The sequence below is a fragment of the Neltuma alba genome, unplaced genomic scaffold (genome assembly GCF_004799145.2).
Source record: "Neltuma alba isolate B1F8T4 unplaced genomic scaffold, ASM479914v2 tig00013355_pilon, whole genome shotgun sequence".
Classification (NCBI taxonomy): domain Eukaryota; kingdom Viridiplantae; phylum Streptophyta; class Magnoliopsida; order Fabales; family Fabaceae; genus Neltuma; species Neltuma alba.
The window spans coordinates 48-72,136 of NW_021637621.1; the positions used below are offsets into that span (position 1 = coordinate 48).

Sequence of the window (72,089 nt, forward strand, 5' to 3'; positions counted from 1 at the left end):
GTGTGATAATGTGTGAGTAGATGACAAAGTGAGTAGTGAGAAAGAAACACGTGTATGCTTAGTGGGATTCACAAAAAAAAAGTGATGGATGTTAAGGGTAGTCAACAAAAATAGCATTTTTGCCCCGTTTTGAAAAATTAATGAGTATTTTTCCCTGACATTTTATTACGGGCCTGCCTGGTTTCTGTTTTTTTTTGATAGTATAATAGGTAAATTTTTTCATTCATCTATCTCTTAAAACAATACACATTATTGAATTCATTCAAAACTAGATATTAGATATTTTTTAAAGTTAGTTCTTTTTAATCATCAGGTATTTTTTTCCTTCTCTGGCATCAGTATTCTCCTATTAAAAATAATCATATTCAAAGCACTGTCTTCTAACGTTTAGTGTCTGCCAATACCTCAAATAGATTGTTCCAATAAGAAAATATCTGTACATCAACACATAAAAATTTAATATATTCAGTCATCAACATTGGACAAAAATATATGAATTGTCAAAGGGATTTTTAGAAAATAATATTTCGATATCTTATCTAAAATTGTTAATAACTTTAATAGTTTTATACATACTTTAATACTCACTTTATTTAATATTAATTGTTAATATGATCTGACATAATTATCAATTAGAAAGAATTATAATTAGTTTTTCCCCTCAAATGAAGAATTGTTCCGTCTCGTCGTATCCACTTTCTTATCCAAAATAAAAAAGTTGTTAATTTTTAATTGATTTGAAAATATTGTAACATTTCAATTAAATTAAAGAGAAATGAAGTCGCTATTAAAATTATAAAAATAAAATAAAAAATCATCTAATATTATTACTGCTGGTAGGGATGGTTTTGTGAAGAGTACAAGAAGAAGAGAGGAAAAAGAAAGTGGTGTACGATGTTTTCAAGGTATGGGCAGGACTTTTCTTTAGGCTTAATTCGTCTCTACCTATTCTTATCTTATAGGATGCAAGTGGGGTTGATTGGCAAATTTCTTTCAGGATACAATGAAGACTCTTGAATATAGATTGCACTTCAAGATTCAAGCGAATAAAACAATGGCCTTTACAAGGTGATAATTTGACTCTATCTCTACGTTCACTCAAAGACAAAGGCAGTGAGTTTGATCTTTGTGTTTGAATTGTGTTGTATCCAAATGAAGTGATGGTGATGGGTTTATAGAGACCATGGAATGATGTCTTGAAGAGATGCCTTTTGAAATAATACTTTATTAAATACAAGTCCCATATGTTGGTTCATGAACTAACATAATTTAAATAAATAAAATGTATTTAATATGTAGGGTCTTTTAGTATTGTAACTACCTACATAGCCTTTCATATAAATATATAATTTATATGAAGACACAATTTTTCATATAAATATATTAATTTATGTGAGAATACAACTCTTCAAATAAATTTATTAATTTATATGAAGACATAACCCCTCATATAAATTATTAATTTAATAAATTTACATAAGAACATGACTTTTCAAAAACACATCTTTCATTTTAAAAATATTCCAACAATTACCAGGCAGCTTTTAATTAATAGACAGAAAGAAAAGGGGAAGAGACCCCTCAATAAATGAAATAAAATGCCTAATAAAGGTTTTGTTTTCCTTTGAGTTATTTGAGAGTTATCCAGCTTGAGTCGTGAGTTGCGAATACGAGTGATTTTCTTTTTTCGGAAAGAATAAGAAAAAAGTATTTAATTTAAATCATAGTCTAATGGATTTGATGATTTTATGAATCTATTTGACATCATAATTCTATACATAGACAGAATTTTGAATTTTTCTTGCTGTACAAGGAGAAAACTTCTTATATGTTTCTAAGGGGTGTATTGTTTATCTGTCCCAATGAGCCGTTAACTTACTAGGCAGCTTATAATTTAAACTTTTATTTTCAAATGCATCTATAGCACAGGAGGGATGAACAATGTGCTCAAAAAATAACCAAATACCTCCTCCCTCACCCCCTCCTCCAACACTCTAAAACAATTTTTCAATAACATATAGTATCTTAAAATAATTTTTGGTGTATCTATCACCATAATTAATATATATTTTTAGTAATATTCAGTATCATAAGTGTAGAGAGTACTACTTGCTATTAGAAAAATGCTTTAGGGACAAAATTGTACTAAAATTTATTTTAGAACATTAGGAGCTGTAAAAAAATACTTTAAAATGCTAAATGAATATAAAAAAAATTAGTTTTTGATACTAAATACCATAAAAATACTTTAGAATACTAAATATAATTTAACACAATTTATTTTAGTAATTTTATATTATATAAAATAAATATGTAAAGAGAATTTTGTCTCAAAATATAATACTACTCGAGTTTTTATTATAAGTTACTTATAACTTATTCTCACGTACCAAAAACTGTATTTATGGATAAAATTTTTAAACACACCCTCATTAAAATTTTCTATTTCTCTTTATCTACAAATCATTCTTACCTGTTATTCTTTTTCTCTTTTTTCAATAAAAATTAAATAAGAGCTCACAAAATTAGAAAATAATCGTTAAATACCCACAAATTACCGATGTTTTGACAAAAAAATTTCTCATGAGGAGTAGAGTGGTAGCTTTTTTTTTTTTTTTTTAGTGAATTAGTGATCCCAAACTCGTAAACTAAATAGCGAATGCGTGTGCCCATGTATAAAGCTGCAATAATGCAACCAATTACCCACCGCAAGAGTTTCTTCTTTTTTCCTTTTTTTTTTTTTTAATTTAGGGAAGCCTGTCTCCTCCTTAATAATTTCCTGCTCACCAAGACTCTATCTTTCATCCTTTCTTCAGTCATCACATTTCAGAATATTCTTGCAGGTAACAACACTTCGCTCTCCTTCTCAAGAAGAAACCTCCCCTTCTCTCTGTATTTCTTACTTAGATCTGCACTTATCCTTCCTAATCTATCCTATCCAAGCCTCAAACTCTTTTTATCTTGTTGTTCCACCTACGCCCAATCCAAGTTCTCTTCATTTTATGCTTGTCTTTTTCGTTTAACACGCAGATAATATTCTTCTGCGTAATTAATTTTTGTCTGAGACTGGATTAAATCTTTAGATTTCCCTAATTCTTTCTCTTTGATTTAACTTGGTTTTAGTTTGAAGGAGAGATTGGTTGAAATGACGAGAAGGAAGATAGCAATAAAGAAGATCGAGAACGTAGCTGCGAGGCAGGTGGCTTTCTCAAAGAGAAGGAAAGGTCTATTCAAGAAGGCTATGGAGCTGTCAACTCTCTGTGATGCTGAGATTGCTCTCGTAGTATTTTCAGCTTCGGGCAAACTCTTTGATTATGCTAGTACAAGGTATCTTTTCTCTCTGTATATAATGTATATGTGTGTTCTATCACTAGGAATCAGAATAATCTGAATTTTAATCACGTCTGGGATTTTCGTTTTTGTTTAGAGGAAAATAAATCCTGATCTTTATTTGCTGATAAAGAAGCTGTGATAGCCTATGCTTTTATTCGTCTCATTTGTGCTCTCTTCTAAATTTGTCTATATAATCTCCTTCAGTTTTGATAGAGTGAGATTTCACATGAAATGGCTCTAAAAAGCACAATCACTCAACCTAGAATCCAGATTATTAGCATACCAAGTTTGACCCATGATTCATTTGTCTATTCTTTTTTAAGTGTCAGCATTTATGTATCTCATCTGTTTGATCATCAATTACCATGTTCATGTTTCGGCGAAAATTACCTTCTGTTGTGCCAGTACAAGGTATCTTCTCTCTCTCTCTCTCTCTCTCTAATTGAAATGATTTAGGTTCAAGTTGCTTCCACACAGTACTTCTCTTGCTGTAAGAAGAAAACTTGAACTAGACGTGCTGACCAAAAAGTTGTGATATAGTCCTTTTGTGTGCTTTTATATATGTGTGTGTATCTGAGAATTAATCATGTGGGTATAATTGAAAATAATGAGTAATCTCATCATAACTGTGTTTTGCTTATACCTTTAACTTTTTACACAATGTCTTGAGGTTGCTGCTAAAATAGTTTGAACACTGAAATCTTGATAGTCTTGGAAGAGACTATGGAATTTGTTCAACGTTGATGTGAATAATATGTACAATAATCAACGTTTAAAACTTAAAACAGTACAAAATAGTGGTTTGAAAATAACGAAAACGACACATATATGGAGGAATATTAGATTTCATGAAGCTGCTTCAGTTCCAGAGGCTTTTGTTAATGTCAAGATGCTATTTTTCTTCTGTAAAAAAAAATGATTCTTTCCATAACGATCAATATAGTTATATCAATTATTTAAAATCTACAAGAAACTACGCTATTCACAAGTCAAGAATAATGTATTCGTCTTTGATTTCTTTTGGAAACAGGGGGGAAAAAAAAAAGGCCCACAATACGCTGTTCAAGCGGTACTGCATGTCCTCTCTCATCTCTAGGGAGATAGGCTGTATATGAGATGGTTTTTATCTTATATTTTAATTCTATTTTTATTCAAAATCACTTTCAATGGTGTTGGAAAATTGTATATATTTTTTTTACTATGTTGCTTTGAAAATAAAAATATCAAAAGAAGATTTAAATCTTCTAGTTTAATTTAAATGGTCTAGAGAAGTACAAATACGGCATACTTTTAAGAGGCAGGGATGTTTTCTTTTTTGGGCAATAGAGAACATCCCAAATTAACTTTTAGTTCATAATTTTTTTTCTTTGTATTTTTTATTGATTAATTAGGTGGATTAAAACAGTTTAAAGAGGATTATGAGAACATGCTACTAGAACAGTCGGGTCACTTTTGCTTTGAAGATACTAAAAGTTTTGTAAGGCTATCAGCTTATCACAGATTGCTCTTGACGTTTTCCTTGTTGTCTTCATATTTTGATATCCATTAATGGCAATATTTAAATGTTATAATTTTGAATGAGTCTATCTAGAGTTAAGATTCGGTTAATTAAACAAATGCTATTATATTACACATTATTGTCACATATATATCTCTAAATAAAACACCCATCTGTAATGTTTGGCCATGGAAGCCACTAAGAATAAATTCATTGGTATATATATACATGACTGATTGGATACATAAGCAAATTTAATGCTGTATTTAAATTCACTTATTTTAACTATGACTTCCATTGTGCCCCTCCCCACAGCAAAAGTATGACTTCCATTAAAATTTAAATTCCATAAATAATTTTAATTCATCAAATGATAATTTATGCTATATAATTCGGTTAGAAATAGTTTTAAAGTACGACTTCCATTTTAATTTTCAATATTTTTGTTGTTTTAAGCACGAGGCAAGTAATTGAAAGGAGAAACCTATACTCAGATGTGAACCTTGTGAAGTCATACCAGCCATCTCAAGAGCTACAGGTATAATTTTTCTTCTGCTCTCTACCCCTTCATCTGTTGCTGTTTTGATTCATCTTTCTTTTTCCCATCTCTGTCTGTGTGTCTGTATATAAAAAAATCTTACAAAAATATTTTTGGTTATAAGACATTTTGATAGTTTCAATGAGCATTAAATATTTCTTCCCATATATGCCCATATTTAATAAGGATAGTGAGAGAGAATAAAAATTAGTATGATATTGGAATTTAGTGTGATTAATAAGGATAATATTAGAAATCTCTTAAATTTTATGACAAATTTAATGCTTTTAACTATTTTTTTTAGGACTTGGAAATTAGTTAGAAACGTCTTATAATATGGATCAGGGAGTACAATATACTTCCCTCACCCTAAATATTCGAGTTAGATAAGTAATTTACATATATTAAGAAAATTAAATTAGTTATTTGTTAAAAAATGTGTGTTGGTTATCCTGAAATATCCCCTCTAGTCACTGGCATTGGAAACTACACTCATTGATGAAAACTCCTTTTATTTGTGTAATTAGGATTGCCTCTACTAGAAGGATATTAATGCCTATAAAAATAGAGATAATTTCACAAAAAATTATAAATTTGGAATAAAAAGTGAGAGGTCTACTTCAATTAGAACCAAAAGAAACCTCTTAACTAATATTTAGGAAGTATATTATATTACTGCAATAATTATTCAACAGTTACTTCTTTTTTTATTCAAGGGTATGATGGACCATATACATACCTAATATGAAAATGCTTGGAGTATACCAAAACTTTTGTCATTGAATGTGGAAAGCATATGGTAATTGGACAGGTTGAAGGTGAATATTTTAAGCTAAACAAGGAAATAGAAGAGAAGACTCTTGAAATAAGGTATTACTATTACCATTATTAAATGGTGTTAAAGATTTTATTATGGGGGATGTACAATGTGTTTATTATAGATTCAAATATGTTGCTCCACATCTAATAATAGACAGCTCAATGGGAAGATCTACAAGGGCTGTCTGTAAAAGATCTGAGGAAGCTAGAAGATTTACTTAGCACAAGCTTGCATCGTTCAAAAGCAAAGGTTTGTCTTTTCCTTTTATGACAGTAATACAAAAATTGAAATATTTTATGATTTTTTTATCCCTAAATTACAGTTATCAACTGTCAATTAAACAATGGCTTATTTGAGAAAGAGGAAAAATAACAAAAAAAATACCTGTTGAATTTCAAAATGACAGCTAAGTGATTTTGATTGATTTTGACTTGCTAAAGTCATTACAAGAGTAGTCCAAACCATTACAAGAATAGTAACCATGGCCTATTTGTCTTTTTGAAATTCAACATGTTTTTTTTCTGGTCGTTTTCCCAACTGTCTCATATGCAGAGGCTTATTTGACAGTTATTCATCTTGTTTAGCTCATAATATTCGATTTGTCCCTTTTATAATGACAAAACTATATATTATATTTCAAATATTCATTGCGGCATAAAAAATAGGAAGTGAATGAAATAAAAATTAGATAAGGTCAAGATCTCCCTATTCTTTTATCATTAGAAAGGTCAATTAAAGTCTCTTTATACTGCCACCTTTTTGTTCTTTGTTTTTTGGCTACCATGAGGCTACTTTTTTTTTTTTTTTTGGGGGCTACCATAAGGCTACCTTAATCCATGGTTCCAGCAAAGAATGTTAGTAATGATCTATAATTCTTTCCCCTTTTGTGAACATAATTTTAAATCGCGGATCAAAAAGCAACTATATCCTCATAATAAAATGCATAATTTAAACATTTTCTCTTGTATTGTGTTTCAACTTTGCCTCTTGCTACAGGGATCGACGTAACCTAAATAAATTCTAGTTTTAATGCTCTACATGTCCTTTAGTTATAGGAAATGATTTTTCCTGTTTGATGCTCATTTGACCCTTCAACTGTGTAAGATACAAATTAAAGAATGCTCACAATGACCGATTTAGGACACTAACTAACCTTATCCGCATTCCTTTTATAATTGATAATGAGCAGTCTCATAATCCTCATATCCTATGTATCCAAATGGTACAGATATAGGAAAATCATTCATAGTCCTCTCAAATCTCTGTTCATAAATCATTTTATATATTTATAACTATAATTTACCGAATATGCCAAATATGACTTAGGTTGACCATTATAACTCCAATATGAGAAACCTGATAAATCTAACCCAATTACGGGATGCTTTTCATCCCTTAATTATTCCAAACGTAACTGAATCATAATTGAATTAGATCCTCTTTATTCTTCTCAAAACTCATTGACAACTTGCCTGTCATTGTATGTTCCACTAACTTCGCCAAGTATGGGTTGACAAGATGGGATGATATTTTGGGGAAAATCCCAATAGGAAGGGAATAACATATATATAATAACATAAAATGAATCACTATATAAAAGATGACATACATATTAATTAGATGATATCACAAACACCTAGAATTCATTATTAGAGAACCACTGCACTCTCCCCTTTACCTATCCTGCTTTTTATGCCATAAAGACATCTCTTAGCCACAAGGCTTTCTTACTATACAGGCTCTGCCTTCAAGTTTCTTTACCGCAAGGGTATAATTCTTTGCCAAAGAGGCAATATTTAACTATTCAAGGCTCTAACTTTGAGTAAAATAAACTAGGCACGCAAACAAGACAGACATATAAGAAGAGTAGGATTGCTATCTTGTGCAGAATTGACAATATCAAGGATTTTGTTGTGATTCCCATATTGGGGAGTCTTGCAAGTGTAGTGTGGTTTATGAGTTTAATGAGCTCTTTCTTCTAATATACTAGTCTTTTGGGATTGAGCTCTCCTTTGGCTTGTACTCATAAGAGATTTCCTTACTATGTGTTTTACAACAACAAGTGTGTAGAATTAGAGGAGAAAGTTTAGGTTAGTGATGTAGATAACTTTCTCAATTTTCATTTGCTTTCTCCTTCCTTGCATCTTAGTAAAGCTATCATTGCCTTGTTTTTTTTTTTTGGCCTAGCGGCAAAAGAAAATTAGGGTTTATAATGTGTAGGAGTTGCTCCATAAAAGGATTAATATTTTAAAATATTTTTTTTAATGAAGGGGTAAATATATCAAAATACATCTTTTGTAGAAAGATATGGTTTAATCTCTTGTAAATCTCTTACTTTCCCTTATTATACATTCTAATGTTGAGGGGACTGTTTTGTACCATAGTTTTGAAGTTATATATTTCTGCCACAACTTCTCCTTCACTATACATAATTAGGATAAAACCTCAAAACTATATATTTCTTTACAAGTTGGTCCCTACAAAATTTTCATGTGAGTTCCTTCTAAATTATAGGATGTCACATTAACCTCGTCTTCTAACTCATCATTTAAAAAGCAGAATTTGAATCAAATTAATAACAGGTAACTGCAACTAAGAAAGCAAAAATGAAACAACCCTCACAATTTCAAATTGAGCAGTTGGAGAAGTCTCCTCAAAATTCATACCTTGTTGTTAGTATCCCTTGAAAACAAATCGAGCTTTATACTCTTAAATGCTTCCATTAGTAAGGGCCGGGCCAAAAAAGCTATTTTTTTAACATTTTCAAATTAAAAATGTATAAGCCATAATGGTAATGTTCTTGTTCCAAAACCACATACCCTATAATGGTAACCCCTTTTAGTTAATATGAAGTTTTAGTGGCTATTAATGTCTCTTGATTCACATATACTCCTCTCTTAATGTTTTAAACATGCCATTCCCAGCATAATTACTCCAGAGGCAATAAAATCCAAAGTTACTCTTTAATGATTTTATGGGGTCCATTAGGTATATGTTTATCCTAATGGCAAATTAGAACACATCTAGTCCCACTTTCCCAATCTATATTCATAATCAAGATTCCCTTTGTCAAGGAAAAACCTAATCCTCCTAATTCATAATTAATATTGGCCAAGCAGCAACTAAACAAATACATGCGTGTTTGAACAAACAAAATTAACATTAAGCACAAATAATTGATTCAAACATGCTCTGATCAAGTTCATAAGAACTTCTCTATGTTAACAGAACATTAATCATGTTAAATGAAAGAACAAGAGGAGTAGGATAGAGTAGAGTACAAGAGGAAGGAAGGAGTACCTAGGAGAAAGAAGTCAAGGACGCTGCATTGTCAGCAGAGGAATGGGGAAGGATAAAACCACAAACAATTTACCCCGCATAGAACAACCAAGCTAAGTGAGACTTTGAGAGTTGAAGGAAGATTGAAGAGTTGAAGCTTGACAATGAGATCAGAAGGCAGTTGGTGTGAGGATGGAAGGACTGAAGCTCTCTTGGTCTCTAGTAGTTAAATAATTTAAAAACATATTTAAGGGATGGCCTTTTAATTATTTGACCGAAATGGGCCCAACGTTTAGCCCATTTACTCATTTTGGGACCTAATTGTTAAGCCTGCTGGTTTAAATGTGTTGGGCTCTAACAGCTCTACCCCTCGGGACCTTATAACATTTTGGCCTTCATGAACATCTAACTCCCACCCATGTTGAGTTTTATGGATGGCTTTAATCTCCTCCGTCGTCGCACTTTGCCCCTCAAATTTTTCTATTGCTTCTAAAGAAGTTGGGTGATGGCGTTTGAAACATACACAGAAAAACTACAAAATGCATAAATTTGCTTTTAGTAGACATTGGAATTTTTTGGCGGTATTTCACTAGAGGATCTTCATGCTGAAGAACTGTTAATCTTGTGGTACTTCTTTCACTAGGTGAGGAAAATGAGAAAGAATATGGACTTGACAATGGAGGTTGGCGTTGCTTGCCCATTGTCAAACTCAGTCTATAGGGATTCAAATAAGAATGGCTCCCTTGTTCATATTCCATTCCCAACTAGCCTCTTCATTGGATACAATATTCCTGCTAACTATTACTTTAACACTTGTAAGATTATACAGATGACACGCTTTGGTTTGACTACTCTAGCCAATTTAAAATTTAGTTTTTTTCCCCCTATTTTTCGTCAATTCAAGAATGAAATTTAACCTAAACATAGCTAGACAACTAGGAATTGTAAGTGGCTTGCCTGAGGCTTCTTGCTTTTCCGAGCTTCATATGGGTTTGATTCAAAAAAGCATTTTTTGGAGAGATGATATGCAATGTTATTCACTATGTTATAAAGATTAGAGTTTATTGATACTGTTTTCTGTTCACTATAACGTTGCCTCTTCTTTTTTTTCATTTGTTTCTGTACTATTTAGCGATAGTAAACAGTTGTGATGCGTTTGTTCTTTCTATCTGTTCTTCGATTCCATGGTATGGGTAAAACGCAGCTTGCAATATTTAGAACAGATAGAAACTAATTCTATATGTTTCAGGTCGAAGTATTTGAGCAGGAGATCAATGTTCTAAAGAAAAAGGTTAGCGTTATGTTTGTTTATCAAAAGAATCCTATGCATTATATTCAGCCTTTTCCTCAGTGTTATAATGAGAAAGTATTGATCAGAATTAATTCCTTCTAACTTAACCTTTTATTTTAGTAATTAATGCTGCCTTTGGAATTCTGAAGTTAGTAAAGACAAGGGTAGAATGAAGAAAATAGTAATTATTTTTATCTTCAAATTTTATAATGACAGATAAATATAAACAAGAATTTTCTTAAAAAGTGACCATCAAAAAGGAATGGAGCGAGTAATTTCCGTGAGCCTTCAAATAAGCCCATAGTTAATAGAGATTACAAAAAACCACAAACGACATGCCTCAAATTAAAGACACGTAAATTCAACATACATAAACTCGTACAGAACTAAAGCAGATTTTTTAAAAAAAATTTTAAACACATAACTTTATCAAAAAGTCTATACTTACCAATGTCAACAACTTAAACACACACAAAAAATGAACTTAGCACATCTGATTAAGTTTAACCATAACTTTGAGTTTATATTTACAGCATTTAATGTCTTGTGGTAATATAATATGCAATGTAGTAATGTCTAAGGCACTTCCTCCATCCCATATTTTAGTTATAGTAACATCTTACATTAATAAAATATTTGCTAATCTTTGTAGCACGTTGTGAGTCTTCATTCATGTCTCATATTTGTTTTAATAATGCGTTTTAATTTTGATGTCAATAAAGGAAGACGGACTCAAGGAAGAAAACGAGAGGCTAAAGAAGGTTGTCAGATTCTTGTCACTAATTCTCTTGTCAATTAATTTCTCATTAATGTGTCTTCATAGTGATAATATAATGTCTCACTTTCCATGTTTTTAAACTTAATGCCAACCCAGTTCACCAAATCCATGGAAGAAAACCAGAGATTAGATCAGGTAATGAACAGGTTTCAGATTCTTATGGTCTTTGTTTTTGTCAGTACTGATCTGGGAATTGTATCGAACTGGGAAATGAAATTATGTGTTGATAGGCCCGATGGCTTGTGGATGAACAAGATCAACCATCAGACGCGCCTCCCACAACAAGGTAAGTTGCTATAAACGCCACTGATGAGAGAGCGGTGTTTGATCTCCGGTTACTGTAGATTAGTTATTTTGCTCCCTCAAAAGTATTTTGTCCTAAATATAGAAGTTAGTTAAGAGCATGGTTTAGGTTTTAACTGTAAGTCCTAAATCCATTTTATTTTACAAATTTATAATTCTTTTTTAAACAATCATATTGGTTGCAATACTAAGGGGCTTTTTATTTTTATTTGTTTATTGATGAAGGTAATTTTCAATGCAAATGAATGAATCTGGTGTTTTAGGTAAACTAACACATTTATTATAGAAAACAAACCTCGTTAATCATTCTCAATAACTGTAAATTAATTATCTAGTACTTATATATATTTAAGATCATTTTATTAGATTATGCTTTGAATGGGCCAAGTGCTCTAGATAAGCTTCACTTTCTACAACTTGTTAGTACTCAACAACCTACATTTGCGTGTCTCTGTACATTTGAGATGATATTGTTAACCTCATTAATGTAGTAGTTGTCCATGACGATGAAGTTTTTAGTGTTAAGTCCTGTGGCTTACATGAATGATTTGCAATCCATGTGGGTGAGTTTGATCAGTTTAAAACTCTAAACAATTAAGATTATCAAGTTTCATTAATCGTTATTTTATTTACTGAATCGCAGGTTACTGTTTCCCTGAATGAAATTAAAGCTTCTGAAGGAAGAAGTGCAGTAGATTTTTTTTTTGTTGAAGTTTTGTGAAAAAATTATGAATAGTGGTTGTACAATAATGGAAGTGTATAGCTGTGTGTAGTTGTTTCAACTTAGCTGTTCCTGGGCTGCAGTGAAGTGGTGGAACTGTGCTGTTTTTTATTATTATTCATGAAGAAAATAAAAATAGTAGTAACCCATCCGATCAACCAATGTTCATTATTTACTGTATAATTTAACTGCTCTTGACAATATATAATAGGGATAATTATTATGAAGTTCCAAATAAGAAGTATAATTACTAAAAAGTTCTATTAATAGCAAAACAGGCTACAAAGATAAGTTTCAAAGACTTACTAGTAATTTATTTTAAGACTTTATTATAATTGTCTCTATATGATATAGAGAAGTGTTCAATCCCACTTGAAAAGTAAAAATATAAATACTAGTCAACTAGATAGCGTTGATTAACTCTTGGGCAGGTCATTTGCCTTGATCAGTGTTTCACATAAGAAAAACTTTCAAATAAAGTAACTATGTTTGACAGTTTTTTTTGGTAAAATATATCATCGTCATGTAAAATAATTTTATTTTAGTATTTTTAACTGTCAAATAAAAAGACAAACTTTAAATTAGATTTAAATATTTGACGGTTTCTAAGTGTTAAATATACAACTTTTTTGACAACATACTTGAATTATCAGTTATATGTGAAGCCACACATATATTAGCTTTATATACTATAATTTTTATAAATAGCATGCGTATGATATTACTAAAATTTAGCACTAGTTTTATATATAATAATTAATTAAAAATCATATATTATAATTCACTTTTTTGGCAAAAATATGTATATTATAATTCCTTTTTAGGTTCTCTTATTTTAGTGCCTTCCCTTTTTTGTTTGGTTTATACAATTCAAATACCACGCACACAAAAAAAAACCACAATATCAACACTCAACTCAAACTCAAAACTTTATCTAAAGTGACATTATTACCATTAAGGCAGTTTGCCATTGTTTTGAGTCATTCCTTAAAGCCGCTAATTGTTACATATTCGGATGCATATCTAGCCCGTATTCTTTATTTTAAAAAAATAAATTAATTATACAACAATTGTTTTTACATTTTTGCTAGATTACTTTTTCTGATTACTAAGTAATAGGTTACATAGGGTATAATTTATAAATAGTAAAATTGGCCAAAATATTTAATCAAGCGATTGTGAGTTTAGATGTCAACCCTGTACATGTAGTAACATAATTGGGAACGGTCTATTGTTTGCCTTTTGTACTCAGAGTAAATTAAAAGAACACTCCAATGAAGCATCAATACTTCAAATTGTTTGATGTATTGGTATTGTATTATACTAGATAATCATACACCACAATACTTTAATCTTAAATATAAGACATAAATCCACCTCATTTCACATATTTGTCCTTTTTTTCTTCAAAGTAATCCTTATATTGATTGCATGTGTTAAAGAATTTATATTAAATGATACTACCTCCGGTCCTAATTATAAGAGCTAGTTGACTAATTTGAAGAGATTAAGAAAATAAGTTAAGTTAGTTATTTGTAGTAAATAGATGTTGTCTTTCCTAAAATATCATTGCCAATCAAGTGTATTGGCTAGAACTACTATTATTAGAAGGACTATCTTGGAAAAAATGCATAAATATGAGAGACAAAGTGGATTAGAGTCTCATAATTAAGATCAAAATAAAAATCAAATGAGATCTTATATTAAGGACCAGAGGTAGTAGTTTCAATACACATGATTAATAATGATATTGTAGGAAAGACAACACCTATTTATTATAAATAATTAATTTACTTAATATTCATATAGTTATAAGATCAAGGGAGCAGATACATACTATCGAAATTGAAATACTTTTTTAAGAAAAAATTTAAAATTTTTTATACATGTGGATACTCCTAGAATCTTAGTGGATACTTCAAGAAATTTTTATATAGAAATTAAATTCTGCTAAAGATTATGATGTTTTTTTTTTTTTGCCTGAGCTAAAGATTATGATGTTAAAGCTTTTCATTTTATATAGGAGGGAAAAGAATAAGCGGAAATTCATGGAATTACCTGGCAAAAAGGGGGGATGCACGGAATTACTTTGATGGCGCTAGAAAATTTTAGAATACTATTATGTTTGCTTGCGTATGACGTCAAGCAAGGGAAGATGGTTTTAAAATAACTTATAAGCACAATTCATATAACAAAACTTCTCTCGTATATTTATCTTGTATTTCATAAATTACGATTAAAAAGTTATTTATAAACTATTTCAAAAGGCTCCAAAAAAATATTGATATTACCTCCATTTTTTTAATGGAAGAACTAGATAACTAATAGATATTAAGAAAATTAGTCAGGTTTATTATTTATAATAAATGCGCCTTGATTTTTTAAACTATCATTTTTAATTATATACTCCTCCTCTTCTAAATATAAGATCTATTTTGTAGTGAAAATTATACTACGAAATAGGTTACCTTAAGAAATAGATCTTATATTTACGACTAAAGGAATATATTTGAATTGATTTTTGATAGGAACTCCTTAAGAATATTTTGGGGGGGAAAATTATAAATTTAAGAAACAAAATAAATTAAGATTTTATATTTAGGATCAAATTTAAACTCCCAACTTGTTCTTATATTAAATTATGTATTTTTTGGTATTCAGTAGTAACAAAGGACTATATTCTAGTCTACATTTGTTTGAATTCCAACTATATTTTTTTTTCTTTATAAATTTTTTCATGAATATATAAACGCATCCTAGAAGTATCGTATCTTATACTCTTTAAGAAATGAAAATGTCGACCTGTTGAATATACATACATCCATACATATGTTTATATGTACATCATTGTATATGCATCTGATTCATATATGGCATTTGGGTATCAGAAGTAAATATGCACCTTGATTGTGTCTCCCCAAAATAGGAAGAAAAATTAGTTTAATGTTACTCATATGGATTTTGATGATAATATAAGAGGAATTCTTGGGTACACCACCTCATCTATGCTCTAGCCAATTAGAATAAAACAAGTAACCACATTTTAATTTATTAGGTGGCTGCTAGGTCATCTCTAATTGTTAAGATTTTAATTAAAATATAATTATAAGTTAAACTCAGGGCTTCCAACTTGCATCAGAAAATTCCCATAGAAGAACCCTAATCTCTACATTCAATGATGATTGCCCTCTTCCTGGTGACTTGAGACGAAGCTTGAGCTCTTCCTGGTGGGTAAGTTAATATGTGCCTTCCTTTTTCTCTTATTTTTGATTGAACAAGAGGCTATTTATCCTTATCTTCCTCTTCCTGGTGGCTGTCTTATAAATTAGAGACGAAGTTTGAGCTCTGAAAGCTGAAGGTCTCTTGACAATCCTCTTCTGATCATGTTTTGCTTCGATTTGTTGCTGGTAAGCTATTATTTATTGTTACAAATAAGTAATGAAATCATTTTTGAAGCCCAGAACCCTAACTTAAAATCAATTTTCGGAGCTCTTAAGAACACTTTTACGGTCCCTGTGTCTTTAATTCAAAAGTCTAAACCTTGCAATCACCAGAGCCTCTGTCAATAAAAATAATTTCACTGCGATTCTTGAGGCTTCACTGAGATGAGATGTTTGTTATTTGACTTAATTGATAGTGAATTGAGGTACAATAAGACAAATCCTACCTATCATCAACGCATTTGATTCAGTTTATTTATTATTTTTCCAAGTATTTGTATTTTGCCGGTCCAAAATGTTGTTGAATATTTTTAGATTATTAGGGCCTTGAACCAATATCATTGTTTATATCTTCTACAAGGCATCTTCATGGATGGTGAGTTTAACTATATTTGTAATTTCAGCGCCTTGTTTTGTTTATGTTAAATCATTTTACTTATGTTTGTAATAATTTCTATCCAACCTGCACGCATAGATTGTTTTTGATTTCGTACTTCAAGCACATAAATTCCTCTTGCTTTTGAAAATACGAGGTGGGTTGTTCCAAAATATTATATGATGTGGTTGTCATGGTTGTCAAGACTGGTGATAATTTTTTTTGGAAATTTTGTGATGTTTATTTTGTTTCTGACTCTTTGCAGAATTTGTAGGCCTAAATTCCATTTGAGTGAGTTGTCTATGAAGATCATAAAGAAACTTACCTAGTTAGTGTCTGTATGGCTTTATGGCTTGACAGCCTTTGCTTTTTCATTGTAATTAACAATCAGTGTTAAACCTTCTTTTGGTCACCTCATCAAAATGTGGCATTGGCATTATGGTTTCGTGTAGGTATGAAACTTCAAGGGAGGAGATTTATATGCATCATGGCAAGCTGGGTAGGTGAGAGGAGGACGTGGCCTTGCTGAAATCTTTCATTACAGGAGGCATAATGGCTAACAATGTGATTTTGACGTGGAAAGCTTTTGAGAATTGAAGGGGATAATGACTTCAGTTTGACTTCGATGAGCTTGGTGCTGACTAGTTAGTTTGTTGGTATAGGTTGCCGCTATTTAGTACATGTAACTTGCTGTCCAAAAATGTTTCATGCATGTATGTCATGTTTCAATTAAATTGGTGCAGTAACATGACAGTTGATTGTTTCAATGGAATGCCTTTGTTTTGGTGTTCAGATAGTTGATTCTTCTTCCAAATAGTTATGCCAAAATGCATAACAAAGAGTTCCAAAAGTGAAGGGAATAACTGCGCAGAAATTCATCTCGTGTCAAATTGGGAGAGCAAAGCAACATTTCAATTAATTGAATTAACTTTGTCATGTTACAAAATACATATGATCAACCATACAATGATCTTGAAGGACTAGAACCGTGCAATACAGCATTTGCAAAGCAAACCAACCAAATGTGCAGAATCACGTTCATCCCTACTAAAACAGTGAAAACACTAAAATCAATCCTTCACTCCTACAGCAGCTGAGGAGAAGCCTTGAACCATTTCGGTCATTTTTCTCTGTCCATCTCGTCCCATAATCTTGGCCCCAAAGTTTCAATCTAATCAAAACAATTGCTGCATCATACCTCCTGCATTTAAAGCAACAATATCATTTGCAGTGCACAAACAATTAAAAAAACAAATGATCAGCAGCATTGACAGAACATGATGAGGCCTTTTCCAAATCATTTTTATAAAGCTTTTTTCCCTTATGCCATTAGCTGAATTTCACCGAAAGGTCGTAAATTGGGGAATGACCAAATTGAATATCAAAGACTAGAGGTTGGTTATCCATCATCAACATTTGATTGAATACTAGATCTGTAAAATTATAATAATCAAGAAGTTTTAGGTAGAAACAACATAACTTAATAAACTAGTAAATTAAAACAAATATAAACAAATTGAAATCGAAGAAAATAATGGAAGAGAATACTGTGGCCTTCTATTGCTAATAAGTTAGAAAGCACCATCACCTTTGGTCCCAAAAAAAAAAAAAGCACCATCATCGATTCCTCATTCAACGTCACCACAGACACTAATGGTCCTAATCTTGTGGCCTTCAATCCTTCAACGATAATATCCTGCGGAAAATTTAGGAAGGGATTGGCATGAGGTTGGGTTGGAAAAAGAATAGAGGAGAGGAAGAGAAGGGAACCTTTGGGCTGAGGTAGTTACCGGCAAAGGTGACCGACGGCCAATTCCCTAAGTAATCGACGGCGAGTGCGTTGAGCAGCAGAGCTCCATGGACGAAGAAGTGTTGGCTGCAGCGGCGGAGCTTCACGGACGAAGAAAAGCGTTGGCTGCAGTGTAGAGGTTAGGGTTCTTCGATGGAAATTTTGAAATTTCTTGATGGAAGTTGAAATCGCTGAGTGTTTCCCTGTAATTGTTACTATGTCCAGGTTATAATTTAAGATCTGGTTTAATTTTTATTTTGATTTTAATTATAAAATCTTAATCTATTTTATTTATCATATTTATATATTTTTTTAAGATAGTCTTTCTACTAACAATAGTTTCAAGCAATACACTTAATTAATAAGGATATTTTAAGAAAAACGGTACCTCGTTATTACAAATAACTAACTCAACTTATTTATTTAATCTTCTCAAATTAGTCAACTAATTTTTATAAGTAGGACTATTTTAATTAAAACCTAATTGCTTAATAATTGGAGATGATCTGGCAGCCAGCTAAGATTAAAATGTTGTGACCTGATATAATTTGATTGGTTAGATCACAAATGAGGTGGTGATTTAAGTGTATGTAAGAATTTCTTGATAATATAATATTGTAAATATTTATTTCCCTATGGTGTTGAATTATTATTTGGAAGAGCGTAGATGTACTCGTCATTGACATTGATGAACTCTCGTACAGGTAGCTTTGCTGCTTGTAATGGAGATGATCTACACACACACACATTTTTCATAATCAACATAACAATGTCATGTTATTATATTTTTTACTTCAGTTTGCTTAAATAGATGATACTACTAAAATAAGATTTACCAAAAAGTAAGTAACTAGTACTACTTCGATCCTAAATATAAAACTCATTTTATATTATAAATTACACTATAAAATGATTCTTATATTTTGAACTAAAGAAAATAATAAATTACAATTTATTTTGACATAAAATTTATTTAATAAATACTATTTCTGATTTTTTTTGAAAATATTTCTGACTATTTTTAATGAATTAGATTAAGGGGAATTTTTTTTCTCAGTGGAAGAAAATTCAAGACATTAACTATTAACTAGTAACTATAAATATGAATTTGATGAGGAAAGGACTCTCTCTCTCACCCTAAAAAGACCTGACATGGGGACCAGACATAGTTATTTCGACTTATGAACGTTTTTTTTTTTTGACCAGCGACTTATGAATGTTCGATCACATAAGGCTTATAGATTGAGCCATACGTTACAAAAAAAATTAAAAGGAAAAGGAAAGAAAAAGGTCAAAATATTATACTGTGAAAAAATTTCAAATAAATGTATCACAATACGAGGATTCTATACAGGTGCTGAAAATGACATTAACAGGTCCATTTTTATTCTTTTACCCTGGAAAAGACTACAATAGTGGGGTGACAACTAACATCTATCACCTAATTAATTATAATAAATATGACTTGATTTTTCTTAAAATACCCATATATAATATTAAATTATATGTTAATGTATAAGTTAAATAAATTGATTTAAAAAATTGATAAATATTAAAAGTAAAACGGAGTATGGAATATGAGAAGGACCACCTTATATTGGAGTGAGAATCCAGGCCACCTCTGAAATGAATTATTTTCTTTTTTTTGTGGTGGCTGATTTTTCTTCCATTTGCGGGCCATTTAAAAGGCGACGTGGACGTAAAGCTGCAAATAATTAATCTTACCAAGTTTAGCTTTTCTTCTCTTTAAGAACTTTCCTCAGCCCTTGTTTTCTTCTTTCAGTGATAACTCTTTCAGATTCCTACTTCTTCTTCTCAACACAAACCCCATCTCTTCTCTCGCTATCTTTCATACTGTTCCAATCCTTAATATAAAACCTATTTAACTAATTTAATTAGATTAAGAAAATTATGTAAGTTAGTTAATTATAAGAAATGTGACACGTTTTTCTTAAAATACCATAATCATCTTTCTTAATACCCTCTCTTTCTATTCTACTTGATTATGGTTAAGAGAGTATCCATAAGGATAATTTAGAAAAAATTAATAAATATGAGAAATTGGTCTTATATTTAGGACTAAAACCAACTCAATAATTAGATCCTATATTAAGGACAGTAAGAGTATTTATTTTCTGTTTCCTTTCATCTGCACTGCTTATTCTTCCTAATCTTTAATACAAATGGCTCAGTGCTATTTCAACCCAACGCAGAAAATGTAGAAACCCTTTTTGCCTGTGGATTTCTCTAATTATTTTTCTTTTTTGAACCACCCACCCACCCCGCTAATGTCAATGTTTAAGTACATACTCGTCCGCTCTCTCAAGTAATAACCTTGTACTACTTAAGTATTTTCTTTATTAAAATATACTTTTTCAATTATTAAAAATATTTTATATACATATATGTAAGTGTAATTCGCGCATATAAGGTGTTCAGGGAGGAATGGAAGATTATCATTAAAATTATTTCTTGGGAAGGTTAATGTAAACTAAAAATATTTACATTGTAAATTTGAACATTTGAAAATTTGAATAGTCAATATAGGTGTCAATTGAGAGTTGAATTTAGGGAGAATTTTACTTAAGGGCAAATTTGCCTATATACTGCAAACAATAAAAAAAGAAAATACCTAAATCCTATAAAATGAAAAGTATTTACTAAAATACTACACTGGTTTTTGTCCCTCAAATTTCTTTTCATTTAAAACATTAGTGTTTATAATCCAATAAAAACCTGAACCATTTTGCCCCTAGAAGATGCCAGATTGATTTTTCTGATTTTTACATTTTTATCCTTTATCTTATGAATCTTCATATTTTATTATTTTCATACCTCATTTATTCATTTTATCTAAATGTGGAAGAGTGGGATGGGAGAGAGAAAGGGAAAAAAATAAAAAGTAAGAGACAAGAGAGAAAAAAAAAGACGTAGGAATGGGAAAGTTGTTCACCAAATAAACGATTTTAGCTTTTCAACTTAACAAAAAAAGTTAATATTAAGTTAAAATCTAAGAACAACTTCTTCACAAATTTAAAATCGTTATTTGCATGAATAATTTTAACTGTAACATTTTAGTAAATACTTTTTACTTTATAGGATCTGGGTATTTTTTTTTCACTATTTGCAACATATGGGTAAATTTGCCTTACTTAAGTCCTATTAATGATGGGACTTTAGTAAAAACAAGTCTTAAAATATTCTGAAATATCATTAGAGTCTTCTAAGTCTAAAATGAAATTAAAATAGAAAGCAAAATGATGATTCTGCTTAATAACAAATAACAGAAATTAAGAAGAAATTAAATCTGAACCATTCAAATTTAGATTTAAATGGTCCAGATATGATGCCTTAAATGAAATAGTTCTTGTATATATTGAGAATTGGAGGAAGTATTAAATTTTGTATGCGATCCTTGACTAATAACTACCATTCTCTTTAATATTTATACATTCTAAAAAAATGCATTTGCATGAGAGATAAAGATAAAAATAATTACCATGATAATTTTGTAATAATTTCTCTTGAATAAATTGGAAAATTTGCCTTCTGATGATATTGTTCTAATACTACACCATCTTAATGTCTCGGATCTCTGCTTATTTGGTTGTGAAGAAGAGGAATCTTTACTACATATTTTTTGTTAACTATCGTTTTTCTCCCCTTGCTTGTTTTGGGATATTGTCTGTCAAAATTTCTTATGATTTTTTTGATAATTTGAGATCTTGGATTAAGATCACTTTGAACAACCCATGTCAAGATAGTCACTAGAAATTACTCATTAGATCATATGTCTACTCAACATGATCTGAAATAATTCCTTTCATGCTTAACTGGGAAAAAAAAACGGGGAAAACGCATAAACCAAAGTTCTCGTAGTTAACAAGCCTACCCTTTACTTTCCCTTTATAAAACGAAGCTAGAAAGATTTATGATGGCCAACTGTGTAAAACGGGAAATAGAAGTGGTGGCTACAGGGAACACATCAACTTGTCCATAAAAGGAAAAGGCGAATGTATCAATTTCCTTTGAAATGCCATTAAAGTGGGAACCACCAAAGCTGAGACGATAAAAGGAGGACAAAAGCTAGAAGCCTACAATATTCAAGAAATCTCTTACAATCTCTAGGTAGGGTTCCATGTTTTCATGAGCTCCAGCTTAACTCTTCTTCTTTCTGAAAATGCTTTATCACTTGTTTTCTTTTTTTCCCCAGTAACTTGGTAGTTCGAGGCTCTTGGCCAAAAACATTATTTTTCTTTTCTGGCTTTCCATTTTTCACATCCTTAAAGACGGATGAATTTCCCTTCACCCAATTTGGTCGCCCAATTTGAAATTCTCATATAGTTCTACATATCTTTCCTTTGGAATTGTTTTTAATTATTTCTTCTTTCAAGATCACTAATCTTTCTAGTTTAATATATTTAACAACAAAAGCATTATCCTTTTCTCTCTTCTCCCCCAATTTTCATATTCGATGTGTCGGTTCTTGGAGGGATTCTCTCTCGTGTAAAACCCATTGGATTTACTGTCTGTATAGCCTCTCTATTGTTCAGTTCAAGTATAGTTTTTCACCCAATTCAACTTTGCTGTGTGCGTGTGTGTTGGATTTTTCACTTTATAATTTACCGTATATAATAACCTCGCGTTATTGGTGATGCTGAGAAGGAGAAGGGAAATGATGAGAAGGAAGATACAGATATAGAAAATTGACAGTATAACAGCAAGACAAGTGACTTTCTCAAAGAGAAGGAAAGGTCTCTTCAAGAAGGCATAGGAACTCTCAACTCTTTGTGATGCTGAGATTACCCTCTTAGTCTTCTCTTCTACTGGGAAGCTCTTTGATTATGCTAGCTCAAGGTTCTCATATACCATATTATCAGTCTCAATTTCTCATACATACATACATACATAAACAGGTATTTCTATAGGTGTGTGTGAGAGAGAGATTTACATGATATCACAGTGGTCGATTCAATAATGAAGTATGAAACTGTACAAGTGCACAACTCATTATCATTAACTATCTATATTTAAACTCATATTATCTCATTCTCTGTAGTCTATTAAACTAGCTAGCCAGCTTGGCAGTTGATAAACACTAGTTGGAACCTATATAATTCTTGTTGCATTTGTAACCTTAAAGATTATTTTATGTGTATGTTTCAGTACTTCTGTTTCTGTTGGTAATTAATAACTTAAAAGGTCAATCAATGAGAAAGTAACTTCATAGACTGGAAGTAACGGAATCATGATTGATATCCACAGTTGAAGGTTTTGAGTTTTCCCATTGGGATTCTGAAGGAATTTCGTTACTCCATACAATTTGACATAAAACTGTGCTTGATTGATCTGATCAGATCTTTTCCACTGATTGACCTTGAAGGGAAATAGAAAGTCACTCAGACGAGTTACTATTTCTGTTGTTTCAGTATGCAGCGGGTAATTGAAAGGTACGATCAACATTCTGCCATTCAAAGACTAGGCCAATCATCTGCTGATCTGCAGGTAATCAATATATTAATATCAATCACACCGCATGACTTATCTCAAGTTTTGTGTCAATGCACATAGCTTCTTTTAATTAACTTGATTCCTTTTCTTTTCTTTTTTGGTTAACATACTTGACTTCTTTTCTGGTTAATTACTCTCAAATTGTGCCTCACACACGCGTGGGCACACAAATGGTTTCTTGTTTAATTCATTATGGAATTGGACAATTGAATATCTAAGGAAGTACTTACCAAATGAATTAGATGGGAAAAGCGATCCGCTTCTTGGGAAGATTTTAACTCATTGAAGAAATTGAGTTGTACCGTTTGACTCTTTGTCTTGTTCATACTTCATAGATTCCTTTGAATAGGGGCCAATCTTATGCATACTCCATAATATGCATTAACAGTAAGTGATCAGGCTGCATTGCCTTGCAAAAAACCCTAGGTCTTGAATTAACTCCACAGGAGAACTGAAAAGATGGGAGAATTACTTCGAGGGATGGCATAATATTGAAATCAATTTATGATAACATATGAAGGAATGGAAAATCATGGAAGGTTAATCCTTTTTTTTTTTTTGGAAATATGTACAAGCTTGGAGGTGATGAGAATAAGCTACACAAGGTAGTAGCAGAAAGGACTCGTGGATTGAGGTACGCAACTTTAATTCATACCTACCATGAATAAATGTTGAGAAGATTATGTTAATGAGACGCATGACTTGCACTAAATTCTAAAGGCAATTGAATGGGGAAGAACTTCAAGAATGCACACTTGACGAATTGCAAAAGCTAGAGGAAAGACTTCAAAGAGGCTTGTCCCGTGTTTCAAAAACAAACCTTTGATCCTTTTTATGCTTGACCCTTGATCCTCTAAAGTTTGGGCTTTCAAAATTTTGTGAAGTTCTATGCAAAATACTACCACTATCCATCTCATAATGTAAGTCAGGTTTTGGAAGATTTGAGATACTCAAAATGCAAGTCATATTTCATAGAATGTAGTGAGCATTGAATGTTTTCTTTCCAAATTTACCCCCTATTTATGAGATACACTGAGAGAGATATGATTGATATGGGGGTAGAGTTTAATAAGGGTTATTTTGGAATGTTCAAGTAATTTTTGAAAGGTACAAGATGTCTAATTAACTTTAACCAACTTTACTGGTTTGCGTAAAGTAGTTCAAGGTGACTTGCATTTTGGGACAGAAAGAGTAAGATTTTGTTATATAAATTTTGTATTTTACATGCAAAGAAATTAAAATATATTATTCTAGTATTTTGCATAGAAGTTTTTGAACTGTAAGGGCTTCTTTGATTGGATTCTTAGAACCCTAATTCCTAATAATCTCAATTGCATTGTTAATGTGTTTGGTTTGGTTTTTGTTGTATGAGTCCTGATTCTATGGGTAGTCTAATTATCACACTGGTGCGAGGATGATTCTCAATAAAAATGTGACCAATCTTGGTTCCCAAATGCTAGAGTCGCACTATTTTTAATACCCTTCACCCAAGAAACCACAACAGGGACCCCCCGGTGGGGCATTTTGGTTGATTTGATTTTAATTTATTTTTATTTAATCAAATATAAAACATAAAATTCTTCCATCATTTTCAGTATCATACCTGCTAATTTTATGGTTATTAACATTCAATTCCATTTTCCTGCTTTCCATGGATCAAACGGGCCCTGAGGTTTAGTCCAAAAAAAAAAAGCCCAAAAAGCACATACTTCTTTATCTTATAAATTTGTCGGAGACCACCAACTTCTTTATCTATAGTATCTTTTCTTTTCTTTACTATCATTTAATGCTCTATGACAAGATTCAGTATATTTCTTTAAACCTTCTACATTGCTGGTGTAGAATCTACCTAATATGTATACTTTCAACTATAAAACACTGTGTTTTGGTACTTATCAAACTTCTTTATTTTTGCATTTTTAAAGTGATATGCCTTTACCGTGCATATAAAAAATATAATTTAAGTAGTGATTAAAACTGTTAGTTAATTTGCATCCTGACAACAAATTGGCTTGTTTTCTTCCTTGTCCAATGGCTATATGAGTTGTGATTTTGTGTAGTTATTGCGTTCAAGATTTTGAGTTCAACATATTTACTATGATTATTGTTTCAGGATGAAAGATTCATGAAACCCATCAACGCACTAAAGAGAAAGGTAAATACCAAACCAAACTTAGAATGTTAGGATATGCTATTTATGCAGATGCAAGATATTATTCATTTGCAGACTTGGCCTTTCATCAACTGGTCATGTTCACTTAGTTCCTCGTATATAAGCAATTAATATTGACGTGTGGAAATCTCATTGTATATAGTCTATCCGTCCAGAAGTAGGGAAAACTTTAATGTCAAGCACACAAAAGTTCACTCAATACATAAAATCACTTAAAACGTAGTTCCAAACATAAAAATGAGTCTTTCAGAGTAGGTATAATTGGAGAAAACAAAATGATTGAAGAGCGATCGATTAGAAACTACTCGACTTTACATCTTTATTCTATCTCTGTAATAGCAATTAGGTTCAACTTATTCCTCACTTTTTCTCATTTAGTGATTAGCCCCATAAAGAAAAACCACAAGTGTGACGACATAATAAAGAGATAAGAACATCATTCTTTTTTTTTTTTTAATATAGTAGTCTCTATCTTATGACACAACACAAGATCTGAATCTTCTAAATGTGAGGGGCTCACACTTGACAGTTAATGTATGTTAAAGGGATAAAAAGAAGATGGCTTAGGAGGACTAACTCTCTCAATTGACTGAACCATTTTACTTATAGAGAAATGAGAGAAGTTTCATGTCTTAGAAAGAATATAATACAAAGAATCACTTGAGGTTTCACTTGAATGATCAGTTCTATGTGAATCCGTTTCTGAATACATATATTCCAAGAGATTTGGTGCTCGTTCTTTTCTTCACATGACACTTCAATTTGAAACTAGCCCATGAGAAGATTCATATCTATATTCTAACAAACTTATGTATGTGATTTCACTATTATAGATACTACATTCAGTCCTTAATATAAGACTAAATTGACTAATTTGAAGAGATTAAAAAATTTATTAAATTATTTTAAAGTATTTATATTTATTGTTTTTCTCCTAACTAATTTACCTCACTTATAAATTGTCATATAATCTAATGGATACCTATAAATATTTTAGAGAGATCATATAACATATACTATAGTTAAATAATTTAGTAACATTCTTAGTTTTTCCAAATTAGTCAAGGGGTTCTTATATTAAAGACTTGAAATAGTATGATGGATTTCAAGAAAATATCCAAGTTACATTTTGCTGCATATTTTATGACACTAATGATGTTCTACGCTTTCGGTCACCTTTGCTACATTGTTTGGCTTTCATGTACAGGGAATCCAACTCATGAAAGAAAATCAAACATTGAAGCAGGTGATCAAAGATTTATATTCTTCTCTTATTATAAAGTATTGCCTTTCTTCTCAAATGTTGAGAATTGAAAGTCTCATAACACAAAAACATACTTATAGAGACTTGAACGTGAACAAGGCCAGTCTTCTGAGTCCATCGCCATTTGCAGTTCATCTGACAATCCTGCTCAAGACTCTGATAGTTCTGATGCATCTCTCTGGCTGGGGTAATTAACTAGATTATCTAGCTACTTATACATATTTATATATTAGATAGCTTTTGTTTAATGTAATTTGAACTATCTGCATTTGATGTTTGGTGGTTTGGATTGAATATGGACTCTGCTGTATTTTAGCATTTGAAGGAAGATTTCAATTTTTTAAAATAATTCCGATCAATTTTCCAGTAGGATACTTCCTAAGAAGTGTACAATCGATTCATTCTGTGAAATAGGGGGGAAGATACAGCATTATGTTTTCTACCTTGGTTGGCACTGATTTTTATGTGGCCATTAATTCATTCTTCATGTCACTAATATGAGTTTGGCCTCCTATGTCTTGCAGGTTGTCTTTATTCAAATAGAAACATATAAATGTTTATTCAAAGATTATGAGGGATAGGGGTGTCATTTTATAATTGCAATATAATACTCTAAGGTCCCTTAGGACCTGCTGTCAATTTTGACATTTTTTGGGACCTTAGGTGAATAAATTCTACTCCTCGAGACTTGTGTGTAATTTTTCCTTCTTAATTTTCTTTGTATATATTATGTCATCAGGTGAAGGGATAAATTTACTTATTATAATATCAAAAAAGAGCACCAAGTACCATAATAGGATGTCGGGGGCAAAAATACCCATGATGATTCAAAAAGGGGCCTAAAATGTTATTGCCGTGAATGTTGATTGTTTAGAAAGAATATTTTGACTCAAAATACTGATGTGGAGGTAGATGTGGCAAAATAATATTTGAGTTGGACAAAAAATATAACAAGCATCTCCATGATTGTTGTCTCCCTGCCATCAAAGCATAAACATCATCATCATCCCTGTTCGGCATTTGGCTTAACCACAAGTGCACGAGTTGCTAGTACTTCATTCCCTTAGAGGCTAAGGCTAGACAAGTTAAAAATCGCAATTATGTTCATGATTAGGTTAAGTGAAATTAATATGTAAATGAAGTTTTCTAAGGAAGGTACTTTGAAAACAAAGCTTAAAATCAAAGTTAAAACCTTGACTTTGAGATAAATAAGGATCTAGGGTTATTTCTCACTGTTGTACTTCATGAAACATGATTAAAAACTTCTCATTTAGTGTTTTAATGATAAGTTAAGTCAGTGTAAGGTTCACAAATGTTGATTAAGCTTTCTTAAGTCAAAACCAAATTTTGTAATCTTAATAAACCTTCACAATCTCTTGCTTTTGTTGAAAACATTACACTTTGAAAATCAAAACCCTTTTTTGAACAATGCTAGATTAATATATATACATATATATATATATATATATCTCTTCTATCAACAAGCCCTCTATTTAATAGAATAAACTTTCAATCTACTATGTTTTTACCTAAGATCAAAGATCAGTTTAACTTTCTCAAGTTTTAACCAATCAAACAAATCATTCCAAGTGGTGAATAATCACAAGAAAGCACTAAACTCGAGGTAAAAACAAAATAACATTATCATTATAACTAAAAAAGAGAGTTAAAATAAGTCCTAATCCATACAATAGATCAAAATAATCCTAGAATGACTACTTGTCACACCTCTCTTTATAATCTATTATATGTCAATCGGAACCAATATAAGTCATTACGTAACATTTCCAGATGAAAAATTTTGAATTTCAAGATTTTACTATTCATCCTGTCCGTACACTATTCATCTGAAAATGGGCCAATTTTAAAAATTCATAACTAAATCTAGAAAAATTGAAATGAAGTGGTTCCAATTTTCACACGAAGCTTGCTAAGATTTCTATAGAGAAAAGATAATCATTAGGTTGAATTCAATCCATAATAATTTCAGGAAATTTGTCAAAGTGTACTGTTCATTTGGTAAATTTTCAAATTTTCAGTATTTTTGCCCAACTTTGGAAGGGCATAACTCTTAGCACACAACTCCAAATTTAACGAGTTACCACTTGTTTTAAAGATACAAATGAGATCTATTTGTATGTAAAATTTCACAGCCAGATTCCTACAATTGTTCATTATTTTATGTGCCACAAGTTTGGCACTTTTAAGGGACTTTCTATCCCCTAATTACCACTTTCTCTAATTTATTTCCCCTTTTTCCTTTTTCCACATCCATTCCATAATGTACCATGCATAATTCCATCGTTAGGGCATGAGAATAAAGTATAATACACATCATAAAATCATCCACAACTAGATACAACCATTACATAAAGTTCAATAATACCTTACGAAACATAGCATAACAACATTAATTACATATTGCTCCACTATCCCAATACCAATTCCTTGCCTTGATCCATGCTTGGTCCACTTCCTAATTAGTGCATAAAATGACATAGGAGGAATGAGATTTCAAAGAAATCTCAGTAGCATATGAATTATAATTATCATGTAAATCATTGCAAGTTAAATTGTGATATGTCATGCAATCCAATTCATTCCCAACTCATAGGAATTCATGCCAAATATCATGCAAGGAGAGGAACATTATATCATCCACATTGACATACCACAAAGCATTTGGCCAAAGCATAACCAATGTCAATCAACAATCAAAGTCACCACAAAATTCCTCCAAATCCAAGCAACAACAAATCACAACAAACAAGCAAGATAAACAATCAAATTATAAGTCAAAGCTACCTTTGCAAAGCTTGTCCAATTAATTCCTCCAAGGAGCAATGCTTCTCCTTAATTCCTCCTCTCAATGCCTATTCAACCAAGCATAAACATAGGCCATATTAATCACAAGACAACTTAGTTCTAACACTTTAACATTACTTCACAATTCCCCCCCTTTTTTTCTTTGATTTCTAGCAAATTGATTCATCGTTTAGAATCAACCATCTCATGACTCATTCCTACACAATTTTTCATGAGGAATCCAATAGTGCAATCAAATTTTTAAAATCCAAACTCCTTCCCCATGAACTCCTCTTGGCCGAATAGGGGGCTTGCTTCCAAAAATTCTATTTTTGATTCCAATGATTTTAAATACTTTCCAACATTACATCCCTACACAAAAACATGTTTTAAAGCCATTAGAATCATCAAATCAAGCAAAATCAAATTGCTTCTGCATGAACAGTGCTGAACGAAATTCCTTCCCTTAAACCCTAACTTTGTTTTCATCCAAAAATCAATCCACACACCATTTAATCTTCCTTATTCCACTTGATTATTAAGGTTTCTATCCTTTCCTAGGCATCACACATCTCAACCAAATTTCTCAGAATTTTCCATCATTTTTTCAGCATTTTCCCAAGCAAAAATCCTTGTTTAATCAATGTAAAACTTAGGGATATTGATGCTTGAACATACCTTAGTGTTTCCTTGAAGTAAGTTGGATGATCTCTTGCCTAAAACACCTCAAAATTTCATGTAAGGGTGGCTGGATGAACAGTGACAGAGTTTCTCCTTATTTTTCCTAATTTTCTAACATTTTTCTTGTATTTTCAAGGGGTATTTATAGAAAAAATCCATATGCCCTCTCCCTCCTGATTTGCACGCCCAAATGATAGATAAAGAGGTTTGTTGGCAGCCATCAAGTGTCTCAAATCCCCATATCTCACCATGTGGCATTTCTCTAGATTTTTCCACACAAATATCTCTTAAATTTGCATTTTATTTAATAAAAATGGTGGAATCTGGAAAGTGCACGAAATTGGGCCTTTAATAGGTCCATTTTAGGCCCCAAAAATGGTTTGGGCTGGCCCAAAAATATGGCCCACAAACCAAATCACTATCCCAAACCGATTTGAAACTTTATCAGTTACTATTCACCAGTAATATTCATTTCTCTTCATGATAGTTCACCTTTTAATATGGGAGCATGATCTGAAAATTTTTAGAAATTTTCACCACCTCTAGGTATTTATTTTGAATTTTTTCCGATTAGGCCTTTATCAGTAAACGTGAGGGAAAATAAATTCCTGAGCCTCCAAGGCCTAGAACCAATTTATAAATTCAAACACATATTTAGATGAATTTTCCATCAATCTTCCAACTTTATTGAGACCTCTAACTTATTAAAATAATTATTTTCCTTTATTTCCCCAATAATTTCCTGAAAAACCTCCGTTTACGAGAAATTTAGTAATAATTCATTTTCACCAAAATTCCATCTTTCGGGCCTCAACCGAGTTTCCAAAACCTCTACTCTATACTTTTCTCATTTTTTAGGGATTTTCTGGAATTTTTCTCAAATTTTTCCGTTTTGTCCTTCCTAGACTGATAATTACGAAAATGCCAACTCGGTCCTTTTCAGGGTTTCATATCAAAAGTTGTTTCATCTCCCCGTCTAGTTCCTATATTGACCCTTATTCCAACTTTTGATCCTTTATTGTCAAATGAAAATTTTTGGGATGTGACACTACTCAAGCTACACATGTTTAGTAAAGAGCCACAAATACAAGGGTATTTTATAGCCATTACAAAAACAAATGAGAAGGGAAGAAGAAAACCAAGGAAAATAAGAAATGAAACTCCAAATATCCTTCAAAGTTCAAGCTCAAAGCTCCCAAACCTTAAAACCTTTAAATCCTAGCAGAGAACTCCTCTAAACAAGTCCCTAAGTCAAAATCTGGCCAAGAATCCCAAATTTCCCTTTTTCTATACCCTAAATTTTAAGTTACAATGTAAAATGCATAGCTGCGCAGAGGCAAACACTGCAGTGGATAGGCTCACTCGTCGCGACAGATTGAACAGAGAGGGAAGCTCTTTGAAAAGGAACAGGCGTCACAGTGGATTGCTTTAGGGACTATGGAAAATTATGCAATCTTGGCCTTCTTTAACTGGTTCTTCAATCCTTACTCACCTTGAGTCCATGATCTTCCTTTGATCAACCAAAATAGGTTAAATATTTCTCATTGTAGTTCATCTTCCAGCTCCTGCTACTTCCTACATTAAGAATTTTAGAAGTATTGCACAAAGAATCCCCAAGTGTAAGCACAAATCAAGCTTCGTATTTTCAGATCATATTTTTCAGCTTTAAGGGAGCAACCTTGCACAATTAGTTTCCAAAACCCACAAAGAGTATTAAGACAAGCTAATTTGGTAGGACTTTCATGAGGTTATCAACTCCCTTCCATTTTGTCCTCCTCCTCCCATCAAAAACATAACTCAAATGTAGAAAACCCAAAAAATCATATACGATCTAGATCAAACATAAATTCTTCCTCGTCTTCCTCCCATTCCTTTTCCACCCCTAATCCCCTTAGGGTTACTCCATCTACTTCCTTCACCACCACCACTAGGACGGCCACCGCAGTTGACTATGGTTAAACAAAAACACAATCTTCCAGAAAAGCTTTCTCTCAACATTCATGAGCTTTCTTTGATTTTACGTGAATTTTTCAATGCTAAAAAATGGTTACCGTCATTGTTAGCTCTGTTCTTTTTGTTCATTTTTTCCCCCAAAAGTCTCATCAAACCCACCGCCTTTTGTCTCCTACGATTGGGCAAGTACAATCTGCATACTTTATTCCACAACCCATTACTATAATATTTGCCCAACCCAATAGTTAAAATCTCTGTTTTCAGGTGGCGAAAACTTTAGAAGGAAAGAATAACAAAAGAGAAAATAAAAAATGTAAGAGAGAGAGAAAGAAAGACGGAACTTGCAACAATCTTCACTGGTGAGCTGACTGAGGGGTTTGTCGAGAATGGATTAGAAGTTAGCAATGCGAGTATTCATGGCTTCTAGATTCAAGTGAATGTGTGTCCAACTTTGGAGAAAAGAAAAGGCAAAGAAGAGAGGAGAGGAGAGATAGAGCGAAATGCAAAAAAAAAAAGTGAGGGTGTGTGATAGTGTGAGTAGACGACAAAGTGAGCAGTGAGAGAGAGACATGCATATGCTTAGTGGGATTCATAAAGGAAAAAGCGGCGGACATTAAGGGTAGTTAATAAAAATAGCATTTTTGCCCCATTTTGAAAAATTAATGGGTATTTTTACCCCTGACATTTTATTACGATGCTTGGTGTTTCTTTTCGATAGTATAATAGGTAAATTTCTTCATTCACCCTCTCTCTTAAAACTTAACACACATTATTGAATTCATTCAAAACTAGATATTAGATAATTTTTTTTAAAGTCATGTTCTTTTTGAATCAAGGTATTTTTTTAGCTAGGCATCAGTATTCTCCTACTAAAACTAATCATATTCAAAGCACTGTATTCTAACGTTTAGTGTCTGACAATACCTCAAATAGAATTGCTTCCAATAAGAAAATATCTGTACATCAAGCATAATAAAATTTAATATATTCAGTCATCAACATTGGACAAAAATATATGCATCGTGATAAGAATTTTTAGAAAATCATATTTCAATATCTTATTAAATAATTATTAATAATTTTAATAGTTTTATACATATTCTAATACTTACTTTATTTAATACTAATTGTTGATATGATGTGACATAATTATCAATTAGAAAGAATTATAATTAGTTTTTCCCCCTCAAATGACGAAGTGTACCCGTCCCATCATTTATTCGCTTTCTCATCCAAATTAAAAAAGTTTGTTAAATTTTTTATTTATTGGAAAATATTGTAATAGTTCAATTAAACTAAAGTGAAATGAGGTCGCTATCAAAATTATAAAAATAAAATAAAACATCATATGATATTACTATTGTTGGCAGCGATGGTTCTATGAAGAGTACAAAAAGAAGAGATGAAGAAGAAAGTGGTGCATAATATCTTCAAGGCATGGGCAGCACTTTCCTTTAGAGTTAATTCGCCTCTACCTATTCCTATCTTATAGGGTGTAAGTTGGGTTGACTGACTAATTTCTTTCAAGATACAATGAAGACCTTTGAATATGGATTACATTTACAAAATTCAAGCGAAGACAATAATGGCCTTTACAAAGTAATAATTTGACTCTATCTCTACGTGCATTCAAAGACAAAGGCAATGTGTTTGATTCTTATGTTTGTATTGTGTTGTGTCTAAATAAAGTGATGGTGAGGGGTTTATATGAACCATGAAATGATGCCTTGAAGAGATGCCTTTTCGAATAATACCTTATTAAATTAAAAAGTCCCATATGTTGGTTCATAAACTAACATAATTTAAATAAATAAAATGTATTTAATATGTAGGGTCTTTTATTATTGTAACTTCCTACATAACCTTTCATATAACTATATTAATTTATATAAAGAAACAACTTCTCATATAAATATACTTCATCTGGTTCAAAATATAAGCTAAACTTTATCTATTTATGTTTATCAAGAAACTAGTTAAAATCAATTTAAAACAATAAATGTGTAAGGGATGCATTCCCCCCCCCCCCCGCAAATATGCCCTTATTAATGAAAGGAATAAGTAAAAGATGTAATAAATGGATTAAAGAGGAAAGAGAATAAATGGGGGTAAAGTTGAAAAAAACTCATTAAATACTTAGATAAAAGTGAATATTATCTTATAAAAAAACTAAGCCTCTCCAACAAAATTTAGCTTATATTTTGAACTAGACGGAGTATTAATTTATATGAGAACACAACTCTTCAAATAATTTTATTAATTTATATGAAGACATAACACTTCAAATAAAATTATTAATTTAATAAATTTACATAAGAACATAACTTTTCAAAAACACATCTCTTCGTTTTAAAAACATTCCAACAATTACTCGGCAGCTTATAATTTAAACTTTTATTTTTCAAAATAAATCCTATAGCACAGGAGGGATCAACAATGTGCTCAAAGAATATCCAAATACCTTCCCCCTCCCTCCTCCAACACTCAAACAATTTTTCAATAACATATAGTATCTTAAAATAATTTTTGGTGTATTTAGCACCATAATTAATATATTTTTTTTAGTAACATTCAGTATCATGAGTGTAGAGAGTATGCTTTAAGGACAAAATTGTACTAAAATTTATTTTAGAACATGAGGTACTACTGAAAAAATACTTTAAAATGCTAAATATATATAAAAAATTAGTTTTTGATACTAAATGCCATAAAAAATACTTTAGAATACTAAATATAATTTAACACAATTTATTTTTAGTAATTTTATATTATATAAAATAAATATGTGAAGAAAATTTTGTCTCATAAAATATAATACTACTCTAGTTTTTATTTTAAGTCACTTATAACTTATTCTCACATGCCAAAAACTGCATTAATGGATAAAATTTTTCAAACATACCCTCATTAAAATTTTCTATTTCTCTTTATTTACAAATCATTCCTACCTGTTATCTCTCCTTTTCCTTTCTCTTTTTTCAATAAAAATTAAATAAGAGCTCACAAAATTAGACAATAATCGTTAAATACCCTACAAATTACCTATGTTTTTGACGAAAAATTTTCTTTTAATAGTGAATTAGTGATCCGAACTCGTGGCGCTAAATGGCGAATGCATGTGCCCATGTATAAAGCTGCAATTAATACAATCAATTTACCCACCGCACTAAATGACAAATTAAAAAAAATTATTAATACCCGCTGTGATAGTTGTTAATCCTTAAGTTGTTAACGATTGCTCTTTTAGTCGTTAATGTAAACTTAAAAAAAAAAGACAATTTGGTAATTAAATAAATAAAATTTATTACAATAAGATACTTGGGACTTGAGAATAATTCGATTATTTTAAAGAATTTTTTTGTATTTAATTCTTTTGAGCAGAACCTTGTTGTAATTTTCCCTTTTTTTTTTCCTTTTTTTTTTTTGTTTTGTTAAATTTGGGAAAGCCTGTCTCCTCCTGAATAATTTGCTGCTCACCAAGACTCTATCCTTCATCCTTTCTTCAGTCATAACATTTCAGAATATTCTTGCAGGTCGCTCTCCTTCTCAAGAAGAAACCTCCCCTTCTCTCTGTATTTCTCACTTAGATCTGCACTTTTCCTTCCTAATCTATCCTATCCAAGCCTCAAGCTCTTTTTATCTTGTCTCTCCACCTACACCCAATCCAAGTTCTCTTCATTTTATGCTTGTCTTTTTCGTTTAACACGCGGATAATATTCTTCTGCGTAATTTGGATTAAATCTTTAGATTTCCCTAATTCTTTCTCTTTGATTTAACTTGGTTTTAGTTTGAAGGAGAGATTGGTTGAAATGACGAGAAGGAAGATAGCAATAAAGAAGATCGAGAACGTAGCTGCGAGGCAGGTGGCTTTCTCAAAGAGAAGGAAAGGTCTATTCAAGAAGGCTAAGGAGCTGTCAACTCTCTGTGATGCTGAGATTGCTCTCTTAGTATTTTCAGCTTCGGGCAAACTCTTTGATTATGCTAGTACAAGGTATCTTTTCTCTCTCGATATCATGTATATGTGTGTTCTATCACTAGGAATCAGAATAATCTGAATTTTAATCACGTCTGGGATTTTCGTTTTTGTTTAGAGGGAAAGAAATCCTGATCTTTATTTGTTGATAAAGAAGCTGTTATAGCCTATGCTTTTATTCATCTCATTCGTGCTCTCTTCTAAATTTGTCTATATAATCTCCTTCAGTTTTGATAGAGTGAGATTTCACATGAAATGGCTCTAAAAAGCACAATAACTCAACTAGAATATAGATTATTAGCATACCAAGTTTGATCCATAATTCATTTGTCTATTCTTTTTTAAGTGTCAGCATTTATGTATCTCATCTGTTTGATCATCAATTACCATGTTCATGTTTCGGTGAAAATTACCTTCTGTTATGCCAATACAAGGTATCTTCTCTCTCTCTAATTGAAATGATTTAGATTCAAGTTGCTTCCACAAAGTACTTCTCTTGCTGTAAGAGGAAAACTTGTGATATAGTCCTTTTGTGTGCTTTTATATATGTGTGTGTATCTGAGAATTAATCATGTGGGTATAATTGAAAATGATGAGTAATCTCATCATAACTGTGTTTTGCTTATACCTTTAACTTTTTACTGCAATGTCTTGAGGTTGCTGCTAAAATAGTTTGAACACTGAAATCTTGATAGTCTTGGAAGAGACTATGGAATTTGTTCAACATTCATGTGAATAATACGTACAATAATCAACGTTTAAAACTTAAAACTGTATAAAATAGTGGTTTGAAAATAACGAAAACGACACATATATGGAGGAATATTAGATTTCATGAAGCTGCTTGAGTTCCAGGGGCTTTTGTTAATGTCAAGATGCTATTTTCCTTCTGTGAGAAAAAAAATATGATCCTTTCCATAACGATCAATATAGTTGTATAAATTATATAAAATCTACAAGAAACTATACTATTCACAAGTCAAGAATAATGTATTCGTCTTTGATTTCTTAAAAAAAAAAAAAAAAAAAACAAAAAGCCCACAATACGTTGTTCAGGCAGTACTGCACGTCCTCTCTTCATCTCGAGGGAGATATAGTCTGTATATGAGATGGTTTTTATCTTAATATTTTAATTCTATTTTTATTAAAAATCACTTTCAATGGTGTTGGAAAATTGTATATATATATTTTTTACTATGTTTCTTTCAAAATAAAAAATATCAAAAGAAGATTTAAATCTTCTAGTTTAATTTAAGTGGTCTAGAGAAGTACAAATACGGCGTACTTTTAAGAGGTAGGGATGTTTTCTTTTTTGGGTCAATAGAGAACATCCCAAATTACCTTTTAGTTCATTTTTTTTTCTTTGTGTTTTTTATTGATTAGTTAGGTGGATTAAAACAGTTTAAAGAGGATTATGAGAACGTGCTACTAGAACGGTCGGGTCACTTTTGCTTTGAAGATACTAAAAGTTTTGTAAGGCTATCAACTTATCACAGATTGCTCTTGACGTTTTCCTTATTGTCTTCATATTTTGATATCCATTAATAGCAATATTTAAATGTTATAATTTTGAATGAGTCTATCTGGAGTTCAGAGTCGGTTAATGAAACAAATGCTATTATATTACACATTATTGTCACATTTATATCTCTAAATAAAACACCCATCTGTAATGTTTGGCCATAGAAGCCACTAAGAATAAATTCATTGGTGTGTATATATATACATGACTGATTGAATACATAAGCAAATTTAATGCTGTATTTAAATTCACTTATTTTAACCATGACTTCCATTGTGTCCCTCCCCCCAGCAAAAGTATGACTTCCGTTAAAATTTAAATTCGATAAATAATTTTAATTCATCAAATGATAATTTATGCTATATAATTCGGTTAGAAATAGTTTTAAAGTATGACTTCCATTTTAATTTTCAATGTTTTTGTCGTTTTAAGCACGAGGCAAGTAATTGAAAGGAGAAACCTATACTCAGATGTGAACCTTGTGAAGTCATACCAGCTATCTCAAGAGCTACAGGTATAATTTTTCTTCTGCTCTCTACCCCCTCATCTATTGCTGTTTTGATTCATCTTTCTTTTCCCCATCTCTGTCTGTGTGTCTGTACATAAAAAATCTTACAAAAATATTTTTGGTTATAAGACATTTTGATAGTTTCAAGTGAAAATCCCAGAAAAAGCCTTTGGAATATACAAAGTCCCCATTAGGTCCTAGAATTCTGTAAATGACAGAAAGGGTCAATGACCCAATCTGTCATTTGTAAAATCAAGAGGAATTGACAACTTTGTCCTGGCTAAGCAAAAATGAATAGTTATTCTCTAAACAAATCTAGGCAACGCTTACATTGTTCTAGTGATTACATAATTAGTTGTAATTAATAACAAGGTACCTGACTACGGAAAAGTGAGTAGTTATTCTATCCACGAATATAATTAACACTTACACTGTTCTAATGATTATATGATTAGTTGTAGTTAACAAGGCAATTGACTACGCCAAAGTGAGTAGTTATTCTCTACACGAATCTAGCTAACACCTAAATCTTTATAGTGATTCCTTAAATCATTATAGTGAATGAATACAAATGAGGGCAAAGTTGTTGATTTCTCTTGATTTTACAAATGACAAATTGGGTCATTGACCCTTTTTGTCCTTTACATAATTCCAGGACTCAATTTGGAATTTCATATATTCCAAGGGTTTTTTTTTGGAATTTTCCCTAGTTTCAATGAGCATTAAATATTTCTTCCCATATATGCCCATATTTAATAAGGATAGTGAGAGAGAATAAAAATTAGTATGATATGAAATATAGTGTGATTAATAAGGATAATATTAGAAATCTCTTAAATTTTATGACAAATTTAATGCTTTTAACTATTTTTATTGGTACTTGCAAATTAGTTAGAAACGTCTTATAATATGGATCAGGGGGAGTACAATATACTTCCCTCACCCTAAATATATGAGTTAGATAACTAATTTATATATATTAAGAGAATTAAATTAGTTATTTGTTAAAAAATGTGTGTTGGTTATCCTGAAATATCCTCTCTGGTCACTGGCATTGGAAACTACATTCATTGGCGAAAACTCCTTTTATTTGTGTAATTAGGATTGACTCTAATAGGAGGATATTAATGCCTATAAAAATAGAGATAATTTCGAGAAAAATTATAGATTTGGAATACTAAGTGAACTGAGGTCAAAGAAACCTCTTAACTAATATTCAAAAGTGGAGAGAATATATTATATTACTGCTATAATTATTCAACAGTAACTTCTTTTTTTATTCAAGGTTATGATGGACCATATACATACCTAATATGAAAATGCTTGGAGTATATTAAAACTTTTGTTATTGAATGTGGAAAGCATATGGTAATTGGACAGGTTGAAGGTGAATATTTTAAGCTAAACAAGGAAATAGAAGAGAAGACTCTTGAAATAAGGTATTATTACTATTGTTAAATGGTGTTAAAGATTTTATTATGGGGGATGTACAATGTGTTTATTATAGATTCAAATATGTTGCTCTACATCTAATAATAGACAGCTCAATGGAGAAGATCTACAAGGGCTGTCTGTAAAAGATCTGAGGAAGCTAGAACATTTACTTAGCACAAGCTTGCATCGCATTTCAAAAGCAAAGGTTTGTCTTTTCCTTTTATGACGGTGCTAAAAAAATTGAAATATTTTATGATTGTTTTAACCTGTAAATTACAGTTATCAACTGTCAATTAAACAATGGCTTATTTGAGAAATAGGAAAAATAACCCCAAAAAAAAAAAATACATGTTGAATTTCAAAATGACAGCTAAGTGATTTTGACTTGCTAAAGTCATTCGAAGAGTAGTCCAAACCATTACAAGAATAGTAATCATAGCCTATTTGTCTTTTTGAAATTCAACATGTTTTTTTTTTGTCGTTTTCCCTCTGAAATAACTATATAATATGCAGAGGCTTATTTGACCGTTGTTCATCTTGTTTAGCTCATAATATTCGATTTGTCCCTTTTATAATGACAAAACTATATGTTATATTTCAAATATTCATTGCAGCATAAAAAATAGGAAGTGAATGACATAAAAATTAGATAAGGTCAAGACCTCCCTATTCTTTTATCATTAGAAAGGTCAACTAAAGTCTCTTTATAAAGCTACCTTTCTGTTCTTTGTTTTTTGGCTGCCATGAGGCTACTTTTTTTGGGGGGGGGGGGGTTACCATAAGGCTACCTTAATCCATGGTTCCAGCAAAGAATATTAGTAGTGATCTATAATTCTTTCCCCCTTTTGTGAACATAGTTTCAAATCGCAGATCAAGAAGCAACTATATCCTCATACAAAATGCATAATTTAAACATTTTCTTTTGTATAGGATTTCAAATTTGCCTCATGCTACAGGGATCGACGTAGCCTAAATAAATTCTAGTCTAACGCTCTCCATGTCCTTTAGTTATAGGAAATGATTTTTCCTGTTTGATGCTCATTTGACCCTTCAACTATGTAAGATACAAATTAAAGAATGCTCTCAATGACCGATTTAAGACACTAACTAAACTTATCCGTATTCCTTTTACAATTGATAATGAGCAGTCTCATAATCCTCATATCCTATATATCGAAATGGTACAGATATAGGAAAATCATTCATAGTCCTATCAAATCTCTGTTCATAAATCATTTTATATATTTATAACTATAATTTACCGAATATGCCAAATATGACTTTGGTTGACCGTTATAACTCCAATAAGAGAAACCTGATAAATCTAAGACAATTATGGGATACTTTTCATCTCTTAATTATTCCAAATGTAACTGAATCACAATTGAATTAGATCCTCTTTATTCTTCTCAAAACTCATTGACAACTTGCCTGTCATTGTATGTTCCACTAACTTCGCCAAGTATGGGTTGACAAGATGGGATGATATTTTGGGGAAAATCCCAATAGGAAGGGAATACACATATATAATAACATAAAATGAATCACTATATAAAAGATGACATACATATTAATTAGATGATATCATAAACACCTAGAATTCATTATTAGAGAACCACTGCACTCTCCCCCTTACCTATCCTGCTTTTTAGGCCACAAAGACATCTCTTAGCCACAAGGCTTTCTTACTATACAGGCTCTGCCTTCAAGTTTCTTTACCACAAGGGTATAATTCTTTGCCAAAGAGGCAATATTTAACTATTCAAGGCTCTAACTTTGAGTACAGATTTACTTATCACATGAAATTACATAAAATAAACTAGGCACTCAAACAAGACAGACATATAAGAAGAGTAGGATTGCTATCTTGTGCAGAATTGAAGTTATATATTTCTGCCACAACTTCTCCTTCACTATACGTAATTAGGATAAAACCTCAAAACTATATAATTCTTTACAAGTTGGTCCCTACAAATTTTCATGTGAGTTCCTTTTAAATTATAGGATGTCACATTAACCTCGTCTTCTAACTCACCATTTAAAAACCAGAATTTGAATCAAATTAATAACAGGTAACTGCAACTACGAGACCAAAAATGAAACAACTCTCACAATTTCAAATTGAGCAGTTGGAGGAGAAGTCTCCTCAAAATTCATACCTTGTTGTTAGTATCACTTGAAAACAAATCGAGCTTTATACTCTCAAGTGCTTCCATTAGTAAGGGCCGGGCCAAAAAAGCTATTTTTAATATTTTCAAATAAAAAATATATAAGCCATAATGGTAATGTTCTTGTTCCAAAACCACATACCCTATAATGGTAATCCCTTTTAGTTAATATGAAGTTTTAGTGGCTATTAATGTCTCTTCATTCACATATACTCCTCTCTTAAGGTGTTAAACATGCCATTCCCAGCATAACTAGTCAAGAGGCAATAAAATCCAAAGTTACTCTTTAATGATTATATGGGGTCCATTAGGTAGATGTTTACCCTAATGGAAAATTAGAACACATCTAATCCCGCTTTCCCAATCTATATTCATAATCAAGATTCCCTTTATCAAGGAAAACCCTAATCCTCCTAATTGATAATTAATATTGGCCAAGCTTCAACTAAACAAATAAATGCGTGTTTGAACAAACAAAATTAACATTAAGCACAAATAATTGATCCAAACATGCTCTGATCTAGTTCGTAATAACTACTCTATGGTAATAGAACATTAGCCATGTTAAATGAAAGAACAAGAGGAGTAGGATAGAGTAGAGCACAAAAGGAATATAATGAAGGAGAACCTAGGAGAAAGAAGTCAAGGACACTGCATTGTCAGCGGAGGAATGGGGAAGGATAAAAAAACAAACAATTTATACCGCATCAAATCTAGATGGAGAACAGCCAAGCTAAGTGAGACTTTGAGAGTTAAAGGAAGATCGAAGAGTTGAAGCTTGAGAATGAGATCAGAGGGCAGTTGGTGTGAGGATGGAAGGAGCGAAGCTCTCTTGGTCTCTAGCAGGTTAAAAATTAGAAAACATACATTTAAGGGATGGCCTTTTAATTATTTGATCCAACGGGGCCCAACTTTAGCCCATTTACTCATTTTGGGACCTAATTTTTAAGCCTGCTGGTCCTCAATTTAAAAAGGTTTAAATGGGTTGGGCTCTAACAACTCTACCGCACCCCTCGGGACCCCATAACATTTTTGCCTTCATGAACATCTAACTCCGACGCATGTTGGGTTTTATGAATGGCTTGAATCTCCTCAATCGTGGCACTTTGCCGCTCAAATTTTTCCATTGCTTCTAAAGAAGTTGGGTGTTGGCGTTTGAAACATACACAGAAAAATTACAAAATCCATAAATTTACTTTTAGTAAACATTTGAATTTTTTGGCGGTATTTCACCAGAGAATCTTCATGCTGAAGAACTTGTTGATCTTGCGGTGCCACTTTCACTAGGTGAGGAAAATGAGTAAGAATATGGACTTGTCAATGCAGGGTGCCATTGCTTGTCTATTGTCAAACTCTAGTCTATAGGGATTCAAATGAGAATGGCTCCCTTGTTAATATTCCATTCCCAACTGGCCTCTTCATTGGATACAATATTCCTGCTAACTATTACTTTAACACTTGTAAGATTATACAGATGACATGCTTTGGTTTGACTACTATAGCCAATTTAAAATTTAGGTTTTTTTTTTTCAATTTTTCATCAATTTAAGAATGAAATTTAACCTAAACATATGCTAGACAACTAAGAATTGTAAGTGGCTTATCTGAGGCTTCTTGCTTTTCTGAGCTTCATATGGGGTTTGATTCAAAAGGGCATTTTTTGGAGAGATAATGCGCAATGTTATTTACTATGTTATATAAATTAGAATTTATTGATACTGTTTGCTGTTCAATATAAAGTTGCCTCTTCTTTTTTCATTTGTTTCTATACTATTTAGCAATAGTAAACAGTTATGATGCGCTTGTAATTTCTATCTGTTTTTTGATTCCATGGCATGGGTAAAAAGCAGCTTGCAATGTTTATAACAGATAGAAACTAACTCCATGTGTTTCAGGTTGAAGTAATTGAGCAGGAGAACAATATTCTAAAGAAAAAGGTTAGCGTTATATTTGTTTATCAAAAGCATTATATGCATTATATTCAGTCTTTTCCTCTCTGTTATAATGAGAAGGTATTGATCAGAATTAATTCCTTCTAACTTAACCTTTTATTTTAGTAATTAATGCTGCCTTTGGTATTCTGAAGTTAGTAAATACAAGGGTAGAATGAAGAAAATAGTAATTATTTTTACCTTCAAATTTTGTAATGACAAATAAATATAAACGAGCATTTTCTTAAAAAGTGACCATTAAAAAGGAATGGAGAGAATTGACCCAAAAAATAAAAAGGAATGGAGAGAGTAATTTTCATAACCCTTCAAATAAGCCCATATTTAATAGAGATTACAAAAAACCACAAATGACATGCCTCAAATTAACGGCACATAAATTCTAACATAGATAAACTCATATAGAACTAAAGCACATGTTTTTTTTTATTAAATTTTAAACACATAACTTTATCAACAAGTCTATACTTACCATCATCAACAACTTAAATACACAAAAAAAAGGAACTTAGCACATCTGATTAAGTTTAACCATAAACTTGAGTTTATATTTCCAGTATTTCATTTCTTGTAGTTATATAATATGCTATGCAGTAATGTCTAAGGCACTCCCTTCATCCCATATTTTAGTCATAGTAACATATTACATTAATAAAAAAATTTGTTAACATTTGTAGTACGTTGTGAGTCTTCATTCATGTCTCTTATTTGTTTTAATGATGCGTTTTAATTTTGATGTCAATGAAGGAAGACGAACTCAAGGAAGAAAACCAGAGGCTAAAGAAGGTTGTCAGATTCTTGTCACTAATTCTCTTGTCAATTAATTTCTCATTAATGTGTCTCCATAGTGATAATATAACGTCTCATTTACCATAGTTTTTAAACTTAATGCTCATCCAGTTAATCAAATCCATGGAAGAAAACCAGAGATTAGATCAGGTAATTAACAGGTTTCAGATTCCTATGGTCTTTGCTTTTGTCAGTACTTATCTGGGAATTGTATCGAACTGGGAAATGAAATTATGTGTTGATAGGCGCAATGGCTTGAGGATGAACAATATCAGCCATCAAACACGTCTCCCGCAACAAGGTAAGTTGCTATAAACCTCACCGATGAGATAGCTGTGTTTTATCTCCGGTTACTGTAGACTAGTTATTTTGCTCCGTTGAAAGTATTTGGTCCTAAATATAGAAGTTAGTTAAGCGCATGGTTTAGGTTTTAACTGTAAGTCCTAAATCCATTTTATTTTACAAATTTATAATTCTTTTTCAAACAATCATGTTGGTTGCAATACTAAAGGGCTTTTTATTTTTATTTTTTTATTGATGAAGGTAATTTTCAATGCAAATGAATGAATGTGGTGTTTTAGGTAAACTAACACATTTACTATAGATAACAAACGTCATTAATCATTCTCAATAACTGTAAATTAATTATCTAGTACTTATATTTAAGATCATTTTATTAGATTTTGTTTTGAATGGGCCTAGTGCTCTAGATAAGCTTCAATTTTTACAACTTGTTAGTACTCCAACAACCTGCATCTGCGTGTCTATGTACATTTGACATGATATTGTTAACCTCATTAATGTAGTAGTTGTCCATGACGATGAAGTTTTTAGTGTCAAGTCCTGTGGCTTACATGAATGATTTGCAATCCATGTGGGTGAGTTTAATTAGTCTAAAACTCTAGACAATTAAGATTATCAAGTTTCATTAATCGTTATTTTATTTACTGAATCGCAGGTTACTGTTTCCCTGAATGAAATTAAAGCTTCTGAAGGAAGAAGCGCAGTAGATTTTTTTTTTTTTAAGTTTTGTGAAAACCATTATGAATAGTGGTTGTGCAATATTGTAAATGTATAGCTGTGTGTAGTTGTTTCAACTTAGCTGTTCCTGGGCTGCAGTGAAGTGATGGAACTGTGATGTTTTTTTTATTATTATTCATGAAGAAAATAAAAATAGTCGTAATCCATCCGATCAACCAATGTTCATTATTTACTGTATAATTTAACTGCTCTTGACAATATATAATAGGAATAATTATTATGAATTTCCAAATAAGAAATATAATTATTAAAAAGTCCTAGTAATCATACATAACAATACTTTATACTATTTCCAGTTCTTAATATAAAAGTTAATTGGAGATTTAATTTAATCTTAAATATAAGACATAAATCCATCTCATCTCACATATTTGTCTTTTTATTTTTCAAAGTAATCCTTATACTGATTGCATGTGCTAAAGAATTTATATTAAATAATGGTTCTAATGTACATGATTAATAATGATATTGTAGGAAAAATAACACTCATTTATTATAAATAAATAATTTAATTAATTTTCTTAATATTCGTACAGTTATAGGATCAAGATAGCAGGTACATAATATTGAAATTGAAATACTTTTTTAAGAAAAAAATTTAAAATTTTTTAGACACATCGAATAATCCTATAATCTTAGTGGATCCTTCAAGACATTTTTATACAGAAATTAAATTCTGTTAAAGATGATGATGTTAAAGCTTTTCATTTTATATGGGAGAGGAAACAATAAGCGGAAATGCATGGAATTAGCTGGCAAAAAAGGGAAATGCAAGGAATTACTTTGATGGCGCTAGAAAATTTTAGAATACTACTCCTCCTGTCCTTAATATGGGACCAATTATTGAGTTGGTTTTGGTCCTAAATATAAGACTTATTTTTTATATTTATCAATTTTCTCTAAATTATCCCTATGAATACTCCCTCAACCATAATCAAGTAGAAGAGGAAGCGGAGATATTAAGAAAGATGATTACGGTGTTTTAGAAAAAAAGTGTCACATTTCTTATAATTAACTAACTTACCTAGCTTCCTTAATCTAATCAAATTAGTTAAATGGGTCTTATATTAAGGACCGGAGGAGTATTATCTTATCTTTGCTTGCATATGATGTCAATCATATATTTATTCCTTATTTTGTAAATTATGATTAAAAAGTTATTTATAAACTATTCTAAAAGGATCCAAACAAGATTGATATTACTTCCATTTTTTAAATAGAAGAGCTAGGTAACTAACTTACAAATGTTAAAAAAATTAGTTAAGTTTATTATTTATAATAAATGCACCTTGGTTTTTTTAAATTATCATTTTTAATCACGTACTCCTCTTGTTCTAAATATAAGACACATTTTATATTATAAATTACACTATAAAATAGGTCTTATATTTAAGACTGGAGGAGTATATTGGAATTACCTTTTGATAGGAACTCCTTAAGAATATTTTGGGGGGGGATTATAAATTTGAGAAACAAAATAAATTGAGATTTTATATTTAGGATGAAATTTAAGCTCCCAACTTGTTCTTATACTAAATTATGTATTTTTTGGTATTCAGTAGTAACAAAGGACTATATTCTAGTATATATTTGTTTGAACTCCAACTATATTTTTTGTTTGCTTTATAAATTTTTTCATGAATATATAAACACATCCTAGAAGTATCATATCTTGTACTCCTCCAGTCCTTAATATAAGACTTATTTAACTAATTTAATTAGATTAAGGAAGTTAGGTAAGTTAGTTAATTATAAAAAATGTGACATGTTTTTTTTTTAAAACATCACAATCATCTTCTTTAATATCCTTTTTCTCTTTTCTACTTCATTATTGTTGAGGAAAATTTATAAGGGGAATTTAGAAAAATTGATAAATATGATAAATAAGTCTTATATTTAAAACCAAATCAATTCAATAATTAGGTCCTATATTAAGGATTGGGGGAGTACTTTTTAAGAAATGAAAATGTTGACGTATTGGATATATATACACATACATAGATTTATATGTATATCATTGTATATGCATCTGATTCATATATGGCATTTGTGTATCAGAAGTAAATATACACCTTGATATTGTCTCCCCAAGCTACACACATGGATTTTGATGATAATATAAGAGGAATTCTTGGGTACACCACCTCATCTATGCTCTGGCCAATCAGAATATAACAAGTCACCACATTTTAATTTTATTAGTTGGCTACCAGGTCATCTCTAATTGTTAAGCAACTAAGATTTTAATTAAAATATAGTTATAAGTTAAACTCATCAGAAAATTCTCATAGAAGAACCCTAATCTCTACATTCAACGATCATTGCCCTCTTCCTGGTGACTTGAGACGCTTGAGACGAAGCTTGAGCTCTTCCTAGTGGGTAAGTTAATCTGTGCCTTCCTTTTTCTCTTATTTTTGATCGAACAAGAGGCTATTTATCCTCGTCTTCCTCTTCCTGGTGACTGTCTTATAAATTAGAGACGAAGTTTGAGCTCTGAAGGCTGAAGGTCTCTTGACGATCCTCTTATGATCGTGTTTTGCTTCGATTTGTGGCTGGTAAGTTGTGATTTATGGATACAAATAAGTAATGAAATCATTTTTGAAGCCCAGAACCCAAACTTATAATCAATTTTCGGAGCCTTTAAGAACACTTTTACGGTCCCTGTGTTTTGAAATCAAAAGTCTAAACCTTGAAAATATTTTAGAATTCCTACCGAGAGTGTTGCAATCACCAGAGCCTCTGTCGATAAAAATCATTTAATTGTGATTCTTGACGTTTCACTTGAGATGAGATGTTTGTTATTTGACTTAATTGATAATGAATTGAGGTACAATAAGACAAATCCTACCTATCATCAATGCATTTGATTCAATTTATTTATTATTTTTCCAAGTATTTGCATTTTGTCGGTCCAAAATGCTGTTGAATATTTGTAGATTATTGGGGCCTTGAACCAATATCATTGTTTATAGCTTTATATCTTCTACAAGGCATCTTTATGGATGGTTAGTTTAACTATATTTGTAATTTCAGCTACCTTGTTTTGTTTATGTTAAATCATTTTACTTGTAATAATTACTATGTTTGCAATAATTTCTATTCAACCTGCACACATATTGTTTTTCATGTTGTACTTAAAGCACATAAATTCCTCTTGCTTTTGAAAATACGAGGTGGGTTGTTCCAAAATATTATATGATGTGGTTGCCATGGTTGTCAAGACTGGTGATAATTTTTTTCGGAAATTTTGTAATGTTTATTCTATTTCAGACTCTTCGCAGAATTTGTAGGCCTAAATTCTATTTGAGTGAGTTGTCTATGTAGATCATAGAGAAGCTTACCTAGCTAGTGTTTGTATGGCTTTCTAGCTTGACAACCTTTGCTTTTCCAGTGTGATTAACAATCAGTGTTAAACCTTCTTTTGGTTACCTCATCAAAATGCGGCATTGGCATTATGGTTTCGTGTAGGTATGAAACTTCAAGGGAGGAGAATTATATACATCATGGCAAGCTGAGTAGATGAGAGGAGGCCGTGGCCTTGCTGAAATCTTTCATTACAGGAGGCATAATGGATAACAATGTGATTTTGATGTCGAAAGCTTTTGAGAATTGAAGGGGATGATGACTTTAGTTTGTGCTGACTAGCTACTTCGTTGGTATAGGTTGCTGCTATTTAGTATATGTAACTTGCTGTCCAAAAATGTTTCATGCATGTAATGTTTCAATTGAATATTATTAATTTGGTGCAGTAACATGACAGCTGATTGTTTCAATGGAATGCCTTTGATTTGGTGTTCAGATAGTTGATTCTTCTTCCAAATAGTTATGCCAAAATTCATAACAAAGAGTTCCAAAAGTGAAGGGAATAACTGTACAGAAATTCATCTCGCGTCAAATCGGGAGAGCAAAGCAACATTTCAATTAATTGAATTAACTTTGTCATGTTACAAAATACATATGATCAACCGTACAATGATCTTGAAGGACTAGAACCATGCAATACAGCATTTGCAAGGCAAACCAAATGTGCAGAATCACGTTCATCCCTGCTAAAATATCCAAGTGACATTTTGCTGCATATTTTATGATACTAACGATGTTCTACGCTCTCGGTCATCTTTGCTACAATGTTTGGCTTTCATGTACTGGGAATCCAACTCATGGAAGAAAATCGAATATTGAAGCAGGTGATCAAAGATTTATATTCTTCTCTTATTATAAAGTATCGCCTTTCTTGTATGTTAGAATGGAAATTCTTTAACACATGCATTCACTATGAGGACTACTTTAAAAAAAATTAAATAAATATAAGAGATCGCATGAATTGAGATTTTATATTTAGGATCAAATTGAACCTTCATCTAATTCTTATATTTAAAATTGAAGGTCGTAATTTGTTAAGCATTGATTTATTATAGAAGATACTAGATTGATTTTTTATTTACAAATATTGCATAGAAAATGAAATAATTTTTAAAAGAAAATTCTCAAGTAGTAACGAACTTTATCTAAATCTTATGGGTCAAATTTTCAAAAAAAAAAATAATTTGGAAGATTAGCTATAAATTTGAAATTATGAAGCATGTAATTTTTTTAAGGGTTAATATAATCTTTAGTCCCCCAAAATTTGTCCTTATTTTAGTTTTAATCTCTCAAATTTCAAATCATAGATTTTGGTTCCTCTGGGGACAAAATGGTCCAGGTTTTTATTGTATTATAGGGATTAATGTTTTAAATGAAAAAAAATTTGAGGGACCAAAACCAGTGATTTAAAATTAGAAAGACCAAAACCAAAATGAGAATAAACTTGAAAGACAAAAAATTATATTAATCCTTTTTTAATTATTTTTTTTTCTGATTTTCATATTTTTATAATTTTTTTTATCCTTAATCCTATGAATCTTCATATCTTATTATTTTCATTCCTCATTTATTCATTCTATCTAAATGTGGGAGAGTGGGATGGGAGTGAGAAAGGGGGGAAAAATAAAAAGTAAGAGACGAGGGAGGAAAAAAAAGGAAGGAATGGGAAAGTTGTTCACCAACTGAACGATTTTAGCTTTGCAACTCAACAAAAAAAAATATTAAGTTAAAATCCAAGAGCAACTTCTTCATGAATTTAAAGTCGTTCTTTGTGTAAATGATTTCAAGTGTAGCATTTTAGTAAATACTTTTTACTTTTTAGGATTTGGGTAATTTTTTTTTTTACTATTTGCAATATAGAGGTAAATTTGCCGTACTTAAGTCCTATTAATGATGGGACTTTATTCAAAACAAGTCTGAAAACATTCTGAAATATTATTAGAGTCTTCTAAGTCTAAAATGAAATTAAAATAGAAAGCAAAATAATGATGTTGGTTAATAACAAATAACAGAAATTAAAAAAAAATTAAATCTGAATCATTCAAATTCAGATCTAAATGATCTAGATATCATGCCTTAAATGAAATAGTTCCTTCATATATTAAGAATTGAAGGAAGTATTAAATTTTGTATACAATCCTTGACTAATACTCCCCCGGTCCTCAATATAAGACCCATTTGACTAATTTGATTAGATTAAGAAAGTTAGGTAAGTTAGTTAATTATAAGAAAAATAACACGTTTTTCTTAAAATACTATAATCATCTTTCTTAATACCCCATCTTCCTCTTCTACTTAATTATGGTTGAGAGAGTATCCATAAGGGTAATTTGAAGAAAATTTATAAATATGAGAAATGAATCTTATATTTAGTATTAAAACCAACTTAACAATTGAGTCCTATATTAAGGACCGGAGGAGTAACTCATTCTCTTTAGTATTTATACATTTTTAAAAAATGCATTTACATGAGAGATAAAGATAAAAATAATTACCATGATAATTTTGTAATAATTTCTCATGATTAAGTTGGAAAATTTGCCTTATGATGATATTCTTCTAATAGTACACCATCTTAATGTGTCGGATCTCTACTTATTTGACTGTGAAGAAGAGGAATCTTTACTACATCTTTTTGTTAACTGCCCTTTTTCTCCAATTGTTTGGTTTGGGATATTATCTGTCAAAATTTTTTATGATTTCCTTGATGATTTGAGATCTTAGATTAAGATCACTTTGAACAACCTCTATCAAGATAGTCACTAGAAATTGCTCATCAGATTATATGTCCACTCAACATGATGTGAAATAATTCCTTTCAAGCTTAACTGGGAGGGGGGGAAGGAAAAGGCAAAAACAAAAACAAAAGTTCTCGTAGCTGACAAGCTTACCCTTTACTTTCCCTTTATAAAACTAAGCCAGAAAGATTTACGATGGTGAAATGTGTAAAACGGGAAATAGAACAAAATGAAATAGAAGCAGTGGCTACAGGAAAACATCAACTTGCCCATAAAAGGAAGACGCACATATATTAATTTTCTTTGAAATGCCATTAATGTGCAAACTGCCAAAGCTGAGAAGATAAAAGGGGGACAAAAGCTAGAAGCCTACAATATTCAAGAAATCTCTTACAATCTTCCAGGTAGGGTTCCATGTTTTCATGAGCTCCAACTTAACTCTTCTTCTTTCTGAAAATGCTTTATCAGTTGTTTTCTTTTTTGCCCCATTAACTTGGTAGTTTGAGGTTCTTGGCCAAAAACATAATTTTTTTTTTCTGGCTTTCCATTTTTCACATCCTTAGAGATCGATGAATTTCCCTTCACCCACTTTGGTCATAAAGAAATCACTTTCGACTGATTGCCCAGTTTGAAATTCTCATATAGTTCTACATATCTTTCCTTTAGAATTATTTTTAATTATTTCTTCTTTCAAGATCACTAATCTTTCTAGTTTAATATATATAACAACAAAAGCATTATCCTTTTCTCTCTTCTCCCCAATTTTCATATTTGATCTGTCGGTTCTTGGTGGGATACTTGGATTCTGTGAAGAATAATGATATATTATTGTAGATCTTTCTCTCTGTCATGTGAAACCCACTGGATTTACTGTCTGTATAGCCTCTCTATTGTTCAGTTCAAGTACAGTTCCCCCCCACTTCAACTTTGTTGTGTGCGTGCGTGTTGAATTTTTCACTGCATACTTTGCCGTATATAATAACCTCGCGTTACTGATGATTCTGAGAAAAAGAAGGGAAATGACGAGAAGGAAGATACAGATAAAGAACATTGACAGTATAACAGCAAGACTTTCTCAAAGAGAAGGAAAGGTCTCTTCAAGAAGACAAGGAACACTCGACTCTTTGCGATGTTGAGATTACCCTCTTAGTCTTCTCTTCTACGGGCAAGCTCTTTGACTATGCTAGCTCAAGGTTCTTATATATCATATTATTAGTCTCAATTTCTCCTACATACATACATACATAAACAGGTACTTCTATAGGTGTGTGTGAGAGAGAGATTTACATGATATCACAGTGGTCGATTCAAGAACGAAATATGAAACTGTACAAGTACACAGCTCATCATCATTAACTATCTATATTTTCACTCATATTACCTCATTCTCTGTAGTCTATTAAACTAGGTAGCCAGCTTGGCAGTTGATAAACACTAGTTGGAATCTATATAATTCTTGTTGCATTTGTAACCTTAAAGATTATTATATGTGTATGTTTCAGTACTTCTGTTTCTATTAGTAATTAATAACTTAAAAGGTCAACCGGTGAGAAGGTAATTTCATAGACTTGAAGTAATGGAATCATGATTAATATCCATAGTTGAAGGTTTTGAGTTTTCCCATTGGGATTATGAAAGAATTTCGTTACTCCATACAATTTGACACAAAACTGTGCTTGATTGATCTGATCTTTTCCACTGATTGATCTTGAAGGGAAATAGAAAGTCACTCAAACGAGTTACTATTTCTGTTGTTTTCAGTATGCAGCGGGTAATTGAAACGTCTGATCAACATTTGCCGTTCAAAGACTAGGCTAATCATCTGTAGATCTACAGGTAATCAATATATTAATATCAATCACGCAGCATGACATATCTCAAGTTTTGTCTCAATGCACATAGCTCCTTTTAATTAACTTGATTCCTTTTCATTTCTATTTTGGTCATACTTCTTTTCTGGTTAATTACTCTCAAATTGTGACTCACACGCGCGTGGGCGCTCAAATGGTTTCTTGTTTAATTCATTATGGAATTCGACAACTGAATATCTAAGGAAGTACTTACCAAATTAATCAGATGGGAAAAGGGATCCGCTTCTTAGAAAGATTTTAACTCGTTGACGAAATTGAGCTTATCCCTTTCGACTCTTTCTTAGGAGGACTTCAAACAGGCTTGTCCCCTCTTTCTTAGGAAGACATTTTATTTGATCCCTTTTATGCTTGACCCTTGATCCTTTAAATTTTGGGCTTTCCGAGGTTTGTGAAGTTCTATGCAAAATACTACCACTATCCTTCTCATAATGTAAGTCATATTTCATAGAATGTAGTGAGCATTAGATGTTTTCTTTCCAAATTTACCCCCTATTTATGAGATATACTAAGAGATATGATTGATATGAGAGTACAGTTTAATAAGGGTTATTTTGGAATGTTCAAGTAATTTTTGAAAGGTACAAGATGTCTAATTAACTTTAACCAACTTTACCAGTTTGTGTAAAGCAGTTCAAAGTGACTTGCATTTTGGTACAGACAGAGTAAGATTATGTTTTTATAGATTTTGTATTTTACATGCAAAGAAATTAAAATGTATTATTCTCGTATTTTGCATAGAATTTTCTGAACTGTAAGGGCTTCTTTGATTGGATTCTTAGAACCCCAATTCCTAATAATCTCAATTGCATTGTTAATGTGTTTGGTTTGGTTTTTGTGGTTTGTGTCCTAAATCTATGGATAATCTAATTATCACACTGGTGTGAGGATGATTCTCCATAAAAATGTGGCCAATCCTAGTTCCCAAATGCTAGAGTCGCACTATTTTTAATATCCTTCACCTGAGAAACCACAACGGGGACCCTCCAGGTGGGGCATTTTGGTTGATTTGATTTTAATTTATTTTTATTTAATCAAATATAAAACATAAAATTCTTCCATCATTTTCAGTATCATACCTGCTAAATTTATGGTTATTAACATTCAATTCCATTTTCCTGCTTTCCACGGATCAAACGGGCCCTGAGGTTTAGTCCAAAAAAAAACCAGCCCAAAAAGCACAGACTTCTTTATCTTATAAATTTGTCAGAGACTGCCAACTTCTTTATCTATAGTATCTTTTCTTTTCTTTACTATCATTTAATGCTCTATGACCAGATTCAGTATATTTCTTTAAACCTTCTACATTGCTGGTGTAGAATCTACCTGATATGTATACTTTCAACTATAAGACACTGTGTTTTGGTACTTATCAAACTTCTTTATTTTTGCATTTTTAAAGTGATATGCCTTTACCATGCATAGAAAAAATATAATTTAAGTAGTGATTAAAAATGTTAGTTAATTTGCATCTTGACAACAAATTGGCTTGGTTTCTTCCTTGTCTAATGGCTATATGAGTTGTGATTTTGTGTAGTTATTGCGTTCAAGATTTTGAGTTCGACATATTTACTATGATTATTGTTTCAGGATGAAAGATTCATGAAACCCATCAACGCACTAAAGAGAAAGGTAAATGCCAAACCAAACTTAGAATGTTAGGATCTGCTATTTATGCACATGCAAGATATTATTCATTTGCAGACTTGGCCTTTCATCAACTGGTCATGTTCACTTAATTCCCTGTATATAAGCAATTAATATTGACGTGTGGAAATCTCATTGTATATAGTCTATACGTCCAGAAGCAGGGAAAACTTTTATGTCAATCACACAAAAGTTTACTCAATACATAAAATCACTTAAAACGTAGTTCCAAACATAAAAATGAGTCTTTCAGAGTAGATATAATTGGAGAAAACAAAATGATTGAAGAGCAATCGATTAGAAACTACTCAACTTTACATCTTTATTCTATCTCTGTAATAGCAATTAGGTTCAACTCATTCCTCACTTTTTCTCATTTAGTGATTAGCCCCATAAAGAAAAACCACAAGTGTGACGACATAATAAAGAGATAAGAACATCATTCATTTTTTTTTTTTAAATATAGTAGTCTCTATCTTCTGACACAACACAAGATCTGAATCTTATAAATGGGAGGGGCTCACACTTGACAGTTAATGTATGTTAAAGGGATAAAAAGAAGATGGCTCAGGAGGACTAACTCTCTCAGTTGACTGAACCATTTTACTTATAGAGAAATGAGAGAAGTTTCATGTCTTAGAAAGAATATAATACAAAGAGTCACTTGAGGTTTCACTTGAATGATCAGTTCTATGTGAATCCCTTTCTGAATACATATATTCCAAGAGATTTGATGCTCGTTCTTTTCTTCACATGACACTTCAATTTGAAACTAGCCCATGAGAAGATTCATATCCATATTCTAACAAACTTATGTATGTGATTTCACTATTATAGATACTACATTCAGTCCTTAATATAAGACTAAATTGACTAATTTGAAGAGATTAAAAAATTTACTAAATTATTTTAAAGTATTTATATTTATTGTTTTTTCTCCTAACTAATTTACCTCACTTATAAATTGTCATATAATCTAATGGATACCCATAAATATTTTAGAGAGATTATATAACATATACTATAGTTAAATAATTTAGTAACTTTCTTAATTTTTCCAAATTAGTCAAGGAGATCTTATATTAAAGACTTGAAATAGTATGATGGATTTCAAGAAAATATCCAAGTTACATTTTGCTGCATATTTTATGACACTAACGATGTTCTACGCTCCCGGTCACCTTTGCTACATTGTTTGGCTTTCATGTACAGGGAATCCAACTTATGGAAGAAAATCGAACATTGAAGCAGGTGATCAAAGATTTATATTCTTCTCTTATTAGTATTGCCTTTCTTTTCAAATGTTGAGAATTGAAAGTCTCATAACACAAAAACACACTTACAGAGACTTGAACGTGAACAAGGCCAGTCTTCTGAGTCCATCGCCATTTGCAGTTCATCTAACAATCCTACTCAAGACTCTGATAGTTCTAATGCATCTCTCAGGCTGGGGTAATTAACTAGATTATCTAGCTACTTATACATATTTATATATTAGATAGCTTTTTTTTAATGTAATTTGAACTATCTGCATTTGATGTTTGGTGGTTTGGATTGAATATGGACTCTGCTGTATTTTAGCATTTGAAGGAAGATTTCAATTCTTTAAAATAATTCCGATCAATTTTTGAGCAGGATACTTCCTAAGAAGCGTACAATCGATTCATTCTGTGAAATAAGGGGGGGGGGAAGGATACAGCATTATGTTTTCTACCTTGGTTGGCACTGATATTTATGTGGCCATTAGTTCATTCTTCATATCACTAATATGAGTTTGGCCTTCCATGTCTTGCAGGTTGTCTTTATTCAAATAGAAACATATAAATGTTTATTCATCAGAGAGTTATATATTATCGATGAACGGGGAAAAGCAATCTCGAGCATCGACCAGTTAATGGTCGTCACTTAGAAGCCATGTAGTGTATGTGTATATTTATATATATGGTGTTTTGATGAGTTCCATTTCAAAACAACTTGCTTCTATAATATATATATATATATATATATATATAGAGAGAGAGAGAGAGAGAGAAGGGCAAGCTAAGAGAATTATTGTAGCGAAAATTATAATGAGATCCTAAAAAAGAAAAATAATTACAAAACAGGTCTTAAAAGTTATTATTTTCTACTCTGAACTTGCATTGCAGGCTGTTTAGATTGTTATTGGAGTTTTTAAGTAATTATTTTCTTTCACTGGGACCTTATTATAATTCTCCCATTATTGTATTGGAATTATCTCTCAAACTAATTTCTTTTCACTAATTTGCTAAATGTTGCAATTAGTTAACTAATAAGTAATCATCTGATCTTGTTTTGTTGGACTTTTCTTTTCTTGACCCCCTCTTTCTTTTGTTGCGCCCAAAGAAGATTTAAAGATTGTAACAAAATACCACTTCCAGCTCATAATTTTAAAACAAAATTGGGAGTTAGATTTGATTTTAAATATAGGATTTTAATTTATTTTGTCTTCTAAATTTGTAATTTTTCTCTAAAATATTTTTTTGAGGATTTTTATCAAAGGTAATATCAATGCACATGATCAAACATCGTAATTTAGAGAATACAACAAATATTTGTTTCAAATAATTAATTTAACTAATTTTTTTTTAATTTTTCAAATTAGTTATTTAGTTTTTATATTAAGAATCTAAAGTAATACAACGTCAAAGGAAGCTAGTAATTGAAAGCAAATGTAGCCGAATGCCTGGCCATAAAAGTAGATGAGAGCAATTTTTGTTATCTTATGATCACCCAAATATTAGGCTTGGGAAAATTAACTATAGGTTTGTTTTTCTTTAAACAAAATAACTTATTCGACAATTGAGCACTCCATACATGCAAACTATAAATTAAGGATAACTTTAAGAGTGAAGAGGGGGATTGTAGTTGAGATCACGTCCTCGAGATCTAGCAATATCTCAGCCTCTGGTTCTTCGGCTTGTTTAAGCTGATGAGTATAAGTTTGAGAGAGTGAAGAGGGAGATTGTAGTTGAGACAAAGGTAAGGATGGAAAAATATATGTGTTCCTCATACTCAATAAAAATGCATTTATTACAGCTTTCTCCCCAAGGACAACAACCTGCTCTAATTAGTGATGATCTTCTTTTTTTTGTTTGCCTATGTTTTCACTTAAGAAAAACATATGTAAACAGAAGAGCTTTTCATGCTTCTTATATATTCCTCTGGTCCTTAACATAGGAATTAATTATTAAATTAATTTTTATTCTAAATATAAAACTTATTTCTCATATTTATCAATTTTTTTTCTAAATTACTCTTATAAATACCCTTTAACCATAATCTAGTAGGAGAGTAAGGGGAGATATTAAGAAAAATGATTATGATATTTTAAGAAAAGCATATCATATTTTTATAATTAACTAACTTATCTAATTTTTTTAATCTGATCAAATTAGTTAAACAAGTATTTATATTAAAAACAGAGGAGCATCATTATATTACATCGTACAAAAAATTCTCCGTCTGTCTTCATTCGTGATTCGTGCAATCAGAGACCAACCTAACAATTCCCATTATGATCACCTTTAATAGAGTTTATTTTGATATGAAACAAATTTCATTTAAAAAGTATTTATAGTTTGTAAAATATTACCCAAAAAAAAAAATCATAAAAGATTAAGGCTAAAATGTTTCCTACCGAATTTGCTCTTTTCCTTATCCAACTAAAACTTAACTTGCACTGAATATAACTTTCTTAATTTAAATTCTAATTGAATAAATTATTTATCACTGAATAATCTTTTTGATATTTTGTAGATATAAACATGGATAATATGAAATTGAATTTAAATTCCGTGCAAATGTATAAAGTGAAAGCATAAGGTAGCGTAAAAATAGGACGAGGGAACATGAATATGGCAGAATCTGACATGGTTATAAGAGCAGACTATGATGTTTGGGCAGCTTGCAGGCTCTATGAACCAACCACCCTCCAATGTCAATGTTTAAGTACATGCACATCCACTGTCTCAAATAATAACCTTGTACTAGTTATTGAAATATACTTTTTCAATTATTAAAAATATTTTATATACATATATGTAAGTGTAACTCGTACATATATAGTGTTCAGAAAGGAATAGGGGATGATCATTAAAATTATTTTTTGGAAAGATTAATGTAAACTAAAAATATTTACACTGTAAATTCGAACATTTGAAATTTTGAATAGTCAATAGAGGTGTCAATTAAGGCCAAAATAATAATATATGTGTCAATTGAAAGTTGAATTTAGGGAGAGGGAGAATTTTACTTAAGTCCTATTAATGATAGGATTTTATTAAAAACAAGTTTCAAGACATTCTGAAATATCGTTAGAGTCTTCTAAATCTAAAATAAAATTAAAATAGAAAGCAAAATGATGATGTTGGTTAATAACAAATAATATACATTAAAAAAAAATCTGAACCATTCAAATTCAGATTTAAATGGTCCAAATATGATGCCTTAAATGAAATAGTTCTTGTATATATTAAGAATTGGAGGACGTATTAAATTTTTTATACGGTCCTTGAGTAATAACTACCATTCTCTCTAGTATTTATACATTTTAAAAAATACATTTACATGAGGGATAAAGATAAAAATAATTACCATGATAATTTTGTAATAATTTCTCATTAATAAATTGGAAAATTCGCCTTCTGATGATATTCTTCTAATACACCATCTTAATGTCTTGGATCTCTGCTTATTTGATTGTGAAGAAGACGAATCTTTACCACATCTTTTTGTTAGCTGCCCTTTTTCTCCCGTTGTTTGGTTTGGGATATTATATGTCAAAATTTCTTGTGATTTCTTTGATGATTTGAGGTCTTGGATTAAGATCACTTTGAACAATCTATGTCAAGATAGTTACTAGAAATTGCTCATCAAATTATATGTCTACTCAACATGATCTGAAAGAATCAGAATGAGGTACTTCATTAAGGGGAAAAAGTCACTCACCTTCTTCATCACTGACACATGAAATTTGTCAAACATGTTCAATCTCCAGGATAGCACACATGGGTATGTTGAATGATATGTCTTCTCATAACAAACTTCCTTGGATTCTAGAAAAATTACAATTTCATCGTGATGGTTCCATCATGTTGTTTAAATTTAAAAAGGCAAAAACATCACTTTGTCATGGTGTGATTTGCCATGAGGGCACAGGACTGGCAAGACCAGATTTTCATTCCCAAATGTCTTAGAGCCTCTCTTTTTCGGATTACTTCTACAAGCTCTTTCTATACATTGTGTGTAAACTGATAATATTCAACCCGTCAACTCACCAAAAACAAGAGGTTAGGATTGGCCAAAAGCCAACTCACCAGTAAACGAACCTTTTTAACCCATACCATCAGGCTGCAACCCTCGGCCTAACCCTTATTTATTTTTTATATTTTTTTAAAATTTTAAATTATTATAATTATATTATTATATATTATATCCTATCTAAAAAATTTTAAAAAAATACCTATATAATTTATTTGAAGCTTTAAATCAAATATTTCAAAGAAAAACAAAAAAATTATTATTATTTTTGGCTCTTGTATAAGAAAACAAATATCAAAAAGTAAAAAAAATTAAAAAATAAATAAATTTCAGCCTAGCCTATATAGGGTCAACCTGCCACAGGCAAACCCGCAATCCGCGAGTTGGCTCATATTATCAACTCTAATTGTATGGTGGAGTAGTTCATTAAATTACCAACATTGGATTTACAACTTTCAGTCACTACTTGGCAAGAAATCCTTTCCCTCATATTATATTTTTCCTTTTCCAATGTTGATGTTATTTTTAAGGACTCTATTCTTTGGTTTAATTCTTATAATGTAGGTTGCCTTCTTATTCTTATTCCATCTAATTCTTTGAATTTAATTCAACTGATTCCTATAAAAGAAAAACCCCAGTTCTCTATAATTGAACATCCCTCTGGCCATCGGCCGTGCGGGGACCACACATGGCTATCTATGGGGACCTTACCACGTTTTGAAAGGGGTTGATGTTTCTTTTTCGAATTAGTGATAGTGAGTTTAATTGGAAAAATTACACACAGATCCCAAGGAGTAGAATTTATTCATCTAAAGTTCTAACAAAAAGTCAAAATTAATAGCAGGTCCCAAGGGATCTTAAAGTATTATATTCTAATTTAAAATAATGTCACTATCCCTCCTAATTTAAGGTTCCCAATTTACAGTTTTCTCTGTCAATACGATTGACAACCTCAATGACGATTATTAATAACCCAATGGGAAGCTGTTGACAACCTAGTCAATATCTGCTAATAACTGACTTTATAAAATAACATAACCTCTATATAAAAGCAAATTATAACAAAAAAGTATAATATAACAACTTTAACGCTAAAATAGGAAGCTGTTGAAAGGCATGAATAACTTTAACTAAACCCAATACGATTATAGTATAATTTTATTATAGAGATCCATTGACAACCTCAATGGTGAGCATTAACAACTTAATAGGATGCTATTGACAACCTAGGTAGTATCCACTAACAATTGACTTTATGGGACAACATAACCTCCACATAACATCAAATTATAACCAAATAGTACAATATAACCACTTTAATACAAAAATAGGAAGCAATTTCAAGACATTAACAACTTTAACTAAACTCAATAGGATTATAAAAAAAATTCTATTGTAGAGGTGTATTAACAATCCAAGGGGAACTGTTAACAACATTGGCAGTGTGCATTGACAACTGACTTTACAAGATAACATAACCTCTACATAAGATTAAATTATAACCAAATAGTCTAACAAAACAATTTTAACGCTGAAATCATTTGTACAAAAACTTCATGGCAATACCATACTTATATAGAGTTTGCCGAAGGGTCACCGCATTGGGAAAATTTTGTCTTTCTCACACGTTGGAGGTGTAGTGAGAACAAAAATGATAAATGAAGGCACAACATATGAAGAATTTAGAGCAATGATATCATCTATGATGGAAAAAGAAAGTAAAGGGATGATTATGAAATTCACATTAATCTTTGATGAATCTACATTTATAGCCCTTATAGATGATGGAGTGAAACATTTAATTAACTTCAATAGAGAAAGTGGTTATGTATATATAGAAAATAGATATGCAAATTCACAACCAATAAGGAATAGTTCAAGGGAAGAACAACATATGTAAGTGGAATTTACTTATTTTGATTTTGAAGTAATATTGTCTGTTATCAATTGTTCTGCTTAAGTTGTCATTGTAGTGGTCAAAGATTGTCATTGACAACCTAATGACTTGTCTATTGTCAATTATTCTACTTAAGAAGGATTGAATGTCAATCTCAAAATAAAAGCTTTACCATTATGGAAGATGCCATGAGCTAGGCCACACTGTAAAGATTTGCAAGAATCCCCATCCATGTTGAGCTTTGTTGGTGGCTTCTTTATGTTTTTTTTGTGAATGCATGTGATAATATTCCATGAAGGTTGTCAGTGGTTGTTTGAATTAAGTTACTGATATAAAGTAACAATTTCATGTACTTCTAGTGTTCTATGATTTCTTCACATATGATTTTAGTGTTAAAGTTGTTATATGATAGTACTTAGTTATAATTTGATGTTATGTGAAGGTTATGTTATCCCATAGGGTCAGTTGTCAGGGACGCTACCCAATTTGTCAATAGCTTCCCCTTGGGTTGTTAACACTTGCTGTTGAGCTTGTCAATCATATTGGCGATGTACAGTTTGTGATAAGGAGAGACGCAAGATGGTGATGTATAGTTTGCGACAAGGAGAGACACCGAGAGGCCCACGAGGACAAGGAGAGATGATGGATGGCAAATTGATTGCAAGAGGGAGAGACAACACAATAAGGAAGCGATTGTATCACGGGAAGTGACCATGAAGGGAGAGACGATGACGGGGAGTAATTGTGAATAGAGAGACGATGAGTATGAGAGGTGTTGTGTGGCTGATTCCTTCACTTTAGATGCCGATGTGAGAGGCAGGGAGCAGTTCGAATGTTGAGGCGAGAGGGAGAGAGTGTTCGAACTTTGAATTGAGAACCTTAGATTATGAGGGATAGGGATGTCATTTTATAATTGCAATATGATACTCTAAGGTCCCTTGGGACCTGCTGTTAATTTTGACATTTTTTGGGACCTTAGGTGAATAAATTCTACTCCTTGAGACTTGTGTGTAATTTTTCCTTCTTAATTTTCTTTGTATATATTATGTCATCAGTTGAAGGGACAAATTTACTTATTGTAATATCAAAACAGAGCACCAAGTACCATAATAGATTGTCAGGGGCAAAAATACCCATGATGATTCAAAAAGGGGCCTAAAATGTTATTGCCATGAATGTTGATTGTTTAGAAAGAATATTTTGACTCAAAATACTGATGTGGAGGTAGATGTGGCAAAATAATATTTGAGTTGGACAAAAAATATAACAAGTGTCTCCATGATTGTCGTATCCCTGCCATCAAAGCATCAGCAACATCATCACCCCTGTTTGGCATTTGGCTTAACCACAAGTGCATGAGTTGCTAGTAGTTCATTCCCTTAGAGGCTAAGGCTTGACAAGTTAAAAATCACAATTATGTTCATGATTAGGTTAAGTGAAATTAATATGTAAATGAAGTTTTCTAATGAAGGTACTTTGAAAACAAAGCTTAAAATCGAAGTTAAAACCTTGACTTTAAGATAAATAAGGATATAGGATTATTTCTCACTATTGTACTTCATAAAACATGATTAAAAACTTCTCATTTAGTGTTTTAATGATAAGTTAAGTCAATGTAAGGTTCACAAATATTGATTAAGCTTTCTTAAGTCAAAACCAAATTTTGTAATCTTAATAAACCTTCACAATCTCTTGCTTTTGTTGAAAACATTACACTTTGAAAATCAAAACCCTTTTTTGAACAATGCTAGATTAATATATATCTCTCTTCTATCAACAAGCCATCTATTTAATAGAATAAACTTTCAGTCTACTATGTTTTTACCTAAGATCAAAGATCAATTTAACTTTCTCAAGTTTTAACCAATCAAACAAATCATTCCAAGTGGTGAATAATCACAAGAAAGCACTAAACTTAAGGTAAAAACAAAATAACATTATCATTAACATTAAAAAGAGTTAAAATAAGTCTTAATCCAAACAATAGATCAAAATAATCCTAGAATGACTACTCAAGCTACACATGTTTAGTAAAGAGCCACAAATACAAGGGTATTTCATAGCCATTACAAAAACAAATGAGAAGAGAAGAAGAAAACCAAGGAAAATAAGAAATGAAACTCCAAATCTCCTTCAAACTTCAAGCTCAAAGCTCCCAAACTTTAAAACCTTTAAATCCTAGCAGAGAACTCCTCTAAACAAGTCCCTAAGTCAAAGTCTAGCCAAGAATCCCGAATTTCCCTTTTTCTATGCCCTAAATTTTAAGTTAGAATGCAAAATGCATAGCTGCGTAGAGGCAAACACCGTAGTGGATAGGCTTAATCGTAGCACCATAATTAATATTTTTTTTTAAGTAACATTCAGTATCATGAGTGTAGAGAGTACATGTTGCTATTAGAAAAATGCTTTAAGGACAAAATTGTACTAAAATTTATTTTAGAACATGAGGTGCTACTGAAAAAATACTTTAAAATGCTAAATGTATATAAAGAATTAGTTTTTGATACTAAATGCCATAAAAAATACTTTAGAATACTAAATATAATTTAACACAATTTATTTTTAGTAATTTTATATTATATAAAATAAATATGTGAATAATATTTTGTCTCATAAAATATAATACTACTCTAGTTTTTATTTTAAGTCACTTATAACTTATTCTCACATCCCAAAAACTGCATTAATGGATAAAATTTTTCGAACATTCCCTCATTAAAATTTTCTATTTCTCTTTATTTACAAATCATTCCTACCTGTTATCTCTCTTTTTTCTTTCCCTTTTTTCAATAAAAATTAAAAAAGAGCTCACAAAATTAGAAAATAATCGTTAAATACCCTACAAATTACTTATGTTTTTGACGAAAAATTTTCTTTTAATAGTGAATTAGTGATCCCGAACCCGTGGCACTAAATGGCGAATACATGTGCCCATATATAAAGTTGCAATTAATGCAATTAATTTACCCAACGCACAAAATGACAAATTAAAAAAAATTGTTAACCTGCTGTGATAGTTGTTAATCCTTACACTTTAAGTTGTTAACGATTGCTCTTTTAGTTGTTAATGTAAACTTAAAAAAACAATTAAGAACAATTTGGTAATTAAACAAATAAAATTTATTGCAATGAGGTACTTGGGACTTGAGAATAATTCGATTATTTTAAGGGATCTTTTTGTGTTTAATTCTTTTGAGTTGGATCTTGTTGTAATTTTCCCCTTTCTTTTTTTCCTTTTTTTTTTTGTTTTTTTAAATTTGGGAAAGCCTGTCTCCTCCTGAATAATTTGCTGCTCAACAGGACTCTATCCTTCATCCTTTCTTCAGTCATCACATTTCAGAATATTCTTGCGGGTAACAACACTTCGCTCTCCTTCTCAAGAAGAAACCTCCCCTTCTCTCTGTATTTCTCACTTAGATCTGCACTTTTCCTTCCTAATCTATCCTATCCAAGCCTCAAGCTCTTTTTATCTTGTCTCTCCACCTACACCCAATCCAAGCTCTCTTCATTTTATGCTTGTCTTTTTCGTTTAACACGCAGATAATATTCTTCTGCGTAATTTGGATTAAATATTTAGATTTCCCTAATTCTTTCTCTTTGATTTAACTTGGTTTTAGTTTGAAGGAGAGATTGGTTGAAATGACGAGAAGGAAGATAGCAATAAAGAAGATCGAGAACGTAGCTGCGAGGCAGGTGGCTTTCTCAAAGAGAAGGAAAGGTCTATTCAAGAAGGCTCTGGAGCTGTCAACTCTCTGTGATGCTGAGATTGCTCTCTTAGTATTTTCAGCTTCGGGCAAACTCTTTGATTATGCTAGTACAAGGTATCTTTTCTCTCTGTATATAATGTATATGTGTGTTCTATAACTAGGAATCAGAATAATCTGAATTTTAATCACGTCTGGGATTTTCGTTTTTGTTTAGAGGGAAAGAAATCCTGATCTTTATTTGTTGATAAAGAAGCTGTGATAGCCTATGCTTTTATTCATCTCATTCGTGCTCTCTTCTAAATTTGTCTATATAATCTCCTTCAGTTTTGCTAGAGTGAGATTTCACATGAAATGGCTCTAAAAAGCACAATAACTCAACCTAGAATATAGATTATTAGCATACCAAGTTTGATCCATAATTCATTTGTCTATTCTTTTTTAAGTGTCAGCATTTATGTATCTCATCTGTTTGATCATCAATCACCATGTTCATGTTTCGGTGAAAATTAACTTCTGTTATGCCAATACAAGGTATCTTCTCTCTCTCTCTCTCTCTAATTGAAATGATTTAGATTCAAGTTGCTTCCACACAGTACTTCTCCTGCTGTAAGAGGAAAACTTGAACTAGATGTGCTGACCAAAAAGTTGTGATATAGTCCTTTTGTGTGCTTTTATATGTGTGTGTATCTGAGAATTAATCATGTGGGTATAATTGAAAATAATGAGTAATCTCATCATAACTGTGTTTTGCTTATACCTTTAACTTTTTACTACGATATATATGGAGGAATATTAGATTTCATGAAGCTGCTTCAGTTCCAGGGGCCTTTGTTGATGTCAAGATGCTATTTTCCTTCTGTAAAAAAAAATATGATCCTTTCCATAACGATCAATATAGTTATATAAATTATATAAAATCTACAAGAAACTACACTATTCACAAGTCAAGAATAATGTATTCGTTTTTGATTTCTTAAAAAAAAAAAAAAAAACCTCACAATACGCTGTTCGAGCAGTACTGCACGTCCTCTCTTCATCTCGAGGGAGATATAGTCTGTATATGAGATGGTTTTTATCTTAATATTTTAATTCTATTTTTATTCAAAATCACTTTCAATGGTGTTGGAAAATTGTGTGTGTATATATATATATATATATTTTTTTTTTACTATGTTTCTTTCAAAATAAAAAATATCAAAAGAAGATTTAAATCTTCTAGTTTAATTTAAATGGTCTAGAGAAGTACAAATACGGCATACTTTTAAGAGGTAGGTATGTTTTCTTTTTTGCGCCAATAGAGAACATCCCAAATTAACTTTTAGTACATAATTTTTTTTCTTTGTGGTTTTTATTGATTAGTTAGGTGGATTAAAACAGTTTAAAGAGGATTATGAGAACGTGCTACTAGAACAGTCGGGTCACTTTTGCTTTGAAGATACTAAAAGTTTTGTAAGGCTATCAACTTATCACAGATTGCTCTTGACGTTTTCCTTATTGTCTTCATATTTTGATATCCATTAATAGCAATATTTAAATGTTATAATTTTGAATGAGTCTATCTGGAGTTCAGAGTCGGTTAATGAAACAAATGCTATTATATTACACATTATTGTCACATTTATATCTCTAAATAAAACACCCATCTGTAATGTTTGGCCATAGAAGCCACTAAGAATAAATTCATTGGTGTCTATATATACATGACTGATTGAATACATAAGCAAATTTAATGCTGTATTTAAATTCACTTATTTTAACCATGACTTCCATTGTGTCCCTCCCCCCAGCAAAAGTATGACTTCCGTTAAAATTTAAATTCGATAAATAATTTTAATTCATCAAATGATAATTTATGTTATATAATTCGGTTAGAAATAGTTTTAAAGTATGACTTCCATTTTAATTTTCAATGTTTTTGTTGTTTTAAGCACGAGGCAAGTAATTGAAAGGAGAAACCTATACTCAGATGTGAACCTTGTGAAGTCATACCAGCTATCTCAAGAGCTACAGGTATAATTTTTCTTCTGCTCTCTACCCCCTCATCTATTGCTGTTTTGATTCATCTTTCTTGTCCCCATCTCTGTCTTGTGTGTCTGTACATAAAAAATCTTACAAAAATATTTTTGGTTATAAGACATTTTGATAGTTTCAAAGGAAAATCTCAGAAAAAGCTTTTGGAATATACGAAATCTCAGATTAGGTCCTAGAATTCTGTAAATGATAGAAAGGGTCAATGACCCAATCTGTCATTTGTAAAATCAAGAGGAATTGACAACTTTGTCCTGGCTAAGCAAAAGTGAATAGTTATTCTCAAACAAATCTAGGCAACGCTTACATTGTTCTAGTGATTACATGATTAGTTGTAATTAATAACAAGGTACCTGACTACGGAAAAGTGAGTAGTTATTTTCTCCACGAATATAGGTAACGCTTACTCTGTTCTAGTGATTACATGATTAGTTGTAGTTAATAACAAGGCACCTGATTACGACAAAGTGAGTAGTTATTCTCTACATGAATTTAGGTAACGCCTAAACCTTTATAGTGATTCCTTAAATCATTATAGTGAATGAATACAAATGAGGGCAAAATTGTTGATTTCTCTTGATTTTACAAATGACAGATTGGGTCATTGACCCTTTTTGTCATTTACACAATTTCAGGACCCAATTTGGAATTTCATATATTCCAAGGGTTTTTTTTTTGGAATTTTCCCTAGTTTCAATGAGCATTAAAAATTTCTTCCCATATATGCCCATATTTAATAAGGATAGTGAGAGAGAATAAAAATTAGTATGATATGAAATATAGTGTGATTAATAAGGATAATATTAGAAATCTCTTAAATTTTATGACAAATTTAATGCTTTTAACTATTTTTATTGGTATTTGCAAATTAGTTAGAAACGTCTTATAATATGGATCAGGGGGAGTACAATATACTTCCCTCACCCTAAATATATGAGTTAGATAACTAATTTATATATATTAAGAAAATTAAATTAGTTATTTGTTAAAAAATGTGTTGGTTATCCTGAAATATCCACTCTAGTCACTGGCATTGGAAACTATACTCATTGACGAAAACTCCTTTTATTTGTGTAATTAGCATTGCCTCTAATAGGAGGATATTAATGCCTATAAAAATAGAGATAATTTCGAGAAAAATTATAGATTTGGAATACTAAGTGAACTGAGGTCAAAGAAACCTCTTAACTAATATTTAAAAGTGGGAGAATATATTATATTACTGCTATAAGTATTCAACAGTAACTTCTTTTTTTATTCAAGGTTATGATGGACCATATACATACCTAATATGAAAATGCTTGTAGTATATTAAAACTTTTGTTATTGAATGTGGAAAGCATATGGTAATTGGACAGGTTGAAGGTGAATATTTTAAGCTAAACAAGGAAATAGAAGAGAAGACTCTTGAAATAAGCTATTATTACCATTGTTAAATGGTGTTAAAGATTTTATTATGGGGGATGTACAATGTGTTTATTATAGATTCAAATATGTTGCTCTACCTCTAATAATAGACAGCTCAATGGAGAAGATCTACAAGGGCTGTCTGTAAAAGATCTGAGGAAGCTAGAACATTTACTTAGCACAAGCTTGCATCGCATTTCAAAAGCAAAGGTTTGTCTTTTCCTTTTATGACAGTGCTAAAAAAATTGAAATATTTTATGATTGTTTTCACTCGTAAATTACAGTTATCAACTGTCAATTAAACAATGGCTTATTTAAGAAATAGGAAAAATAACCCCCAAAAAAAAATACATGTTGAATTTCAAAATGACAGCTAAGTGATTTTGACCGATTTTGACTTGCTAAAGTCATTAGAAGAGTAGTCCAAACCATTACAAGAATAGTAACCACAGCCTATTTGTCTTTTTGAAATTCAACATGTTTTTTTTTTTTGTCATTTTCCTTCTGAAATAACTGTCTAGTATGCAGAGGCTTATTTGACCATTGTTCATCTTGTTTAGCTCATAATATTCGATTTGTCCCTTTTATAATGACAAAACTATATGTTATATTTCAAATATTCATTGCAGCATAAAAAATAGGAGGTGAATGACATAAAAATTAGATAAGGTCAAGACCTCCCTATTCTTTTATCATTAGAAAGGTCAACTAAAGTCTCTTTATAAAGCTACCTTTTTGTTCTTTGTTTTTTGGCTGCCATGAGGCTACTTTTTTTGGGGGGGGGGGGTACCATAAGGCTACCTTAATCCATGGTTCCAGCAAAGAATATTAGTAGTGATCTATAATTCTTTCCCCCTTTTGTGAACATAATTTCAAATCGCAGATCAAGAAGCAACTATATCCTCATACAAAACGCATAATTTAAACATTTTCTTTTGTATTGGATTTCAACTTTGCCTCATGCTACAGGGATCGACGTAGCCTAAATAAATTCTAGTTTAACGCTCTACATGTCCTTTAGTTATAGGAAATGATTTTTCCTGTTTGATGCTATTTGACCCTTCAACTATGTAAGATACAAATTAAATAATGCTCTCAATGACCGATTTAAGACAGTAACTAAACTTATCCGCATTCCTTTTAAAATTGATAATGAGCAGTCTCCTAATCCTCATATCCTATATATCGAATGGGTACAGATATAGGAAAATCATTCATAGTCCTATCAAATCTCTGTTCATAAATCATTTTATTTATTTATAACTATAATTTACCGAATATGCCAAATATGACTTAGGTTGACCGTTATAACTCCAATAAGAGAAACCTGATAAATCTAAGACAATTATGGGATACTTTTCATCTCTTAATTATTCCAAATGTAACGGAATCACAATTGAATTAGATCCTCTTTATTCTTCTCAAAACTCATTGACAACTTGCCTGTCATTGTATGTTCCCCTAACTTCAACAAGCATGGGTTGACAAGATGGGATGATATTTTGGGGAAAATCCCAATAGGAAGGGAATACACATATATAATAACATAAAATGAATCATTATATAAAAGATGACATACATATTAATTAGATGATATCATAAACACCTAGAATTCATTATTAGAGAACCACTGCACTCTCCCCCTTACCTATCCTGCTTTTTAGGCCATAAAGACATCTCTTAGCCACAAGGCTTTCTTACTATACAGGCTCTGCCTTCAAGTTTCTTTACCACAAGGGTATAATTCTTTGTCAAAGAGCCAATATTTAACTATTCAAGGCTCTAACTTTGAGTACAGATCTACTTATCACATAAAATTACATAAAATAAACTAGGCACTCAAACAAGACAGACATATAAGAAGAGTAGGATTGCTATCTTGTGCAGAATTGAAGTTATATATATTTCTGCCGCAACTTCTCCTTCACTATACGTAATTAGGATAAAACCTCAATATCATTCTTTACAAGTTGGTCCCTACAAATTTTCATGTGAGTTCCTTTTAAATTATAGGATGTCACATTAACCTCGTCTTCTAACTCATCATTTAAAAAGCAGAATTTGAATCAAATTAATAACAGGTAACTGCAACTAAGAAACCAAAAATGAAACAACTCTCACAATTTCAAATTGAGCAGTTGGAGGAGAAGTCTCCTCAAAATTCATACCTTGTTGTTAGTATCACTTGAAAACAAATCGAGCTTTATACTCTTAAGT

General features: G+C 31.2%; 2 protein-coding genes, 1 long non-coding RNA gene and 1 pseudogene across 3 annotated transcripts in view; all 4 read left to right on the forward strand.

The window, feature by feature from the left end:
• The first annotated feature begins 3,145 nt into the window (after positions 1-3,145).
• LOC114736668 (MADS-box transcription factor 47-like) lies at positions 3,146-12,503 on the forward strand. Its single transcript, XM_028924539.1, has 3 exons — positions 3,146-3,327; positions 11,717-11,823; positions 12,484-12,503. Exons 1-3 carry the CDS (start codon positions 3,146-3,148, stop codon positions 12,501-12,503), a joined length of 309 nt encoding a protein of 102 aa, XP_028780372.1.
• A 10,341-nt stretch (positions 12,504-22,844) lies between these two features.
• Positions 22,845-27,194, forward strand: LOC114736665 (MADS-box protein JOINTLESS-like; annotated as a pseudogene).
• Positions 27,195-36,362: 9,168 nt separating this feature from the next.
• LOC114736666 (MADS-box protein JOINTLESS-like) lies at positions 36,363-45,870 on the forward strand. Its single transcript, XM_028924536.1, has 9 exons — positions 36,363-36,544; positions 38,481-38,562; positions 39,937-39,995; positions 40,096-40,195; positions 44,054-44,095; positions 44,855-44,893; positions 45,008-45,046; positions 45,142-45,197; positions 45,855-45,870. Exons 1-9 carry the CDS (start codon positions 36,363-36,365, stop codon positions 45,868-45,870), a joined length of 615 nt encoding a protein of 204 aa, XP_028780369.1.
• A 9,383-nt stretch (positions 45,871-55,253) lies between these two features.
• The window catches only part of LOC114736669 (uncharacterized), an 18,717-nt gene continuing 1,881 nt past the window's right edge, over positions 55,254-72,089 (forward strand). The window contains exons 1-3 of the long non-coding RNA XR_003739366.1: positions 55,254-55,263; positions 69,627-69,635; positions 69,983-70,082. This is a non-coding gene — a long non-coding RNA (uncharacterized LOC114736669). The remainder of the gene's footprint in view (positions 55,264-69,626; positions 69,636-69,982; positions 70,083-72,089) is intronic.

What these genes read in the sequence shown, in the direction of transcription:
- LOC114736668 (XM_028924539.1), top strand. Translation starts at nt 3,146, where the DNA reads ATGACGAGAAGGAAGATAGCAATAAAGAAGATCGAGAACGTAGCTGCG. An exon ending in TTTGATTATGCTAGTACAAG is followed by an intron (nt 3,328 to 11,716) that starts GTATCTTTTCTC and finishes TGTTTTTGTCAG; the next exon opens with TACTGATCTGGGAATTGTAT. An exon ending in GACGCGCCTCCCACAACAAG is followed by an intron (nt 11,824 to 12,483) that starts GTAAGTTGCTAT and finishes ACTGAATCGCAG; the next exon opens with GTTACTGTTTCCCTGAATGA.
- LOC114736666 (XM_028924536.1), top strand. Translation starts at nt 36,363, where the DNA reads ATGACGAGAAGGAAGATAGCAATAAAGAAGATCGAGAACGTAGCTGCG. An exon ending in GAGAAGACTCTTGAAATAAG is followed by an intron (nt 39,996 to 40,095) that starts GTATTATTACTA and finishes ATCTAATAATAG; the next exon opens with ACAGCTCAATGGAGAAGATC. An exon ending in ACAATATTCTAAAGAAAAAG is followed by an intron (nt 44,096 to 44,854) that starts GTTAGCGTTATA and finishes ATGTCAATGAAG; the next exon opens with GAAGACGAACTCAAGGAAGA.